Source organism: Cavia porcellus, unplaced genomic scaffold (genome assembly GCF_034190915.1).
Source record: "Cavia porcellus strain 051 isolate PalLab524CR breed Dunkin Hartley unplaced genomic scaffold, mCavPor4.1 scaffold_9, whole genome shotgun sequence".
NCBI lineage: Eukaryota > Metazoa > Chordata > Mammalia > Rodentia > Caviidae > Cavia > Cavia porcellus.
This window is the reverse complement of record NW_026947492.1, coordinates 67561456-67633544: the sequence shown is the minus strand read 5'-3', so window position 1 is coordinate 67633544 and position 72089 is coordinate 67561456. Positions and strand designations below refer to the sequence as shown.

The following is a 72089-nucleotide window of genomic DNA, read 5'->3' as shown; positions in this document are numbered from 1 at the left end:
CTTCTTTGATGAGGGGTAGTATAATGATATCTTAGTCTTTTAATATATGTGCTTATGTAACTTTAAGAATGTATTCCTCTTATTTTATAAGGCAAAACTCAATTTTCAGACTAGCATTGCATCTGATGTCCTTGGAAGGGTCCTGTTATCCAAAATTTAAACTCCTGTTATATAAATTATTTCCCTCTCTCTTTTTGCCTAAGTTCATTGGAAGAAAATATGAAGAGTTTTAGATATAATTTATTAGATTGATCAGGTTCTGTGATGAGGATCATGCAACACTGTTTTTTTTTCCTATTCTTGTTACTATAAATCAAAAGGACTTATAAGCTAGAGCAGAAAAGCCAGGATAGTGACATTTACTTGTGTTCTTCTGAGTTTCCATGTCAGGTTAGAGCTTCTCTGTTAGGAGAGGGCAAAACAACTTCACAGCAACCACCACATGCACAATGATATTGTTAGTCCAGGTAGGTTTTCATCCACAGTAATGATTTCATTCTCCTCTTGAAGGTAAGAGATTTACATTTTTATTAAGAATATGAAAGAGAAATTAAAGTTTATCTTATGATGGTCTCATAAACAGCAGATCAATACAGTATTGGTTCTATCAGTATTCTATCAGGAATCTTCACAAATGTGAACCAATGTAACACTCTTGTAAATGTCGTACTTGTAAATGATTTAAAGAAAGACTTGATGAGCAACTAAGAGTGTGAAAAAAACCAGCAACATGACGTCTACTGAGCAAATTACTGTGTGTTCAGGGTTTTTTCCTTGTAGGTATACTTAGAAAGACAGTAAGAAACACAACTCCAAGTTACCTCTGTTAGGGTGTAGGAATATGAAGTAAGTGGTAACTCCTAAACTACCACATTCCCAGTTACTGGCATTTGGTGACTCCTACACCACCATATACTCAATTGGTCATGCAAATACTCTCATGAGTAGATCTAATGGGAAACCAGAGACAGACTTATCGAGAGTTATGGAAGGCTCTGGTAGCAGTAAAAACTACAGGTACTTTTGGGGCAGTCTTAAGATAATTAAGCTATCTCTAATTAGCCTGCTTTGAAACTCCTTTTTCTTTATATGTATATTTTTCTCTTTAAAATAAATTGGAAAAATGAATCAAAAAAGAAATAACAAATGATTCATTAAGAAAATGTGTAAAGATTGAAAGATAAGAGGAGGTGTATTTGTGTATCTTTCCTCACTGTCTCACACAGAAGATGAGAGAGTACAAGGAAATGATAGATTTATGAAGAATGTGTTCTGGGAAAGAACTCTCATTCCTTCTGCAACCATCTTTTTAAAAGAATTAATATTTTAGCTTCATATACTGAGATGTCTAGGATTTGTCTAAAGCAATCTGTTGGTCCCATTGTTCAGAAGAGTAATAATAAACACAGCCCTTCATTATGTGGAGATGATACAGTTCACCTAGCTTAAGGGAAAGTGGTATTTGATTTTATATATAAAATAGAGAGACACATTTTTTGAAGACTATATATATATATATATATATATATATAGTCATATATTTTTATCCTGGACTAAAATGTTTTTTATGAAAATTGTTCTGTATATTCCCTAGGAAAAGAAGTCCATTTATATTTTTTGAAAGAAAACTACACAAAGAATAGGTAAAACACCTTAGATTTCCAAACAATATGAAGTAGTTCCCTTCAACAAAATAATAGAATACAATAGTGGGGGAAATTATCAGTCCTCTTTCTATTGTTTAGAATATGAGATCTACTAATCTATACATTTATTTGTCTATTTAATTGTTCTTTAAATCTGTACTTTAAATCTTTAAATTTGTTTAATGCCATATACAAATTCCACGAGTAGGTGTAGTCAGAGACAAGGCACAGAGAAAGGATTTTCAAAGATGATCTAGTACTATCAGCCAAACTACATTGCCAGTGCACCAGTGTGTTTATTTTCTAACCACTGAATTTCAGATGATTCTTCAGTTATTATGAAGAGAATACAGTGGGAGTGATACTGTTGGTTTTGGGTATAGAACAAATCTGGCTTAGCAATTTCTGCCTTTTACCACTGAAGCCTTTCATCACAATGGAAGAAAATCATCCTAATATGGTACAGAGAAACCAAGAGGGAGAAATTCTAAAGAAACAGGCTTGTCAGTGAACAAACCACAAGGATTGTGCAACTTTGTGAACTTTCAGGTCATTCCAGCTTCCAGCATTTTTGTAATGAAGCCCTGTGCAGGAAAATAAGTGGGAACAGTAAGCCAATTTCAGCCAGTCAAAGAGCTACATTCCTCAGTTGTCTGGAATTTCTAAAGGTTAACTTTAATAACTGAGAAGCATAATTCAGACAACACATTGGACCACTGGTGCTAAGAAAGAGTATCATAAGTAATATTTAAAAACAGTTGAATAATACTCCTTTGTCCAAATATCACATTATTTTTACCATTTCATCATTGATGGACATTTAGGTTGTTTCCAGGAACTACTTATTACAAATTGTGCTGCTATAAACATGGGAGCACCTGTATTGCTGTGGCATGATGTTTTCAATTCTTCTGGTAAAATACTCAGAAGAGCAATATCTGGATGGCTAGTTTTTTCAGGAATCTCCACCTGACTTCCACAGTGGTTGTACCAATCTACACTGCTATATGCAGTGGAAAAGTGTTCATTTTCCACCTCAGCCTTGCCAATATTTGTTATTGGTTGATTTCTTGATGACAGTCATGTTTTCTGAAATGAGATCAAATAACAGTGTTTTACTTTGCAATTCTTGACTAACTAGTGAGGCTGAACATTTCTTTATAACAGTGGTGTATTACTGAGCTATTATGAAGGATAAACTTGAGGCTTTTATGTAGTTAGCTTGAGACCATACACATAAGTGAAATCAGACTCATGTGTAAACATCATATTTAAAGTCTATATATATATATATATATATATATATATATATATATATATGAGAAAGACTTGAAGAGACCTCAACCTGAAACCACTGTAATATGGAGAGCAAAGTGCACTGGGAAGACAAAACTCCAGCCTCTCTTTAGCCTCCTCCATTTCCCTCGGTTCCTATTTCTTTTCCTTTATGGTTTTATTCTCTTGTTCCATTATTTTAGTGGACTAAATGTTTAAGTGTATGCATTATCTTATCATCTTTTTCTCAGGAAATTAGCTATTTGAAAATAAGTGATCTATTAAAAAGATATTTATTAAACTTCTGATATGAAAATTCTTGATTCAATTCTAAAAATAGACATGCTACTCATTTTAGTGAATGAATAAATTTATTTCATATTGTTTTCTTTGAATCATGACTGAGGAACAAAATGAGGAATTAAAAACTACTAACAAAAAGCTGGGCATGGTGGCACATGCTTGTAACCCTAGCACTTGGGAGGCTGAAGCAGCAGAATCATTGTGAGTTAAAAGCCAGTCTGGGCTACAGAGTGAGTTCATGGTCAGCCTGAACCATTTAAAGAAACTCTGCCTCAAAAATGATTAAAAGAAAGAAAGAAAGAAAGAAAGAAAGAAAGAAAGAAAGAAAGAAAGAAAGAAAGAAGAAAGAAGAAAAAAGAAAGAAAGAAAAAGAAAAAAAAAACACACAACTAAATAGCAAACAATATTTGGTAAAGGAAATAAGAAAGGTAAGAGCAAGGACGGCCAAAAGAAGAAAGCAGGCCTGTGCTTGAGTTCCAGGAGCTGACTAAGAGCATGTGACGGAAACATGAGGAGCTAGGCCACCCATTTATTCGAGCAAATATGTTACTCTGAAAATTGGTGCATGAAAAGTGTAAAAACCTTTACCATCATTTAACAAATCTATTGATATAATTTAATATATATACGTTATATATGCATATCTATTCTTACATATGTATGCATATCACAGGGGAGTATATGAATACATATATATGTAAATATGAAATCATGAGATAGTTGGAAAGACAGAGTCAGAGAATTATTTATACATAAATAAAAAGATTGGAAATATCCACATTTAAAAGTATATATTTGTGCACATTTCTAACTGTGAATATCACCTGTGCTTATGTTTGTTCCACATTACCTAGGGAGGTTTATCTATAATAATTAGAGATGGAGGATAGGGCCAAGTTCCCTATCTATACTCCTTGGATTACTATTGCCTAATAACATTTTTAACACTGAGATATTGGTGTAAAGCCTGTGAACAACTGTGAACTACCTGGCTTGGCCCCTGCTGTAAACTAAAGGTCAGTGTAGCAGGAATGGTGAAGTTTGCGATGAAACAGCTGTGATACAGAATAGATCACAGGCAAAGACATCTGGCAGGAGCCAGAATGAAAGGAAAGGTCAGAGTGATACTATGTAAAAATAATCCTTAAGGACAACAGTTCAGAGACGTGTCTCGAGGTATGGGAGAATTTCTGACTAAGAATGATTGAGCTGAAATGCCTTCTGTCGGGAAAAAGAGCTAAAGTGGTGAGGAATACCTGGACCTTTACAATAAAGCAGTCAGGTTTGGCTACAGTGATGCCTAGTGTATGCTTTATTGAGAACAGATCATGTGACTAGATGGGTTGGCAGCCAGCCATATTATGACTTTAAAAATATATAATGTTGTTCAGTTTTTCCCTTGAGAAACAGAATGTTAAAAATTTTAAGTGAATAAAATGAGATATTTGTTTGAAAAAGACTACTCCAGTTGCAGTGTTACCACTTTTCAATAAGAGAAATCGAGGTACAAAGATTAATCAGAAAGATTTTATCTTCCTGAAATGCATGCAAGTAACAAAAGTATAAGGCAGAAAAGTAGTACAAATGTACAAAGCAATTGTGATCAGTTGTATTTAGACAGAAAAACTAGGTAATTTTTAGTTGCTAAACTGAATTTAATACCCAGAAACATCACTCAGTGGCAATTCCTGACAATGAATAAAAGTGAGAAATACAGAGAATCATTATAGTTGCCCCGAAATTCAAAAGTTTATTAATGATACAATATTTTTCCACGTAAGTTCAATACAGCAGATCTATGTTTTTAGGGCCTATTTCATATTAAGTGATTTTTATCACAATAAATTAAAAATTTGCAAAACTTTACTTTTGAAAACATTAAGTTAAAGGTTTATCTGGAAAGTGGTTCATGAAGCATTTGCAATTTGCTTGCAGGGGCACAGACAGAATTTATGGGCTGAGATATATAATAAATATTTAAATCATAAAAAATGATGAAATCAGCTAGGTAGAAAGTAGAGTTGAAAGTTGAAGAAAAAAATAACTTTCAATATATTTTCTTCATTTCTAAACTGTTTACCTCTTAGGTTCAATTCATTGTTTATTACCAAAAATGATTTTGTATTTCTTTAATTTTTCTAAAGCCTTTAGTCAAAGGTAGGTAGCTCATTATTCATTTGTATACTTACAATTATTGTTATTTGGGTATATTTATTTTGTGAGTTAAGCTCCATGTTATATTATTTTGTGTTGCTTAGTTAAAACACAAATATGAAAACAAATTAAAGCAATACACATTTTAATATTTATTTTTAAAACATAAATATGAATAATATATATCCAAATCACATTGCTCATTTGCAAAGTGTTTCTAATTTATATGACATGGTATGATCAACAATAAATTTCAGAGAAAAATGTTATTTTAGTTTATTATTACATAAGTATTTAAGGAATATTCTGGTTGTAAGAATTTAATAACAATTCCACTCTGACAGGACCATTCTCCAGTTACATTCCCAAGCAGATTCCCTCTTACATTGATGATTCATTTTTCTGTGAAACTGTAAGACTGGAAAGAATTATCTCTACCTGTAACCTGGTCTGAAGTCCAGTTCCACATCACCGGATCTCCTGTCCATCAAAAGTGCCAACTTCAGTCTGTTTGACATTGGAAGACACATAAAACCCACTTCCTCATTTGTTTGGGCCGCGCCCCATAAATCAAAGGATTGACCATGGGAGTAACCAGGAAGTAAAGGTTGTCAATGATGATCTGTAGATGGGGAGCCATATGGTAGCCTAAAATCTGGGCCAAGACAGAAAAGAGAATGAGAGAATAAAAGAGGTCAATAACACAAAGATGAGAGCCACATGTGCTGAAAGTTTTTCCTCGAGCTTCCCAAGATGGTATCTGAAACTTGTGTGAAGGATAAGTCCATAGGACAGCATGATAAAAAACAAATCAAATCCCACTGATGCTACTATAACCATGAGACCATAGACAATATGGTCAGAGATGTCCCCACAAGCGATCATCACCACAGCCATGTAGGCACAGTAAGAGTATGCAATTATGTGGGTTTGGAAAATTTCTAGTCATTTTGGCAAGTTGGGTGCTGGGGTTAGCACTGCTATTGCTTCTGCCAGGAAGGCTAGTGCCATCTTTACAAGCACCTTCATATCAAGTATGGTTATATATCTCAGTGGGTACCAGATAGCCACAAATCTATCAAAAGACCGTGCCAAGAGGATCCCAGACTCCATGACATAGAAGGAAGGGATGAAAAACATCTGTGTGAGCCAGGCATCAAAGCTGATTTCCTTTGCATTCATCCAGAATATGCCCAGCATGAGGGGCACAGTGACACTGACCAAGCACATGTCAACTGCTGATAGCATGGCCAGGAGGAGAAACATGGGCTTGTGGAGACACTTCTCCGTCTGGATGATACACACAATGGTCGCATTGCTGATGATCGCAGTGACAAATATCAAGAGAAAAGGCACAGAAAACCAAACCATGGGCAGTTTCCAGGCCAGGTATTCCAGTCAGAACAAATATCAAAGGCTGAGGAATAGAGTTGTTGCAAGTGGACATCCTTAGCCTGAGTTCCTCAAGGTCTGATTCCTAGAGAGAAAGACACAAAAGTGTTTTGAAGTCACTGAATCATTTTCTTCTATGCAATGCTGGTCATAACAGTATTTTATAGTGTTATTGGGATTGTAGTACATAAAATAAACATTAAATAAAATTTCTTTTATTTGAGGCACAGGAGAATAATCCTCGGCAAATTTCTCTGCATTAAAAACTTTTTTATTTGATGCATAGGAGAATAAGCCTTGACAAATTTCTCTGCAGAAGGGAGAAGACCTCTCAGAAATAAACTTCCCATAAATATGTAACAAGTCTATAATTCAGAATTTCCTCCAGTCAGCCTAGTTTCTGTTTAACATTCAACATTTGTGACCTGCTAGTATTATCTCTTAAATATTGAATATGTTTCCCACATTATATGCAGAGAGTTGTAGTATGAAAGATCCAGAAAACAGAGCTTTGACTTCAAAGAAAGCTCAATTTAAAGATACAGTACCTGGATCCTCAGTTTCTGGAATGGATGTGGTGTATTGAGATTCTTCCCTAGAATATTTAGCCAGTCAATGTTGATTTTATCAAAGGATTTAGGAAATCTGTTGGTGTATTATGTGGAGAGTATGATGGTTTGGAGGAACAATGGCTGTTCTTAGTGACAAATGTGAAATCAGAAAATGTTTCAAGAAATAGTAATTTCATGTTAATTTTCCAGATATGAATAACAAAGTTCAGCTAAGGAGTAGAGATAGAGCAAATTGAATGAGTGACTTTTCTATGTTTTATTTCTGTAGGGGGAGCACAGTTAGAAAGTTAATAGCCAAAATTATTTTACAGAAATGAGGTTTTCTTCCATTTTTTAAATATTTTAACCACCCTGTTTTGGATGAAAATACATTTAAAAATTTATATATACAGTGTAAGCAATAGACCAATATATTGTCAATATAATTCATGAATATATTAAAAATTGAAATCACAAAATCTAAATAAACAAAAATTAGATTATAAAAGCAACACTTTTAAAGGTCACATAATTGATTAACTTTCATTATTTATAGACTTATTTAAAGATATATCAGCTTCATCATGTTTTATAAAACTATTACAGGAAATGAAAAATATTACTGAAAGCTTAAGTAAAGTATGCCACAGTTACTCAAACGTTGAATATAGTAGTATTAATACAAGTAATATTATTTTTACATATTGATAAATTTTTATTATTTTTATTTTATTTAAATATTTGCTAATTTAATCTCAGGTCTTAATTCAGTATGTTCTCAATTTATTTTTAAAGTCAATGCATAATTTTAAGTTATGTTTTTATTTTAGCCACTGTAACTACAGTTTTAAAGTACAAAAAAATTAAACTTATATTGTCTACATTGTGAATGCAGCTTTTGCTACATATGTAGTAGCACAAATAGGATGACTTATCTACTAAACAACAATTGTAGCATATGTATGTCATAAATATTCATCCAAGTGAAAACATTTCATATTTCAACTGCATTAGGTGAAAAGCACACTGCTGCGACTTATTGTTAAGTAGTTATCCTGAAAGATATCTTGCTACATTAAAAATCAGAATATCATTGGAGTAGTGCATGGAGCCCTAATACTTACTCTATGCAATTTAAGCAAATAACTTAAGGTTTCAACCCTCATTTCCTCTCACAAAAATTGGAAAAGGCATAAATTGTAAAGCTTATAAATCTGCATTTTATTCCCGGTAGTTTTCATAGCACAGTTCTTTAAATGTTTTGGTGTTTTCAAACCCAAGTTTCCTTGATTTTCTGTGAAATACAAAGTGTAAGTAAGATAAAATGTAAGTTTAATTTGTTGTTTTCTGAAATGAATTCTGGTAAGTATAGTGAATAGAATCAATGTCTTAAGAAACAATATTTAAATATTCTGATAATTTTCTCTTGATAGTTTTGATTCATTGCTTGCTTTAGGAAAAGAAATACTGTCAACAAGGAAAGTTTGCTAAAACATAATATGTATATTGTACTTTAATAGATGAAAGGATTCTATTACTAAGACCTGTTTCCAAACAGAAAAAAATTTGCCTTGTAAAAACAGAATATCTTGTCTAGTTTTTTTCTATGGAGATCAAATGATCAAACATTAATATTTAATCACTATACTGCAGATGAAAATATTACACGTGATAATGAAATTCATATATTATTGAAATGTCAAGCAATAAGTCAAGATCTCCTTTTCCAAGCTATCAGGAGCAATTAACAAATGAAGCATATCAATATTAACTATAACCAAAGACATCATCCACTCAAGCGTTAATGTTAGAAACATACTTGTTTTCCAAAGAACACCGCTCATCATTAATAATTGCAGAACCCTAACCACAGCCATAAAAGTGTTTTTGTTGTAGTGTCTGGTTGAAAATATTTGAGAATTTTCTGTTTTTTTTCTTTTGCTCTTTAATCCCAGGAGAGTATGCTGCTTTTCCTTTCTTGATATTTCTATTTTCTTTGAGTTGTACCTGCAGATAGATCACACCTAGTCTGAGACTAGCAGAGTCTACTTGAAGATTTTTCTCTGTCCAGAACTGCCTGTTGTTTAAGCTTGAGACAGATATATGGCTGGATGGATGTGCCCTCCTAAGTCTTGCGTGATCTCTCTTCTCTTAGGAAAGTGTTGTTCTTAGATTGGATATTCTTAGGGACAAATCCTAAAGTCAATCTTTGAGGATAGAATTCGTAATGAGAACACAGTTATGCTCAATATAGGGATGCTGTGGGAGGCTTGATGGTATGGTTTAAGAACTCCACAGGGAGAAGCAGAGAATAGTGAATCATTTAGAATAAAACAGAGTGCTGGAACAGGAAGGCGGATTAAACTCAAGACACTGTGGCTTGTGACTACAATTATGTACACTCTGTATTAACTTGTTTCAAAATCACTCCACCAAACCATCTTGATATTTAATGAACTTCAGGCTTCCATAAGAAAATAATAAAAGCATCTTGAATTCTTTGATGCTATTCAAATTCACAAATTGCCTAGAAATATATTAGTAAGCTTAATAATCACAGATTAAATTAAGAAAATTTTAGGGTGAAATTCTCACAAATGCAAAGAAAATGAACATAAGAGTAAAGAGGACCTGGAAACAATAAACACACTCCAAGTCAACATTTTAACTGAGACTGAATTTTAGAAATCTTTTGTCATAAAAAAAGAAAGCTAAATTTTAGGATACTAAATGGACGAAGAAAAAATATTCGTAATGATTTTTTTATAGAAATTGGTGAGATGCAAACATCTTGAAGATATTGACTGGGATTCTGTTTATCCTAATGCATCAAATTCCTTGTAAATGTTAGACCCTCAAATATTTATCTACAAGCAAATGTGCTTGCACACAAAACCAATAAATAATGTTTTTTCATCATGTTTTTCATGAACTCTAGGCTAGAAAGTCATTGTCAAGGTCAAGAATCAGTGATAACCATTTGATTTGGTGGTTTATTAGAGTCTCTAGTTATCCAGCAACCTGAAAGTATGTTCAGGGTGCTCAAATCCATTGAATTATTTCTACTGCAGCTGTGACAGCCTGGATCCAATGCTTATCATATTGTTCCAACAAAATGTCTTCTAAAAAATCTATTTTATTCATTCTGCCCATTTTTATCACTATGTCACAGAAGTTGACTTTGCTTTTATGGACATATCATATGCTTATATTTTACATAGTTACAACACAAACCAGGATAGTTTAAAATGTGTAGTGAAGTGGATACTCCATTAAGAAAATATTTCATCCTGCAAAGTGATACTTTTTATATGAGGAGCACTTAATATCTACTAAATTAGCAAATCTACAGCCAACAGTAACACACTGTCAACTCTTCTCTTCACTGTGTTCATTAGATGTCTAGATTTATCTTTTGCACACTCTGATCCACTTCTCTACATCACCTTTCATGTCCTTTGGCAACAACCTGTCTACTCTTTGTTTTTATGTATTCTATATTTTATTTCTAGTTGGTACAAAAATATTATGCAAGTATTTTTCTTTCTGTGTTTGGTTCATTTCATTTAGCACAGTGTCTTCCAGGTTCATCAATATTACCTCAAAAATTAGATATCTTGTTGAACTTAGAGTGGAATAGAATCACACGAACCTGAGCAGATCATTCCCATGCATGCAACTACCATTTTCTTTTCTTATTTTTAGGATAAATTTGAACAGACTTACATGCTTGTCCCAGGCCTACCCTACTACCCAACTCTTCAGTTTAGTGTCTTCTTCAGGCTACAAAGTGGGTTCCTTCAGTTGTTTTAAGATACTGCACCCTGTTCTGTTTTAAGTTCACATTGTTCAATCATCTAGTTCTCATTCAATGCAACATCACCACCCCATTTCCACAACCACTTTGTCTTTCACCTGGTAGGTAACTCCATCTGCCACTCATTCTGATTTCACTTTTAAAGAAATGTTCCCTGTTTCTCCAGCATAGATCAAAACCTCACTATCAGGTCCCTTTAAAAAATTTCCCTAATAACATTTACTATCCCATAAAAAATGCACTTAGACATTTGTTTCATTATCCCCCCTCCTCCAGAGTGCAATTCCCTGAAGCAAACAGGCCTATTTGCTTAGTATTCTTCAGAGACTAGTACCTAAACTACAAGCTAATAACTAAATAAATATTGGTAATAAATATACAAAACAACTGATATTTCTCTGTCAATTAGAATTTAATGGAGAGTTTTTCAAGATTAAGCTTTGTTGTTTTTTTTAAATTTGTTGAACAATTGTAACTCATAGTCAATAGATAATCTGTAAGTTTTAACTCTGTAGTTCATGTTTCCACACCCAGTACATGACAAAACTTGATATTTATCAGGAAACATAACTGAACTTCATGATTAATGGTAGCACCACATAAAAAATGTAGTGCAACTTGAGGTCTTGGTTGCGCAAATCATCATGAAGAAAGAGTAAACATGGCGGCAATAGTATCAGTGTTCCATAGCTCCCACAGTGGTACTCTACTCCATCCTTGAGGGAGCTGACCCCAGTGTCCTATCATTTTTCCTTTAATACCTTACTGAATAGCCTTACAATATATACGATTTTAATTCACATGTGTTAATTACAATTTTTTTCTCAATAGGAGTTTTAATACTTGACCTTGAGGAAGTTACTTAATCTTTATGAGCTCAAATTCCTCTTTCTTAAATCAGACTGGCTATATATATATATATATATATATATATATATATATATTAATATATATATATATAATTTAATATATATTACATATATAATTTAACATACATAAGGTATATGACACATTAGAATGAAGTAAGTGCAAAATTATGCTTACAATTTTAACTAATGACTACATATTAATGGCTTGTTCTGTGGCATATTTTCACTCTTACATTGTTGGGAAAGAGACATTATAATCATCACTTCATTGATGATAGCAAATCTTGCCTGCATATACAGAATTTGGCACACACTGAACGGTGAATTTAAGCTCTTATCTTTAGACCATGCTGGTTTAACCTCTATAATAAAAATTAACTGAACAAACAAGGCCCATTAAGAGGTAGGGAGAATTTTTAGTCAGTAGGGATAGTGAAAACTTTAATTGTCCATATAAGGTAGAAGATTTTAAATAAATTGTATATGAGTTTTCATCGGTGGGAAAAAATACTTTGTGATGAAGAGATGCAAGATGGAAAAAGTATTCATAAACATTTTATTTGCTATTGCAGACTTGCATGATTATGACAAAAGCCAGGAGATACATTATATCTATCTATCTAAATAGATAGATACCTATCTACTTAGACATTATATCTATCTAGACATTCTGTCTATCTAGATATTATGTCTGGATAGATAGATAAATAGATTAAGGTGATAACTGTGATTTCAAAGGTGAATACATGCTCATCATAGTAAAAGGATTTGGTGTTTTGTAAACATCAGTGTGAACTTTATACTGTAAATTGTGGAAGTAGTACTCCGAGATTGAATACAAAAGCAAATAAAGCAAAAAGGAAAAAATGTAGTTTAAAAATTGCAAATTACTATAAATATAACATCAGTATAATGAAATTCATCATATATTTCCTAATTCCTTCTGGATCACTTTCCATACTATATGATCCAATCATTTGATGGGAAGAATTAGATCAGTTAAAAATAAGGGTCTAATTATTTTCCTTTTGATAAATTTATTTTTTACTATTTCCTCAAGCAAACGACTCCAGAAAGTAAGCAGTTAATTAAAATAGTAGGCTATTATCCCTAGCAAATTAAAAAAAGCATAATATCTTGAGATTTTAGTCATGCAGGGAAGGCTTATACAGTGTAAGGACAAAGTCATCTCAGTATTTGAGAGATCCTGTATTAAAAGTCTAAAGAGGCCCACTTTTAAATACGTAAAAAACACAAAAAAATAGCAGGATGCTCTTGGTGGAGAGAAAATATTCTACAAACAATTGAAAATTTAAATCTGTATTATCTTGATTAGTGTTTGCTGAATCATTTTACTTTGAAGCTTTACAACTTGCTCTGTGATTCATTAGGAAGAACATATGCAAAAGTCTTGATATATTCAGAGGCTTCAAATCAGTTTTATTTTATTTGGAAAATATTAGAAGAGATCACTAACTTTTCTATCACAGGTTCTTCATTTATTTTAAAGCTTTTTATCAGTTTTTTTCATGTTTCAAGCATTTATTGTTGTTAATGAAATTACGATGCTCCATTACATAGCAGTATGATAATGGTGAGGAGCAAAAGGGGGTTAACTTTCTATTCATGAAATATAAAGCTCATGGTCTAAAATTCAAGTGCATATAAAACTATTACACCAGATAAATTCATTAGACATGAGGAAATATCTTCTTTGCAGTCATTCTTCTCATTAAAATTCCATAAAACTCCTGATTTTACAAGAATTGATATAATTTATCAGGTGATTAATTCCTATCTTCTTCCTATTATTGACTATCTGCAAAACTGACATCAGAAGCAAGCAGCATTTACTCATAGAAAACCAAGCACATGATCTCTAATTTTCTTTGTCCTTGTACTATAAACAAAGGGGTTCAGGAAGTTTAGCACTAGAATGTGTATGTGGGCAATGAATATGTGAATTTGGGGGCCACATTGTGGCCAAAGTGGTGGATCGGGAAGGTAAACACAGCCATGGACTAGAAAATGAGGATGACACAGACATGGGAGCCACATGTTCCCAGAGTTTTCAGACTTGCTTCCCATGAAGGGAGATGAAAGACTTCATGGAGGATGAGAACATAAGACAATGCATTGAAAAAGCCATCACTGGAACCAATGACATCAATAACTTGATGATTCATGCTGTCAATAATAAAATCAACAATAATATTTTAAACTTTATTTTGAAAAAGTTTAGTCAAAAAGAATAAAAAGTTTAGTCAAAAAGAAGTGTACACATTGTTGGAGTGATGTGATGTTTTGGTGCTTGTACGAAATATTAAAACTAGAATATATACACTGAGGCTGTGATGCTTGGCTTCTGTTCTGTCCACAAAAGCCAGATGCACCACAGTCATGATCTCACAGTAGATGTGAGCAATGTGTCAAATTTTGCAGTAGGGCAGCTGCTTGAGGAGGATGGGATGTGGGGTAAAGAAGGCTGCTCTCCATAATAGCACAGTGGTACCCATTTTGGAAAGGCAACTGTGGGTGAGGATAGTTGCATGATGCAGTGGGTCACAGATGGCCACATAGCAGTCGATAGCCATGGCCAGGAAAAACCCTGATTCCATGGCAGCAAAGCTGTGGATGAAGCACATTTGAGACAGGCAGACATCAAAGTCAATTTCATGGGCTCCAAGCCAGAAGAGACAGAGCATGTGTGGCAGTACGGATGTGGAGAAGATGAGGTCAGTGATTGACAGCATGTACAGAAAGAGAAACGTGGGCTTGTGGAGGCTTCTGTCTGCTCTCACCATAGCCAGGGTGATCACATTCCCCACTACAGCAACCATGTCCATGGAGTAGAACAGAATCCTGATCCAGACATGTGTGTGCTCAGTCCTGGGATGGCCGTCAGTGAGAAAGGTGTTTGAGATGCTAGAGAGGTACTGGCTGCTTCCGTGATGCTGTTACTCTTTTTCCTCCACAGATGAAGTTGTCTTTTTTCAAACTAATATTTTCTGCCAAGATCGTCCCAATCAAATACTAACATTCATTAAAATTGTATCTGTAAACACACACCATATCACATTATGCAACATTATAAAGCATAATTTAGAATTTATAAAAATGTTAGTGACACTAGACAAAAACTATATAAGAACAGCATACTTATAATAAACTAAGTATTAATTTTCATGAATCTGTTGAAATGAACTTATTTATCCATTAGAAATAAAAGTTCACTCTCATTTTCTGAATTTACCATTTATTCATGAGAAAATTTATGAGAATTATGCAGACACATTTTCCAGTGATGAAATTAAAAAAAAGATTTTGTTCTTTGGGTGAATTTGAATCACTTGTTCTGCCATATTTATGAGAACATGCTCCACAATCAGAATCTCTTTAAAGATAGATCCCAAACAAATTGTTACTCTAAACTGAGATCATGAAAGGTCTTGGCTATCTGTATTTCCACCTGAAGAGAAACAAATTCAGTGACAATTTTCTGCTGGTTTCCAGATTTTTAAAAAAAATTGCTTATCAACTGACAGAAGACTTTTACTTCCTAGGGAGAAAAGCAACAAGATTTTTTACATCAGATGCTTTTATATGGAACCAGAAATTATGATATAATGCATTTGAAATATGATCAAAATACAGAGGGAAAGTATTTTTTTAAGTCTTTGGTTGCATTTTGCCAGCTGCTTCAGTGTCCTGAATCAAAGAATTTACCTTTCATAGCTATTTTTCCTTTGAAGAAGAGCTGGAGGCTGCACAGTGAGAGATGAGATTAGAGATGATATTGAGGATGCAGCACAGCATCTTCACAAGCCTGCATCTCTGTTGGATGGTGTGTCGCAGCAGCTCTCACCAATTTCTGATCACACTTCACAAAGATATTCACAACAAGGACACCTAGACACGCTTCGGAAAGAGGCAAGAATAGTGTAATAAGCATGTTTGATATGAACAGGAGTATTTTGAGGGAGATTAATGGCCATATATTGATTATATCTCATCCAAATATCTAAGTGTACAAGAACACTTCACTTTTTAAAAAATAACATAAGGGTTCCATCAAGCATATTACCTCAATACTTGAATAAATTTTTAAATATTCACTGATCCATTTAAAATTGTATTTCAAAATACTAACAAAGATTCTGTCATACCTATTACATCACACCCTGATATTTGCCAAAGGGTAGCTAATCTTTCTAGATTTTAGACTCGAACTCAAGGTTGGGGTAGTAAAGTAGTTAGCAGGGAGATATTAATACATTTCTTTTCAAACATACACTCAAGAGAAAACATTGTCTAAAAATTTTCATTCTTGTCTAAAAAGTTTTATTTTCCTTTACTTCTATTCATATGTGAGATTAACTTGATGATTCATGTTGTGAATAATAAAATCAATAATAATGTTTTAAACCTTATTTTGAAAAAATTTAGTCAAAAAGATTTGTATATATTGTTGGAGTGATGTGATGTTTTGGTGCTTGTATAAAATATTTAAATTAGAATATATATATATATATATATATATATATTCAAAATCATGTATTGTTTCCTGATGTCATAAATACTTAGCCTCTTTTCTTAAAATAATAGTTTTAAAATAATAGTTAATGTGCTAACGTATCTCAAAAAAATATGCTGGCATGAGTTGTTTTGTGAAGAAAGGAAGGAAGTGAAATTGTTGACTAGAAATTATTCCTGTCCATCTGATTACCTTAAAAAATGGGACACTCACATTACTTCTAAATATTCCTCCTTCTAAAGTAATTCCCAGGGTTGATCAGCCTTTACAGCTGATTAGGAGAGAGCTGGGTATCCATTCTTCACAGCTGTTTTGACCTAGTGACCTGTCCTGATCAAGCAACTCTAGTGCTATTTTTCTTTATAATTGGGAGTATTTCTAAGGCCCTTACTTTAGCAAGTGAAAAGGTAAATATATTTATATTAGCTATAGGAAGATGTAGTTATCAGCATAACTATTTATAGTTTTTATGTTTAACTTTTCTATGAGTGCTTAAATATTAGAATATTACTTCTGAGAAGACTTCATAATTCTATGCATTCAAGTGACTAAATGTAACTTTCTTTTGTCTTTTCCTGCACAGCACCTGTGATTTCACTCACTCAGTTTAAGAGCTGACAGTTCTCTGGAGGAGAACCTTCTATAAAGAGCAATGCGAGTCTGCTTAGGTAACATGAGCTGGAATTATGGTTTTGGCTCCACATTTCACTGAATTAGATGTTATAGGTGGTCTTGGGATTAGTGACCCTCTGGGATAATAGTTGATTTCCTTAACTGCTAGACCTGTATAACTTTAAAACAGTGTAATTATAAAAAAAAATTTCTTTCAAAAGAAAGAAGTACAACATTGCTTTCAAAATTAATTCTAGGTGTTTTATATGAAAAATGTTTGTTACATATTTTAGAAGGAAATAAAACTTTAGAATGTATGAAAATGTTTATAATTATATAGTGAAAGAGCATCATTTTTAGTACCTAAAATCCCTTTTTAAAATTGATTTTTAAAGTAGCCTTAAGAAATTTAAAGTTGCAACTCAGCAGATGAGGAGAAAAAATGGACTTAAAATTTTATTCAAAATATTATAACAGTAGCGTATAATTCTCTGGCTGGAAATTTCATTTGCTTTATCACCATATGACTACAATTCAAAAAATGATGTATTCGTAGTTAAAACCTATACTCTTTACCTAGTTAACATACTTTTGAATGACAGGATCCAATCCGAACAGCAAGTACCTGTGCAATCCAGTCTAAATCTATTCCTAACATGATTTTCTGTCTAACTTTATCCTGTCAATGCATGATGAGGGGACAAAGGACCAAATTCCTTACAAATTGCCCAATTTTCTACACATCCTAAGGGAGGCTTTTGCTTTATTCTGAACCATACCGTTGTGTCCTTTTCTGCACTATCTTAACCAAAGAGCACTGAGAAATATCCTGTGGTTTTACATCAGATATTCCAGTTACAACAATCACCTAAAGAGAAATTCTAAAATACAAATGAAACTTCTAATACCCAGATTTCTTCATTCCATTAAGAAGCATTCACTGTAAGAATACATATTTCAATACTGAGGGATGTTAGGATTGAAGTAGTACATATAATATTCCCAAACATTCAAATAATATTTTTGTATTGACTTAAATACAATCATTAAAACTTAAATAATATCTTACCTTGGGCTGATTATTTAATCTTTTTTAGCCCTAGTACTTCACCTATAAAATTAGAATTTTTCATCTAATTCATGTGGCAATGAATTTAAATTACTATATATATATATATATATATGTGTATATATGTAAAACACTATTATGTGAATATATTTTATATGCAATATATGTATTAGTCTATGGTATAATTAATAAAGTGTCACTTGCTATTATTATAATCATAAATGATAATTAATCAAATCATTGCTGTGTTACACTTTCAATGGCTTTTATGGATATAGTCATTAAATTCTTAAAAAAATCAAAGAGGAAGGAAATTTTATGATTCCCATCTTATTGATTTAACAAGCTCTAGAACATTTCAGAAACTGGCCTGACTATAGTCAGACAATGACATTAATGAATAATGAACTTTGTCTTGAGAACCCATACATTTAAAATAAATAAAAGTTTGAATAATGGCATTTAATAAAATGTCAGAGAGAAGGGTGTCAAAACCTCATACATTTACATAGGAGACTGAATGTAAAGTAAATTAAGTAGAATGCAAATGGTAAGAAAATAAATAAGGTATAAATAATATTTTTCAAATTATAACTACTGTAAGGCAACATCATTTCAGTGAAATTAATCATGTATTTATTGAGCGCTTCTGGAATAATTTACATTAGGGTGTGAGCAAAGAAATAAAGAAAAATACACATATTTCTAACAAAATACATATATACACAATACATACATGAAATTTTTAATATATATATATTTTTAATATATAATGAAATTTTATATATATAATGAATTTTATATATATAATGAAATTTTAATATATAATGAAATTTTTAATATATATATATATATATATATATTAAAAATTTCATGATCAGTATTTCATATAGCAAAATTAGGAAAACTTCAAAATGAGAAATTTGCAGTAATAGATTCTTCCTTCAACAACAAGCAGTTATCCTGAAGGTCAGTATATCTAAATCATAGTCAGTGGCCTAACTCAAGCTTCAAATACTATCAAATACTCAGATTCAGAAATAGCTACCTTTGTTTTTAGGAGACTCTAATAAAAGTTTTGCAAGGCCATATGTTGCAAGTAGGAAATGAGCATAATAATAAATTAATCTTGGTGGAAAGAAAACATTCTATAAAGAGTGGAAGATTTACATTTTTCTCCTGTCAGTTGTAACATAGAGCCATTTTACAATTACTGCTAAAGACCTTGCTGGAGTGTCCATGTATGAGAAATAATGGAATTAAATTTTGATTAAATGTGTTATAGAATTCTCAGTAAATCTATCAAGATCTGTGCTTTTATTTGTTGGTAATTTTCAATTACATTTTCAATTTTATTTCCTAATGTTGCATTACTTATAATTTTTATCTCTTATTGCCTCAGCTTTAGTAACTCATATGTATCTGGGAATCTTTCCATTTCTTCTGTGCTTTCTATCTTATTAGAATAAATGTTCTTGAAGTAAATATCCATCTTCTGGATTTCTGAAGTACTCATTTTGATTTCACCTCTTTCCTCATTACATGAATTTGAGTTTCTCTTTATTTTTTAGTTTTTTTATAAAATTGGTGAAGATTTTATCAATTTTATTTCATCATTCAAAGAGGTAACTCTTCAATTCACTGATTCTTTACATTGTTTTCTTGGTCTTAAATGCATTAATTTCCACTTTGCTCCTTACAATTTTTTACTTCACGTGCTCCTTACAATTTTTTACTTCACGTGGGATTGACTTGTTCTTTTTCTAGAAGTCTGAAGTTCAACACCAAGTTAAGCTAATTTTTTTGCCTTCAGTGAGAATTCATCCCTATATATTCCCTCTTAGATTTGCTTTCATTGTGTCTCATGAATTCTAGCATGTTGTATCACCATTATTATTTACTTATACATACTGTTTAATTTCTTCTTTCATTTCATTTGTGACTCATTGGTTGTTCAGCAGGGTGTTATTTAATTTCCATATGTTCATGAAGTTTTTGTGGTTTCTGTTGTCATTGATTTCAAGTTTCATTGCTCTATGATGTACAATGTGTGTGAAAAATTTAACTTTCTTTGTATTTTACTTAGGCACTTTGCATTTACTATAGGTTAGTATGAAATCTATTTTGGAAGCATCCCATGCACAGAGGACAAAAATGTATATTCTGATGTTGTGGTGTGCTACACTGAAAAAATGTACTAAATATTTATTTATATAGGTTTAGTTTAGTACTGATAATTTCTTTGTTGAAGGTTTTTGTTCAGTTGTCTCTTTGTGAAATGGGGATTCTAATATATTCCATTACAACTGTATTAGTGATTTTTTAAAATTTTCATACCTGTTAATATTTGTTTTATATAGTTGGGTATACTTGTATTTGGTATATAGGTAGTTATGTTATCTCTTTCTTTTGTAGTTTTCACTCAACGAGTACATAGTGACTTTGTCACTTTTGATGTGTCTTGGTTTACAGTTCATTTTGTTTTCAATTAGAATGTGTTTATTTTCAGGTCCATAACACATAGAGTATTATTTTGTTTCCTTTGATTTTTCAGTCTGAATTTTTTGTTTTCATTTACATGTTTCTTGAATGTACCCTGTGGTTAGACCTTCCATTTTTATCCATTCTGCCAGTCTGTTTCTTTGACTTGTGAATTAAGTCCGTTTATATTTATTGGTATAACCAATATGTATTGGTATTTTTTTTTCCGTTCTTGGTTCCCTTTCTTCTCTGTTGAATTGCTTGAATCAAATGTTGGCCTCTTTCTACTGATTTTCTTGGAATTGTGTTTTCATTATCTCTTTGTAAAACATCTTTCAGAACATTTTGAATAGCTGCTTTTCTGGTCATGAATTTCTTTGTCATGCAATTGTCTTATTTATCCATTGATTTTGCAAGTCAGTTTTGCAGAGCACATCAGTCTGGGTTGGTGATTGTATTTTTTCAGAAACTAAAATACTTTCCTCCCAGCTCTACTTGGCTTAGGAGTTTGTGATGAGAAGTCTGCTGTGATTCTAATGCAATTTCCTTAATGGTTAGATTTGTTGCTATTCTCTAGCAGCTTTTAATGTTCTGTTCTTATACTGAATTTCATAAACCTTGATTATTGTATTACTTGTGTAATTTTATTTTGGTTATGACTAATAAGAGTTCTTCAAGCTTCACTTAGTTGTATGTCAAGTTCTTTTTCCATATTTGGGAATTTTTCTATCATTAACCCTGTGAATAGTTTTCTTTTTACAATGTTTGCACTGCCTCCTGCTTTCTTATTGGCTCTGAGCAAACTTCTGTTGCTTTTCTTTCCATCACCTTGGAGCTGATGAGTAGATTTTTCATGGTCCATTGCTATGTTTAATACATCTTGCTTTGTGTGGTCACTAACCATAATCCTGTCTTCTAGATCTGATGATTTGTGCTTGGTTTAGTTCATATATCTCAAATATTTTCAATGGAATTTTTAATCTTTTAGGTATCCATTTGAATCTGCTTCATCAGTTCTATTTCTTCTATGTTATATGTTCATGATTGCAATAATTTTCCTAGGCTCTTCTATTTTTGGTCTGAATTTACTCTAGATTGACTGAGAAAGCCCTTCACTGTGCTTGTGCATTCTTTATTTGAGAAATTATTTGCAATCTGGTTGTCTCTATAATCTCATTAACTTCTCCTTTTTGTTTGCTGCTATCATTTCAACAAATTTATGTAGGTAGCTGTCAGTTTCATCTATTTCTTTGTCTCCTGAATTCATCGTGGGTAAGCTGGAGGTTTGAAGTTCTCCCTTGGTTCTGCATCTTGTCATTTTTATTTTTAAAGATAATTTTCTGTGTTGATGAGTATAAATGTCACATGGTAAATACTTCTATACTAGTAATGTGGCTTCCTCGGGAAATGTCTATTGATCAGAGATGTCTTCTAGGTGTAGGTGGTTTTTGATCATTTTGTCTGTCCCCAAGTTCCTATATTCCAATTTTTTGGCAATGAAAAGTTGCTATTTTGCTTCATACCCTGTCCTTTGATACTGATCAATGGTGGTGAGTGTGACTCCAGTCAATCATAGTGTTGTAATATAAGGGAGAACAACTGTTTAAAACAGTAGTGGGACTGTAATGCATAAAAAACTGGTCATTTCATTTTATACAATGAAGTACTACAGAGCCATAAAGGATAAACTTGAGAATTTTATAAATAAATGGACACAACTTGAGACCATACTCATAAGTGAAATAAATCAGGCTCCCATGTGTAAACATAGTATTGTCTCCATAGTATAAGAAACTGAAATAGCAAATAAGATAAAAAATGTACAATAGATGTTGTGATACTGGAAGAAATTGTCCAAAATAAGGAGAAACTAGGATGGGGAAAGGAGAAAAGGAGGAAGGAAAAGGGAAATTAAGTATACAATAATTAAGATAGTTACATTAATAATTTCTCTTAGATCATTGAAGGAAAAGATTTGTGCTAATATATTTTGGATAATTTTTCATTCCTTTATCTTCTACTCTGAGTAATTACTTTGAAGATAACAATACACAATGCATTAACATTTGTTACTCTCCTATTATCTTGTTTTGAAATCTTGTTTTTATAATTTAAAACAAAATTTAAAAAACAGAAGTAGTAAAAAAATTAAACTCGTACGACATACAATTAGTACAATTAGCAGTAACAATAGCACTAATCACAGCCTAGAAACTGGCAAACTATTACTGTAGTGATACTAATTTTGTATCTTTATCCATAGGAACAAGATCTACAGGTATATAACAATATCCAACATAAACTAGACATTTGTAAGCAATTGATTTCCCCTTAGTCAGTGATTTTCCTCTTTGTGTATGGGGGATTTCAAAAGGGAGAGGGGGTCAAAACAGGGAGTAAATGAATAGCAGTATAGAAGAAGCAAGGCCAGAGAATAAAGAGTGATTGTTCAAGCTTTGGGAAATTGGAGTCGAGGACAGGAGGAAAAGAAGGAAAGATAAAGCAGGAGAATATCAAAGCAAACCAGAAAGAGTCAGTGTTCACTCACATGAAAATATTTTAAAAAATCAAGAAACTTATTAGAGGAGAGAGTAAAGATGCACAGAACAAATAGGCAATAAAAGTAAAAGTCTAAACAACCAAAAAAAGATGAAGCAAACAAGGAGACAGAGAAAGAGAGAGAGAGAAAGAAACAAAGAAAGAAAAAGAAAGAAAGAAAGAAAGAAAGAAAGACAACAAACAGAAAGAAAGAAACAAACAAAGAAAGAAAGAAAGAAAGAAAAGCAAAAGAAAGAAGGAAGGAAGGAAGGAAGGAAGGAAGGAAGGCCAATAAAATTCCCCTTATGCTTACAGTCCTGTGTAGTGTCCTGTCCTAGTCAGGTCCCACGATGTGCTGGGTAGCCCCCAGTAAGCCTGAAGCAGGATTAGTGCTGCAAATGGGCTGATCTCAGTATGCAGATGTGGGGACTGGGACAAGTTTCAACTATCAACTTTCCATGTGTCACATCATCGCCTAACCATGTCTCCTTACCCTACTTGTCTCTGCGTCACTCTCCCAGCTGCTCTGGCACCTGACACTGAAACAGTCAGGTGCTGCTCCCAGTCCAGTCTATAGTTGGTTCTTAGTCCTTGCACCCCTTCCTCGATTCACGCTCTGTCCTTCATGTAGCTGTCACATTGTCACAGTATGAGGGCAGCTGTCACTGCTGCAAAGAAAGTCCAAGGATGGTAGCTCCCCTTTCAATCTCCTTTCCAGTAGACAGAGTGCTGCCCTCCCACTTGTTGCTCTGCAGTGACCCAAGGCTGTTTAAATTCCATCTGTCTGCATCTCTCTCTCAAGCCACAGGTCTCAGGGCAGGAAGGTTCATGATATTCTCCTCATTAATTTACCACCTCTACTGTAGCCTCTAATCTTGTTTTAAGGTATTCTATTATACCTGTGATGGCACACCATAAAACAAAATGATATAAAAAACAGAAAACAAAAACAATGCTAATAAACACACAAAAATACAATAGCCCATTGGGGAGGGAACAGTTTCTTGATCAATGTCCACTGCATGTTCAGTGCCTTCTGTGGGTTGAAGGCAAAATAGGAAAGGGGCCTTATATCTCAAATCTATCATGTGTGGCTTGATTTAGTCACATGGCTTTAGCCCATCAGATTTTTGGAAACTTCCCAGAGTGGTGGTTCCTGTTCTGTGTGTAGATGGCAGCCACATAGGTAGCAGCCACACTGGCAGCTATGAGGATGACCTCACTTTTTTGTAAAATATCATGTCTACATTTTGTTTGATCTACAACTGTCTTATTTCAAACTGATTTGGGCATCAGAATGTAAGTCCCTCCATTTCTCTAATTATTTTTGTTTTTAATTGATTTTCTTTCAGTAGCTCAATGTGACTCTTCTATTTAACTACGTTGAAATGTCAATAGCTGTTATATGATTTCCTTAGTGCTGTCCATGAAGGCATGCTAATTTTTACATTATTTCAATAATGATGTACATATAAAACTGGTTTTGCATTTTTGTCATTATTTATCTTTTTTGAACAAAATTTATGTTTTTTTCTAAATTTCATTTTCTGTCACAAACAAATCTGTGATTTCTATAAAAGCATAGCATTAGAGGAGTTGGAGGAAAATGGTAACTTGCTAGGGAGCTGCATGCAGAGTCTCTGGAGAGGAATCAGATCAAATGCTAGAATATGACAACATGGCGAGGGTCAGACAAATAACGATTCTTATTAACCAAGGCAGTAACCGAAGGGAAAAATAAAACTAGAAAGAGGAAGGAAAAGTGCAAGAAGAGACTTGAAGCCCGAAGTGCTCACAGAACCCTATACCATGCTGTACTAGGCGCGCCCAGAGGATCCAAGGTCGTGCTGAGACAGTGGCTGCCGATAACAGGAGGCAGTGAATCCTGGCCCTTTAATGGGATGATGCAGCCCAGTGAGCAGTGCATCCAAAGGAAATACCTATAGTGGCACTCCGTGACTGCTGGAAATTGGGACCTGGGGCACTGTGAAATAGGCAGAGCCACATGGTCACACTGGAGGATACTGTGTGAAGTTCCTGGGTTCAAAAGCCAGACAATGCAAAGTTTTCTGACTGATCCATGCTTGCTGGAAATGCAGTGAAGACATGTGGCACAGTGTGCAGTGGACCCAAGAGGAAGACTGATTCCTGGTGATTGCTAGGGACTGGGTCCTGTGGCTGCTGTTGCCGACTGAAGGACATCTTGGAATTGGGCAGAGCCTGGTGCTGTGGTGGTGTCAGTAACACAGAGAGTACTGGTGGAGGACATCTTGCAGTTGGGCAGAGCCTGGTACTGCAGTGACATCAATCAGCTGCCCCTGGTGCAGAGAGAACTGGCAGGGTCTGCTGGGGCTAAACTACACCTCTGGTTGGGACCCTATAAGCAGATACAAAATGGCTGTGACTCTGTGACATCCACAAGATGCAGCCTAACTGGAGGATTGACTAGCACAGAGGCTGGAGGCTAGCCTGCACCATCTCTACACCCTTGCCTGTACTTCAGATAACAGAAAATTGGGGAGGGCAGCAAAAACTCTAGTCAGCACACTTTGGAAAGACCCTAAGCAATACAGAGAGGGCCAGAGACCCCCCAGGACACACCAGTCTTCAAAGAAACGAGAAACATGTCAAGAGATAGAAATAAAAAAAAAAATCTCCAGCTGCTGAACCTGGGAAAATAATCCCAGGAGAAATAAATACAGAAGAGAACCAGTGCAATAACAATCTAATACTAGACACAGCATCAGCAGATATAAAGAAATACTTTCATGATCTCATAGATGAATTCTAAACTGTACTTCTGATCCAAGTGAGGCAAGATATAAAGAGATTAATTAAAGAAATGATAAGCCCTTCCCAAGATAACACAGATGAAAGAATGGAGGAAGTCAGAAAAGAAAGAGAAATCTCTGATGAAGAACTTAAACATAAACTAGAACACATAAAACAAATCCAAAGAGATTACCAGGAAACTAAAAACTCCATTGAAAACTGGCAAAATGCCTTGGCAAAAACTATAGTTATCCTTTTGAAACTTGAAGAGAGGTTTATGATATATGATTGTGAAAGAAAAGACCTCTTAAAAATAATGAGGGACCAGAAAGAAACAATTCAAAGGCTAGAATATGACAAAAGGATATATAACTTAAGAATAAAGTACAGGAGTGTGGAAGCAGGAGTAACCAAAAATGAACTACAAAGAAAAGTCACAGATACATTAAAGGAAAATTTCTCAAGCATAGGAAAAAGAAGTGATATCCAGAAAAATGAGGCATACAGAACTCCAGCTACCTACAACGAAGACAGTTCTCAAGCCAGACATATAATAATCAAGATTCCAGAAATTCACCAAAAGAAAAGAATATTATCGGCAGCCAGGGAAAAAAGCAGACTACTTACAATGGGAACATTATCAAAATAATAACAGACTTATCAATACAAACTCTCAAATCAAGAAGAGCCTGGGGGGAAATAATTGAAGCCCTGAAAGAAAATAATTTTCAACCAAGACTGATGTATCCAGAAAAACTCTCTCTCAAAATTAATAACTGTGGGCATTCATGGCCACCAACCCCAACCCTACAAAGAATGCTGAAGGACATTCCAGAGAGAGACAGAAGAAGGGATAGCAGGATTTCAGCAACAGTAGCAGAGAGACCTCAATGAAGGGGGCAGACATTGGAATGAGGGAGTAAGGTGGACAAATTATAGCAGTAAAGTGGAGTGGCAAACATGAGGCAGAGATTTAAGCTATAATTTTTAATATAGATAGACTTGATACAATAAAATAAAAAGAAAACAGGCAGAGTAGATTAGGAGGCAGCCTCCATCAAGATGCTCTGAATGGGAAATACACTCAACATGAAGGAGGGTTAATAAACTGAAAGTCAAAGATGGAAAGCAAAGCTATATGTGACAGGAAACCAGAGAGGAATAGGGACAACTCATCCAGCAGCCACAGATGGATTGGAAAACTATGACACTTTTGGGCAGTGTAGAACTACACAGCTGGAAGGAAGGAAAGCACTATGACATTAGTGAGTAAAGGAGTACAGTTCAAGATCAAGCTCAGGGGTAGAATGGTTCAGCAACACTCAGATAGAAAACAGACTGTCCCTCTAATCTAAAAACTAAAGGGGCTAGTGAGACCTAAAACATACAAAGCATCATGAGAAGGGGAAAGGTGAAAAATAGCCTATAAAGGGAAGGAACAGGTCACTGTTAATAGTGTCAGGATTTAAAAGTCACTGTGTCTCATTGTTCTGTTTAGTTTGATTTTATTTTGTTCTAGTCTGTCCACTCATATCAGATTTGAGAACAGACATCTAACCCAAAAATAGCAGGTTATACCAAGGTAACTATCCTTAATTTCCTATTAACTTAAACTGAAACCCGTATTACTTACATTACATACCGATCTTATTTGAATCTGGTTTGTTAGACTGCAGTTTTTCCTTGACTTATTTTATTTGAATTTGGTATGCTTGATAGTATCAAGTCTAAAAGTAGACACAATTACTCTAAAGATGACAAGACGTAAAAGATATCCATACCAGTTTTGATTATTAACTGTTCTCAAGTCCTACAATGTTTTCAAAGTTGTGTTTTTATAAAAATAGCTATGTAATACTATGCTTAACTATATTAAGCCTGATGATGTGGACAAGTCTATTGAAAATAACAAGAGAAAGCATAGTAACTATGGTAGATCACCTAATATTGTGATCTTGTGTGTCTTTTTTATTACATGTTTTTCTAGGAATTTATTTTTCTGTCTCTTATGATCTGTTATTCTCTATAATACAGAGAGGATAGATATACATGTATAATTTCACACAAGGGAAAATTTTTTAAACTATTCATGGGAACAGATTGTGTAATGCAAAATTTAATGAACAGATACTCTGAAGAAGAAGAGGCACTAAGAAACCCAACACTAATTCTCTAAGATTATGATATAAAATCTTTCAATACTATTATTCAAGTTACATTATTTATCACTTGATATTCAGTGTGATATTACTCTAGTCTCTTAAGTTCAATTTCAGCATACATAAAGACAAGGAAAGCTACTATGAAGAGAATGAGAGACACTATGGTAATAATTATTGACTTCCCCAATGTCAGATCTTGAAGACCTAAAAAGCCTTCATCATCCTGTAATGATTTGATTAGTTCTATAATATGAAGCATGTATTCAATGTGTGCGAAGATGGGGACAACTATTTGGAAGAAAACTAGAGACAATAAGATTGTGAAGATCTCCAATGAACTTGCTTTGAAATCTGTATTTCTTTAAATTGTTTCTTTATGAACTGTTTTGTTCTGTTTTATATGCTTCATATTACCCTTTTTAAGATAAAAACAAGTGTGTAGGACTGATAACCATATTACTAAGTTTCTGTTGAATCATTGAGCGGAACTGTTGGCACTGTCACTATTTGAATGTTACTTTATATGTTTTAATTTTGTAACCTGAACAACAAATTTCTAAGACGACAATATGTAATTTATCAACTAGTGATTTCTTTCTGTTTATTTTCCTGTAATTCTGTATTATTTCTACCCTTTTTACATGTTTTTTGTTTCTTTCTCTTTAAATAATAATAAAATGAAAGCATAGTATTAGCTCTCACAGAATTTTTATTCATTATAATTTTGTTATTTTCATTTAGTATGTTAAAGTATGTTGAACTTATAACACAGTATAAAACTAATTTCTGTAAATATCCTAAGTTTATTTGAAAAGATATTGTAGTTATTGTCATGATATGTAATGATCTGTGCATCCATTAAGTGCGATTGACAATTATGCTTGAATCTTATTTCTTTATTAACATCTAGTATGTTTTTCTACAATTTAATGAAAATTATCATTAAAATTGCAAACTATAATTATGGTTTCATGTGTTTCTTATTATATTTCTATCATTAAAAGAGACATGATAAAAAAATGGAAGATGCTCAAACCACAGAAGCCAAATGAAGTCTGGTTTACATCAGAAGTCCAGACAGCTTGTTTATGTCTCTGTATTAATTTACTTACAATGGAAAGAAACAAGTCCATAATGCAACTAAACCAATTTTTGTGTGTATTTCTATCACAGGAGCAATTTGAGAAGTTACCATGTTTGTCCTTTGTTGTGAACATTTGCAGAAATTATCTAACATATTCTGAAGCCAACTGAAGGTGAACCAATTTTGTTGTAGAATACTGACAGTCATCATTAATATTTCTATCACATGTTTGAAAATTTCTTGAGCTACTTTTCTTTGTGAATCATTTTTAAAATAAGTCACAATTCCATTGCACATTAGATAAGTACCAGCAAAAAACAAAAGGAAACACTCAGTTATTGTTCCTTAAGTTTTGATTAAGCTCCCCAAAACTCAGGCAACACATTCTATTACATCTGGATTAAATAGTTGTGATAGAATTCAAGAATTTCTGTTTTTGATAGTTACTCCTTTAAAATCTAAAAAATATCTCATTTCAGTGGGAAACAACAATGTCAATTATAAAGGATTAGTTACTAGCCTTCAGTTTTTCCCATGTTGTTACCATCATGCAATTTCAGCATAATCAGCAAACTAAGTCATAAACAATGGGGTTTAGAAAGGGTGGTACCTAAAGGTATATGTTGCAGGAAAGATGTGAACATGGGGAGCCACACTGTGGCCAATTCGAAGGGTTAAGATGGAAAAGACTGCTGTGGAATATAAAAGGAGGATGACACAGATATGGGAGCTACATGTTCCTAGAGATTTCAGAATTGATTTCCCAGAATGGAGACAAAAGACTGCAAGGAGGTTGATAAAATAAGAGAGTACAATGAAGAAACTGTCACTGGAACCAATGGAAAAAGCTACAGTGAGGCTGTAAAGTTTGGTTGTTCCTGTTTCAACACAAGCCAGCTTCACCACAGCCATGCACTCACAGAAGGTGTGAGCAATGAAATGATTTCTGCAGTAGGGCAGCTGCCTGTGGGGAAAAGAAGGCTGCTCCCCATAACAGCACAGTGGCCCCCATTTTGGCAAGCCAACTGTGAGTGAGAATCATTGCATGATGCAGTGGGTCACAGATGGCCACATAGAAGTTGATAGTCATGACCAGGAAGAAGCCTGATTCTATGGCAGCAAAGCTGTGGATGAAGAACATTTGAGCCAGGCAGGCATCAAAGGAAACGTCATGGGCTCCAAGCCAGAAGAGACAGAGCATGTGAGGCAGTGTGGATGAGGAGAGGACGAGGTCAGTGACTGACAGCACGCACAGAAAGAGGAATATGGGCTTGTGGAGGCTTCTATCTGCTTTCACCACAGCAAAGGATGATCACACTTCCCACCACAGGCACCATATACATGGAGCAGAATGGAATCCCGATCCAGACGTGTATGTGCTCATTTCTGGGATGCTCATCAGAGAGCAAACTATGGGAGACGTTAGAGAGTTACTGGCTGCTCCCATGATGCTTTTTCCCTTTGATTTCTAGGAACAGAATCATATTGTTTAGAGAGATTAATTTTCTGGCAATTTAAATTAACCCAACTCTGAAAAGAAGTGAGATGACAGTTAAATCTGGAAAATCCGATAATACTACCTTAGGAAACTTTAGCACTATAATTTGGGATGAATAAACCTTCCTGAAACTGTACCTAAACTTTGCATCAGGTAAGAAGTATTAATATTCAATTAGGTCATAAATCTTGTTAATATTTTTAGTGTTGGCTACAGTAATATAAAATTTTAATATTGTTTTCTGAACTTGAAGTTCAGAAAATATTCAGTAATAAATGAGATAAACATCATAGAAACTGTTGTAGTCAGAGGTTGTACACAGAGAACAATTAGGATTAGGACATGGAGTTTATACTTTTATAATGGTCACTAGAATTTAACACAGGGAAATGCAGGAAATCCATCCACAATACCAAAGGCATAGATTATTTAGTCAAGAGCCTAAACCCCATGGCAATGCCCCACATGAGTCCAAATAAAAACACAGAGCTGAGGACAATGCCTCCCATGAGTCCAACTGGAGGCCCAGAGCCCACAAAAAGGACTCATGCCAGTTTCTTTTACAGATCCATGCCGGGAAGACACAAGGGTCAGTGGTGGAAGCCAGAAAGTATGCCAGCGGGATGAAGGAGCTGTGCTAGTGGGGTGAGGGTTCTACGCTGGAGCCGAGAAGTCACATTCACAACAAAGACCAGAGCTATCCTGACAGCACCACAGCCATCCTCAGCAACAAGGAGGCCCCAAGCTCCGACGGCAAGCACAGTAGGTTATGTGCCAGAAAGCAGAATGACAATTCATCCTGGAGACCAAGCAGCACATGTCTTCCCCTCCAGAGCAAGGAAGCAATACTTGATGCAAGGAACAAAGCTTCTCCAAGAGAACCAACAGCTCAGACAGCATAAGAGAACCCACAATGCCTCCTTAACACCTCAACTCTCAACACCTCCCTTCTTCTCCACCTAGTTATCCTGGCAACTTTCCTCAGGTGGAGCACCTTCACTCAATGCATGCTGATGTAATCCAGCTACCACCAGTTCTCAATCCATAACAGAAGCCTCAAATTTTATTGAAGAAAAATGATTTTAAATTTAATCTTTCTGAATTTCCTTTTCATGTCATCCCAAAATAAAATGATCTATCTGATGCTTCAGTATAACAAGGTAAGGTTGTTCTTCTGATGCACAGTCTATAGCATGTTTGTTTTTGGTTTTCTCTTACTGTCACAAAATGTGTTCTCAGGAGACCTAAAGTAGCATTGTTCTTTCCCTTAGAAGCCCTAAAATCTTAGCTTTTTGACTATGTGGCAGCCTTCCTAAAATATGTCAAACTTTGAATTTACTCCATATTTTCTATCTTTCTAGTGCAAAATTGCCAAGTATACACACACTTATTTTAGATCCAATGTTTATAAATGCTTTTCTCCTATAACTGTGTTGGAAATTCTCTTAGATTTTATTCCTTTTATCTGAAAATATTAATCACAATAGAAAGCAATGTGCTTGGTATTTCTTTTGGTACACTATTAGGATGACGCCATTTCATATCAATATTATGTGGAATAAAAATAGAAAGTAATACATCATTGTCTCTATAATTAGCAAATCACTGAGATTTCATTTAATTATTATCTATTTAATTATGTTCAGGGCCTGCAAAATAGCTCAGCAATACAGTGCCTGCCTGGCAAGTGCAGAGTCTGGAGCTCAATTTCTAGTATCAAGAAAAAAAAAAAAAAAAAAAAAATATATATATATATATATATATATATATATATATGTAATTAAATAAAAAAAACCTTTCAATAATTAAGGCAATTTGCTCTTAAGATATGAAATTCAGTAAACCAAGGAATTTATCGAACTGTGCCAGTAATAGTGCCTCTCATGGCTTTCTTTTCCTTCCTTTTTTTCATTAACAAAATCGATCCTTTCTATATACTTTAAGTGAATTAATTTCCATTATATTGCTGAAACTGACCTATTATGACCATAATTACAAATTATGACTTATTCTTCACTTAGCTTACTTTTTCAGTGGGAAAATTGTTTGGGATGTTTAATTTAATTAAAATATCTTAACAAGTAGAAGGGGCACCATAAAAAGAGTACAAGTTCAGTCAATAACTAAAGTATCAGAAGTTGTTCACCATTTTTTTTTCTGTTTTCTTTTTTCCAGTACCAGGGATCGAACTCATGACAACCTGCTTACAAGGCAGGTACTTATGCCGCTGAGCTAAATCCCTAGCCCCAGAAGTTGTTCACTATTTTGAGATTTCATTATTAATATGGATCCAGTTATGTGTCTAAACCAACATAGTATAATTACATTTGCTCATTAGAAAAAAAATACAATATTCTTCCAGATTTTTACCAACTGTTCTTCCTTTACCTCCCATGGGGTAATGTAAAATTCTTAATGATTCTAGCAATATATCCTGTTTCTTGGAAAATGTGTGCCTTTTTCAGAAAATCTTTCAATGCTAATAAATCTTTTCCTTTTCATTTCCTTTACTAGCTATTGCTCATCTCACAGCTAATTTCAGTGGAATCTCATGTATGTTTCTTTGCTAGTTTATCCAACAGAAGTGTATTATTTCTTTTGATCTCATTATATTCCTACCTTTATAACAATAGTTTTTGGTAGACTTGTCAAATTCTGGTACCTTCTACTTATTAATTTATCATTACTATGATAACTGAAGCCTTCAAAAAATCAAATAACCTTTAGTGTGGACACTCAAGCATGTCTAGCATTACAAGGACTCAGCCAAAAGAGGAGCACTGGAGTATCTTCATTGATAAAAATACAAGGAGCTGTGACCATGGTGTCACTCCAAGCAGAGTCCTTAGCTGGTGTTTTAAACTGCTTCCCCAAACTGTGATAAGTGCCTGCTGCTTAGGATACATACTTAGATTAAGACAGATGCCTAAATATTCAAGTTAAGAAAAGAGAAATGCCCCTTTCTTTCCAAGGAGAAATAAAACATGCCCTGTGTGTGGTGGATCATAATTCTTGCTTGTTCTGCAATGTTTGTGTGAATGGTCTCCAGAAACAGAGAGAGAGAGAAGCTCACTGAAGGTGAATTTGAAATAAATTGTGTTAGCTAAGAGCCTAAAGACCTTGATTACTCAGATTTTCAGTTTCTGAAAAACGTAAACTTACTACACATACCATTTAGGATCACATCTTATAGGAAAAGCACCAAGTTTAGTGTATCTGATTTTTTTTTCCCACGAAGAATCACAATTTACATGTTTACATGTGTATAGTGTATCTGGAAATTCAACCACATAAGGGTGCTTTAATTTTTTAGTACCATACATTCCTCAAATAAATTTGTTTAATATACCATTAAATCAAATCATATTTGAAAACAAAAAGTTCTCTATTGCAACTAATTATAATATTTTCTCTCTCTTGGACTCACTAGTTTGTTTTAGACTTTTAGAACACAAACCTAGACTGGAATGAGGAAGTAATAGGCAGATTTTTAAAAATTATTTTTTAAAAGCATGATTCATTTGGGAAAAATTTTCACAACCAGAATGTTATGCATGGCATTCTATCCATACTTTTAACATTATCTTATCTATGTAGATTTATTACTTTGAAGATTAACCATACTAAAAATAATTCTCTAAATTTTTGAAAACTTAAGAAATTTGAACATAATAAGTGGACAATGAAATCTTTCAATGTATATAAGTACGATACAGTGTTAAAATCAAGGTGAACATAATCGTTTCCGCAAAAGTTTATTATCTCTTTATTGTGAAAATATTTGAAACCTTCAAAACTTCCTTCTAACTGTAACCAGATCAGATGCTATTTTTAGGTCTTTATGAGTTTGTGATTTTAAAAATATTTTTGTTCCAAACAATTTTTAGCAATTCCTTATCATGAGGTTTCTATCTGAGAGTCAGCATAGAAAATGCATCAAATAATCCTTGATGGGGAAAGGAAAGCATGGCAGACTCAGTGTCCATGACGACAGACAACAGTGATGGTGATGAACAGAAAGGTGATAAAGTTGATAAGTAAGGAGAACCTGAAATCCTTGTCAAATTTTCAGTCTTAATTCTCTGTTTTCATTGTCTTGTGTCACAGTGTGAGACAGGGAAATGTTTTTAATCTTTCTTTTTATTTCAAATGTTTGACTGTTTACCCTAGAACTTATGGAAAGACAAGTGATACATGGAGTATCAATTAACAGTGGCAAAATACATTTTTTGTTAAAAAGATACTCTGATATGCTTGCAAATAAAAATGTTGTTAGTTAGAAAATGAAAGCTTGAAGAAAATACAAGTTAATATAGTGAAAAGAGTGATTTGTTTTTGTTACACAGTGAAATAAAATTATGACAAATAGGGAATTTTTATATCTTTTGATGTTACATAGATTGGTTAAAACAGAATTTTTTTCAGAATAAGTGACATATTTTAAACAGAATAACATTATATTGTATTCAAACAAATATACATTTGCATTTAACATAAGTGCTACATTGTATAAAACAATCATTTCAGTCTAGAAATTAAAATGAGTCATTTGAGTCATCAAAAAACAAAAATGTTTTTATGTTTTAACTTCTTTAAAGTAGCAAAATAAATGAGTCTCTTCTTTTGCTTCATAAAATATTTAAATTTATATTTACTAATTCATACATGCATCACTGATGCATAACAATTATACAACCTGATGGATGCCGTGTTATATCCTAACACATGTGTACAGGGAAGAAATGTTCAAGTACGATCAACATATCCAGGCATGGACCTTTTTTAATGCAGTCCTTGATATTACTGTTGATATCATTATGGTATAAGGGAAAAGAAGGGCTGCAAAAAAGGTGTTTGACTTTGTCAACACTTACAAAATACATTTTAAAAAATCAGGGGTTTTGTTTTACTTTTATCTCATCTTTAACTACATGTATGAACCCACCTCCATAAGACAGTAAAAGTGAAATAAAGTACAGTAAAGAAATTGAAGACAAAAACCTGCTTGTGTATTAAAAAATAGTCAACCTACACATTGATGTATTTAATGAGATGGCTAATATAGAGATCAATAAAAATGCGACGAGGTCTAATAAAAAATGTGTTATATAGGCAAGAGGAATAAGACAAGTGAGGAAAATTTGCAAAGTTTGAAATAAAATAATTGCCAATATGAAATATAAAAACTCTACAGAAATTTGCATGATAATGTTAAGCAAAATATATAGTTGAAATAAAAAGTTATGACCTCTGTAAATTGAAAAAAAATATTGGCATATTTTATCTGTTTGTCATCTTATTTATAAGAGAACATGTAAAAAGTTATGTCAGAGAGTTGTAATAGTGATGAATTACTCATTTATTAGTTCTTCAAGGATTGTTATAAATGTACCTTTTTATTTCGCAGTTTACTTTTTAAAGAACAATTTCAGAACTTTGTCCCGAATCTGCTTAGTTTTCACCACATACACAATGGGATTCATCACCGGGGGGATGAGGAAGTGCATATTGGCCATGGTCACATAGACGTGGGAGGGAAGCCTGGGGCCAAAGCGGTGCAGCATACACAGGCAGATCCTGGTTGTGAAGAAGAGGACCACAGCACACAGGTGGGAGATGCAGGTGTTGAGAGCCTTGAGGCGCCCACCATGGGAGGCAATGCTCAGCACAGTTTTCAGAATCAACACGTAAGAAAGGAGAATGAGGAGGAAGTCAAGACCCATGGTGGAGAGCACCACGAAGAGTCCATAGATGCTACTGACCCTGGTATTGGAGCAGGAGAGCTTTATAATGTCAGGATGCAGGCAGTAGGAATGAGAAAGTACGTTGGAGCCACAGAAGCACAGCCTCTTCAAGAGGATAGGCAGATGCACTTGCACTGTCAAAGTTCGAATAACAATAATCAAACCTATCTTCCCAATCACTCTGTGAGTGAGAATGGTGGAATAGTGCAGATGCTGAGAAATGGCCACATAGCGATCAAAGGCCATAGCTAGAATAACAGCAGATTCAACAACCTGGAAGGTGTGAATGAAGAACATCTGGGTGAAGCAAGCAGGGAAGGTCAGCTCTCGAGCATCCAGCCAGAAAATGTGCAGCATGGTGGGGAAGGTGACGAGGGACAGACCCAGGTCAGAGGCAGCCAGCATGGCCAGGAATAGGTACATGGGCACATGGAGACTGTGCTCCCTCCACACAACTGTGATGATGGTCAAATTGCCCACCAAGGTGAAGAGGAACATGTTGCAGAAGGGTATGGAGAACCCGACATGCCCAGCTTCCAGCCCTGGGATGCCTGTGACCAAGAAACTCGAGATGATAGAGCTGGTACTGTTAGCAGGAAAATGATGCCAGAAGAGCATACTTGTCCTGGAATGAAACATCCCAGAAACACGCCTTAATATTTGATCGTTTATTTTTTAAATTTTGAGTACATCCCCCAGGTTTTATCATTGATAACCTCAATAATAATCCTTTCTATCATACTTTTGGTGCCTAACATAGAAAATAATACTTGATTTTTTGATCAAATTATCCAGAGTTTTACATAATTCAAAGAGAATAAACATTTTTTTTCCATTATGTAGCTCTTTAAAAAATTCCATTTTCCTTTCCCTACCCGAATTACAGCAAAAATTTTCTACTTGTAGCGAAGTAAACAAATGGAGGCACAGGAGAAAAAGAAGTAATATTTCCCCTATTTTTGTATCTCAGAAAGCCCTGTTTTGTTTATCTTCTGCATTAAGTATATACATTGTTTTCCCTGAAAATCTGCTCTGCATAAACCATACAATCCTTTGGTTTTGGTGCATTTTCCCTAAGAGTAGTGTTGTTTTCATCAGAATACACATTTATTTCTGAATCATGTGTTTCATCGATTGTGGATTTTCAAAGAAAGACGCATTTGAAGCTCTTCCTCATTGGTAATATTTAAAAATGTTCCTTGGTTGAGATAATCAACATGTGTCTCTACTATGTCTTCCATAGGGAAGAGGTGGTGTCACCATTTTGCATGTGCTCCATGGCTTCGATCCCATGGACCAGGTTTATATTTCCATACAGACTGTCCACCGTAAGTCACAGTAATACATTTAAACTGTAAAATATCATCTCTTAAATTGCAGAGCCAAGCACTTGGAAACTTCAGTCATTGACACATATCTCTTCCTTTTTGTTCTTAAATGAGGGTGTAATTCATGACAGTTTTGGAGATGAGAAATTAAAAGACTAAAGAAAGCAGTAGATAAGCCATGGGAACTGTCTCCCCAAAGACACCCAAAGATGAACATTAACTATCCCTTCTTTTGTTTTCCTTGATTCCCCTCTGTCACATTTGTTTAGTAGATACATAAATCCAAAGTACAATATGAATAGAGATCTGCATGTGGAGATTGTTTTCATCTCAACTACTCTTGGACATTTAGTACAGAGCTTGTTTATATTCCTTTAATGTTGCATATGAATATCTGTCATTTCTAATAGATGCACATGAGATGGAGAGCAGTTTTACTGAACTATGCATCTGTATATTCTCCCATGTAAGGTTGAAATAAACCATGATAAATAAATACGATCAGTGGTGGTAATCATAAGGAAGCCCATGGCCTCTCCCTTTGCTGATAAACCTCAAATTCTTGGTGCAAAGCATCACATAATAAGTTACACCATAGTGGAAAATGAGGGAAGCAAGCAGGGCCAAGTCCAGATCATGGAAAGCTCATGTGCCTTGGTAAATAATGTCAACCTATAGGATTTGAGATCCATTATACTTTCCAGTGTGCATCTTAAAAAGAACTCTAACAGATAGCCATGGGCCCCAAGATTTCAGAAGTCAGTTTCTGGCCTGCATCTTGATTTGAGTTTGCTTTCTTCGTCTTTACAAAAGTAATGCACAGAATATCTCCTTTCCTAGGGTCAAAAGAGAAAAGAGTCCCAGAAATGGAAAGACAGTTAGATTTTCATTTTTTCTAAATCAAGTAATTATGGTAATTTTTAAAAAATTGGTACCAGGATGGGACTCACGACTGCCTGCATGCAAGGCAGGTTCTTATGCCACTTAACTAAATCCCCAGCCCCAATTATGGCGTTATTTTAAAATGAAAAATTAAAACATAACACTTTAAGTGAGCTGTTAATTAAAATAATGTAGAGCCTTAATTTTTTGCATTTTCATAGTCTTGTATTATTGTAGAAATTTTGTCAGCCTTGGCTTAAATGCTAAACATTAGACTAGTTTTTATAGCATTTTTTTCCTGTGTTTTGCTTTTCTCTTGAGAGATGAGTATAGAAATTAAAAATGTATGTAGTCATTTGGGAAATATTTTATGTATGTGACATGATAATAGGAAAGTATTCTTTAAAAATAAGATTTGGTGCTTTGGGGGTATGTTTTTATTATTTTACAGAAATTAAATTTTATTTACACTGTACAACACATTTATCATATGGTTTGTTAGCAAATCACATTTTTTAAATACCTCACTGCATACCATGGGAAACATTGTGTTAATCAAAAAATTACTTAAATTACGTATATAAAAAATAAAATATAAAAATATTGCTGTAAAATTCAAAATGTAAAAATCATTAGTGTAGATTTTAATGCTTGCCCAAAAAGCATATAGACTCCTAAATTTGTGGGGAAATTTTAAAATTTTATTTAACAATATATAAGGGTTTCTTTCATAATGACTATTATATGTTTGAAAGTGAAAGTTGTTTGCAGTTCTATAATTAACAAGACCAGTATACTAGCCTACTTCACAGACTTGGTTTAGTATTGATCATCTGCTCCTACTTTATTCAGCCAAATCCTTTATAGATGATTTGGTCCAGATTCCTAACTCTAAAATAGAATGTAAGCTTATAACAAGAATAAAAACTATTAATATGAACTAGTTTGTTTAAAATAGCAGACATATACTAGATATATTCATATAAAAGCACTGTAAAATATGCAGAGAAACTCCATTATATCATTCATTATTTTTCCTGGGCAAAACATGCACTGAATATATTTGAGTTGTGGCACATATATTCTCTAGGTCACCTCTCAAAGCTTCTAGTATTTAGGAAGCTAAGCACACATTACATACCTATTCTTCATTTTTTCTGTACAATAATGCTACATACATTTAAACATTTAAATATTTCATACAGTTTGTCCAAATGTTTCACTTTCTTTTGTTCATCAATGTCATTACTGTATTCTGTGAACCTTTCTGTGAATACACACTTCAAGATCTTCATTCCAACCTGAGCATGGTGGTGCTTGGGATTATTTGGGAGACTGCGGCGGGAGCATTGCCCTGATTTCAAGGCCAGTTTGGTAACTTAGTCTGTTTAAGGCCAACCTGAACTACATAGTGAGACCCTGTCTCAACAAACAAAATAAAATAAAACTCTTCCTTATCCTTCTGGGAGCAAATAGACTATTTCTTAGATGTCCTAATATTTAGTTAAAGTACCTCTTGAGTCTGATTCTTGATCAGGGGAAGAGTCCAAGAAAAAATGTTAAAAAAGATTCAAGATTTTCTTTATTTTGACTTAAATCATAACAGTCATAAATATTCTGCTTATTGCTTCGTTATTTCATTTCCAACTATAGATCAGAGTATTGACCTACATTAATTTGGGTGACAATTATAGAAGTGAGTAGAGTGATTAATTTAAATATTATTTCTTATCTTGAAAAATGTAAATGAAGTTAAGAGTAATTTCATAAGCCCCATGGGCATTTTCCGCTTTACTTAGAATTATGCTGGCTTTGATAGAAAGGATTTAGACAACTCCTTTCCCATTTGTGAAACATACACTCTGCCTGGTCTTTGTGTGCTCGTGTGTTGTATGTGAGTGGGTGGGTGGGAGAGTTAGCACAGGCATGCACACACCCCAGCTAGACTCATTGCTGTTTGATTTCTTCTTAATGTTATGTTGTTGGATTATTTGTATTTTCAAAATCTAAAGCCTTTGGCCTCAACCTCAATAAATGCTTATGTTCAGCAATGTGGTGAACCTCAAATGCAAGCTATAGATATGGATACCATTTCTGTTCAACAGTTCACAAATACTTTAAACCCATTTCTTTTATGTCATTCTAAGACACCTATTCTGAGTCTAAAATATCGATATCAATGTCATGGAAACAATATCATTCCTCAAAATTCTGTGATTCCCTTTTTCTCCATTCACTAATATTATTAAAATCTTCTTTGACCTTAATTTTATCTTCAAATTCAGTTTAAGAAAATTTGTTTTTTATCTCACCTCGTATCTGAAACAGCATCGTTGCTAAAGTTCTGCAGAACAGTTTTCTTTACTGTGTGAAGAACTGGAAATGCCTGTGACCTGATTTGAAGCACCTTATTATTAGTACGACTCTTCCCAGAGAATGGAGCTTTCTGGATCTGACAGTTAGCACGTTTTACTCCCTAGGAATCCCACAAAGTTAGCTCAAGTGCTGGTTCGTTTCACATTAGATGAAATGGGAACAAAACTGATGAATGCAATGTTTCACATGGTGGTATAAAAATTTGCACGAACTCAATTTTACTCATACTCAGTTAAAAAATTTACTATATGCATTGTAGGATCCCTTACATTTTATGTAACACCATTGAAGAAATCAGAAAAGTTCATTTTACTGAATGCTCCTCATTGAATTATAGTAAATTTTTAATTCAGATATGATATAGATATAAACCCTTATTCACTGTATATAGAATTTACTTTAGTATTCTGAAGTGTGAAGTAAATCTTACTGTCTGCCTTCATCCATTATTCTCCTAAGATGCCACCTACCTTACACAAACATGTTTTTCAGTGGACATTTGTTGACATGGAACTGTATGTCATGAAGGATGTCTTTTTTAGGATATCACCATGCTAAAGTCAAAGACATTGAAAGTATTGGTTAATGGTCAATTAAACAAAACTATATAGAGGTAAATATATGCATATAAACAAGTAAAATGTGAAACATAAATATTTATATCTATGAAAATATTGCAAATTTGATTTTGTTTTTGTTTTTTGGCACCAGGCATCGAATTCATGACCTCAGGCTTACCAGGCAGGTGCTTAGGTCACTGAGCAAAATCCCTGGCTAATATTGCAATTTTGATACTGCACTATAAATTTGCCAAATGTTATCATGGAGAAAAAAATTGATAACTAATGTATAGTATCTGCTTGCACTATTTATTAAATTTGTTTTTGAATATAATATTATAATAAAAATTAAAATTTAATTAGCATGACTTCAAAATCATAACATATTAGTATAATGTGAAATGAGAAAAAGTTTCCTTCTAACAACAAATTTATTTCTATGGAGAACATCAATTATATAAACACTAGGAAGCATAGGAATATAAATATCAAAGCAGCATTTTATCATTCAAGGTTTACTAGGGAAGCAGATACAATGCAAGATATGCAAATGTATATGAAATTACAAGATTTATTTAAGATGGTCAGTCACAGAGTAGGACAAGGAAGTGTGCAAAGTGTATCTGCAATCTGGATGCTGAAGAGTCCTGCTCAAGCTCTGCAGCTCACTGCAGTGTCCTGTACGATCCATATCTGGAAACTGATAGATTTGTGATGGAATGCTGAAGTATCTGTGCTGGAAGTCTAGAAGCCTATACCAGAATTTTGAAGAGTTTTGGGCTAAAGCCAAACAGTCTGCACCAGAAGCCAGAAGGCCAGGTCAAAGCTGAAGGGGATGACTGGAGCTCCTCCAAAGAACCAACTATCAGTTCTTCCTCATTTTCTGTTTATTGCTTGCAGGCTATACCCCTCAGGGGGGTATAGCCCTCACACCATCTCCATGATCTCTTACACAGGCTGAGGGTGTGACAAAATTAGGACCCTGAACCCTTGCTGAATCATTTAGTTAAACCTCTAACTTTCTCAGATTGAGATAATATATCAACCATTATAAATATGCTCTAAAATCATTTAGTAACAACAGTAACAAAAATAGAAGGCATTATTATTTTCTTAAGATGGAATAAAGTTTCCATTTCTATGGAGTTATTTTTGAAATTAAATTTTAAGAGTTGCCTATTTATTTTGAACACTAATCCTGTACCAGAGTGATTTGCAAATTTGTTTTCCTGTTTGGTACATCTTCTTTTCCTTTTGTTGATTATTTTATTTGTTATTCAATTGACATTATGCTCTATTTTTTGTTTATACATTGTGGCTTATACTTTTAGTGTTATAGTAACCAAATTGTTTCCAAGATCAAGGGCAAGAGCTCAGTATACTTTACATTTGTAAGATGAAATTAAACATTGGTAATGACACTTTTTCCCTAAGCAAGTTTCCATTTCATTTGGGAAAATATTACTCAATATTCTTATTTTCACACCACTGTGGCTATTTGCATAGAATATTGAAGAGCCTGATATCATTTTATAATAACTTAATTAGAAATATTGGTATGGAAGCATCTTAGTTTAAATTTGAAATGATCTTCATTTAATCAAATAGTTTAAGAAAAGCTATCAACAAATTAAGAACAACTTTATGATCTCAAAGTTTACAATTACGTTTAGGGAAATTTGGTGTAGTTGTTCATGTTTACAGATATCTGTGCTGGTAAAAAAGACAGTTCATTGTACATGTAGATATTGGGATGCCTCAGCAATCAAAAGAAAAGGGAAATATGTTAATATATACATACAGATAGATAGATAGATAGATAGATAGATAGATAGATACATACATACATACATACATAGATACATAGATAGATACATAGATAAAAAACTTATCTGAGATTTCTTCTTTCCTTATTTTTTATTATTTAGGTTATTTGAGAAAAGATTTTACTATGTAATTCAGGTTGGCCTTTAACTCACTATGTAGACCGTACTGGACTTGAACTCAAAGTGATCGTTCTTGTTCACACTCCTGAGTACTAAATTACAGGCTTACTCCACCATGTTCACTTCATCTTGAGATTTCATAGGACAACATGCATGAAAGCAGCATGCAAGAAATTAAATTTAAAAGGTCTGATCAATAAATTAATGTTTTCCTTATAATCCTAGTAATCAGCTCAAATGTAAAAAAGATTGTTTTAGGGATTTGAAATTTTTTTTGTCTAAAAGAAGCTCATAATCTGTTGTGTTTAGTTAAGAAACTGCATTGTCTGTTTTTCACCTCTAAGGCTTATCAGTTCTACGTCTATTAATGGCCTTGTTATTTTACAGAATTTTGTATACTGTTGTCAACATGTAAGCATGCTAATTATGTTTTACTCTACACAGTTTCAGATTCTTTTCATCAAAACCTAGGGAAAGTGAAAAGATTTAAGGATATCATATTGCAATTGTGCATGCACACACTTTGTTTATAGCAGCACAACCCATAAGAATTAGATCAAGGAACCATCATATATACCTATCATCCGAAAAACGGATAAGGAAAAAGTAAAGTACACACATGATGGAGATGTTCTCAGCCATAAAAGGGACAAATTTGAATCATTTTTAGAAAAATGGATGCACCTTAATTTTGTAATACTAAATGCAATAAAATGGACCCAGAAGCTATAGATTACATAGTTTCTTTTACTTGAGAAACCCAAAGTACAAGCAATTACAAAAGTAAAATAAAGTAGTAAAATAGATAGTAAAAACAGTAAAACAAATGCATTAATTAAAAGAGTAAAATGGATGATAGGAAACAGAGAGATTTTGTGGATTTGTGATGCACATGTAGGAAAAGGAGAGGGGAAGAATAGGTGAAAAGGAGGAAGATGAAACATGAACCTGTACTCCAAAAGAAACATGTTCACTGAGCATTGCAAACATATATTAATCAATTTTTTAAATGAAACTCATGCAAAGGATTTTTATTATTTACAAATTATTTTGACATATTTTTATTTTATATTCATCAATATTATCTCAGAATTCCCTGTGAAACTATTTCCTCAGAACCAAGTTCTTAGAACAGCTTCCCACATGTCTCATGGGGAATCTACAAAAAACATTGGTCAGATGCTATTTTTAGATGTTGATGAGATCATGATTTTTAAAGTATTTTCATTCAAAACAATATTTAATACTTCCTTGTCACATTTTTTCTATCTAAGAGTCAGCATAGAAAATGAATCAAGCAATCATTGATGGAGAAAAGGAAGCATGGCATACTTGGGGTCCACGGTGACAAATAAAAGTGATGGTGATGAACAGAAAGGTGATAAAGTTGATGAATAAGGAGAACCTGAATTTCTTTTCCAAATTTCAGTCTAAATTCTTTTTCAGCTCTGTCCTATGTCCTATGCGATCCCTGAAATATTTTTTATCTTTCATTTTATTTCAAAGCCTTGACTATTTACTCGAGAACTTATAAAAAGAAAGATGATGTATGTAGTATCAATTAACAGTGGCAAACTAATTTTTCTAAAAAATACTCTGATTTGCTTGCCAATAAAAAGTTTTTAATTAGAAAACAAAAGCTTGAAGAAAATACAAGTTAATATAGTAAAAACAATGGTTTGTCTTTCTTACATAGGGAAATGAAATCATGACAAGGTGGGGAATGTTTGTATCTTTTGATGTTATATGGATGGGATTAAAATAATGACTTTTTTCTGAAGAAGTGAGATATTTTAAACAGAGAATAACATGATTTTGCAGTCAAACAAATGTACAATTGAATTTAACATATAAGAACTATGAGAGAATTATTTCAGACTAGAAATTAATATGTCAGTGGAGTCATCAAAAATCAAAAACCTTTATTTTTTATGTTTTAACTTCTTTAAAGTAGCAAAATAAATGAGTCCTCTTCTTTTGCTTCACAAAATATTTAAATTTATTTTAACTAATTCATACATATGTCACTGATGCACAACAATTATACATGCTGATGGACACCATGTGCTATCCTAATAAGTGAATACATGGTAGAAAGATTAAAACAAGGTCAACATATTCAGGCATGAACTTTTTAGATGCAGTCAAAGATATTATTACATAATCGAAAACACAGACTGTGAAATAGGTGCTTCGTTTTGTTAACACTTAAAAATACATTTAAAAAAATCAGAGACATTGTTTTACATTTATCTTGTTTTTAGCAAACTATACAAACCTACCTCCATAAGATAGTAAAACCAAAATAAAGTATAGGAAAGAAATTTAAGACAAAATATGCTTGTATATTAAAAAATGTTCAACTTAGACACTGATATATTTAATGGGATTGTTAAGATAGAGACTACCAAATATACGACAAGTTCAATAATAGGAATGTGTGTATAGGCAGAATAAATAACAAGACAAGTGAAGAAAATTTCTAACATTTGAGACAAAATAATTACCAATATGAAATGTAAAAACTCTACAGAACTTTGTATGATAACTTTAAGCAAAGATTATAGCAGAATATAAAAAAGCATGACCAGTGTGCATTGAAGATAAAAATTTGGGGTATTTTATTTTTTGTCTCCTTATATACATGAAAATATGTAAAGAGAAGCCATATCAAAAGAGTTGGAAAAGTGATGCATTATTTCTATATTAGTTTCTCAAGATTTTTATTATAAATGCAGCTTTTTATTCAGCAGGTTGCTTTTTAAAGAAGAGCTTCAAGATTTTGTCCCGAATCTGCTTGGTTTTTGCCACAGACACAATGGGATTCATCACGGGAGGAATGAGGAAGTGCATGTTGGCCATGGTCACATAGACGTGGGAGGGAAGCCTGGGGCCAAAGCAGTGCAGCATAGACAGGCAGATCATGGGTGTGAAGAAGAGAACCACAGCACACAGGTGGGAGATGCAGGTGTTGAGAGCCTTGAGGTGCCCACCATGAGAAGCAATGCTCAGCACAGTTTTCAGAATCAACACGTAAGAAAGGAGAATGAGAAGAAAGTCCAGACTTATGCTGGAGAGCACAATGCATAATCCAAAGATGCTACTGATCCTCGTATTGGAGCAGGAGAGCTTTATAATGTCAGGATGCAGGCAGTAGGAATGAGAAAGTACATTAGAGCTACAGAAGCACAGCCCCTTCAAGAGGATAGGCAAAGGCACATGAACTGTCATAGTTCGAAAAACAATGGTAATATCTATCTTTGCAATCACCTTGTGAGTGAGGATGGAGGAGTAGTGAAGTGGCTGAGAAATGGCCACATAGCGGTCAAAGGCCATGGCCAGAATACCAACAGACTCAAATATCTGAAAAGTGTGAATGAAGAACATCTGGGTGAAGCAAGCAGGGAAGGTCAGCTCTCGAGCATCCAGCCACAAGATGTGCAGCATGGTGGGGATGGTGACGAGGGACAGACCCAGGTCAGAGGTAGCCAGCATGGCCAGGAATAGGTACATGGGCACATGGAGACTGTGCTCCCTCCAGGCAACTGTGATAATGATCACCTTGCCCACCAAGGTGATGAGGAACATGGCACAGAAGAGTATGGAGACCCCGATGTGCACAGCCTCCAGCCCTGGGATGCCTGTGACCAGGAAGCTGGAGAAGATGCAATTTGTGTTGTTTATAAGGAACATGATTTCAGAGGAGTTTGAATTTCCTAAAATAGAAAACAGCATTATTGATATGTGGTTTGAGCTTTCAATTTGAGTACTCTTTGTGTTTTTCATTTTAAGCTAACAATGATAGGGTTTTAAAATGGGGTTAAATACTGTTCACCAGTATGTAGTCTGAGCCTCTATACTAAGTATCAAAAATTTCTTTACCAGCGTCATTGGGTATGATTACCTTTTGATAGCAATTAAAAGAAAACTTTAAAATTTAACTTTTATTTTAAGTAAGTCATGTTACTGTCATTGTGATTTTGAAAATGAAAAATTAAACTAAATACTGTGCCAGTAAATACTGCTATCCTCTCTTGTCCAAATTTTTTTTCTTTTCAGTGTTTCAGTTATTCATGGCCAATTGTAGTCTGAACAAATTCAAGGAGTAATTCAAGAAAAAGCTACTCCTACATTTGAGACACTTATTATTTGTAGTGACATTGTATTCATTGTCATTCTGCCGTTACCCCTACAAATCTTAGTGACCCTTTAGTTCACTGTATTTATGTTGCACACATGCCCCTTAGTAATTCATGCATCGTCTGAGTTCTCAGGTCCACTTTTGTGGACCTTTAGCATTGCTGTGGTCATATAATTATTTTATTGTATAATGGCCCTGGGGCAAGAATGACAATATTGGCAATTTGGATATACTAAAGAAAAATAACAAAAGTATTTAAATGTGGAAAACTTTTTATGCAATCAAGAAATGTTTTAATAATCTTTGGGGGAGATTCCTAAAGTCTATGGAAAGAAAAAACCTTCTATGCAAGAAGTTGTGAGAAAAAAAAATAATCGTGTGCTATTTTTGCTCTTACTCATAAAACTCAAAAAGGTATCACCAAACTTCCTTATAAGTACTTAATGAAAATGGAAAAAGATAATTGTTCACAGCTATTTTATGTAGGGTAAAAGTAGCACCCAAAGAACTCATGGAATTCATACTGTTTTTCTTAGAATATATAACATAAAGGTAAAAGGGACCACTGTAACGTTAATTCAAACTAATACCAGAAACTGTAGCTAAAAGAGTAGATCATGAGCAGTGTGCTTCTTACTACCTTAGTTTAAAATGACACATATAAAATAGTTTATGAGAAGGTTTTAATATTCTATATTTTCTGCATGTCATGAGCACATGAATTATAATTAAACATGGGAACTTTTGTCAATTTTATGTTACAGTTTTGTATTGTTTAATGTAACAAAGTTAATGATCATTATTGGTATGTGAAATGATATTTTGGATATAGTTTTCACTTAGTTCTTTAAATTTTTGTTTTACTTTGAAGTATTACTTTGTCTTACGTGAAATTTTAAATGAACTTTCGGTATACATTTTATTTATTGTTTAATATAATGATTTTTAATTGAAAATTGAGTATATATTTTCTTATAATTAGAAAACATTAAATATTGATTACTGTATCAATAATCCTCTAAAGTTTCATCCATGTGATCTTTTTTACTTCAGGACTAAATAATGTTAACATAAATTAATCATATCAGGTGATAGTTTACAAATCTACTTTAAACATTACGTACATATGTGTGAATAATAAGTACTTTCTGATAAACTGTGATAACAATTACATTGATTTATGTCAGCAAAAATATTATTTGTTCACTCACATTAAATAAATACTTTTTTTCTCTGCCTGACAGAGACTATGTTTGTTACCCTAACAAAGACTTAAACTGATTTAGTTAGCTGCTTTTGTCTTAGAACTGAGAAATCTGCAAATATTTTAGGATAATACACAACACATGGGACACACGGTTGTTTTCAAGCTCTGTGCTATCAAACATTCATTTAAATAAAGTCATCTTTAAATGCACTTGATCTGTCACAGAGAGTGTAGTGCACACTTTTTCTTGTCTACCTGTTATCATATTCTGCATTTAAAAATTTAAATTGATAATCACATAGCTTCATATCTCTGTGCAGTTGTCTTCATAAAAGTTGCATACTGGTGGTATATATTAATCAGTCTAATTGCTCACCTAGACTTACTCACTAATGTCAGTTCTACTGTTATCCTGTCTTGTGGAGTTATGCAACCAAAATTTAATTCCTTGACTAAGTCACACAATCCCTAGCTGAAGTGGGTTGAATATTTCCTAGCTGGTCCTACTCAATTCACACATTGCACCAATTTTTGACCAGGGAAAAGTCTGAAAGGAAAACAGCAACAGAATTTTTGCATTAAATTTGTTCATTATCTGTCTTTTAGTGTGAGAAACAAAGGTAGTCTGTCTACCTCTTTCTACTATCATCTTTTAGGTTAATCATCTTTCTCAAAATGTCACCCTTGTATCTATTGGGATGAAATGTTCAGAATAAATAATAAAGCATTAATATATTTGCATATTCTGTCTTCAGAAAATAAGTATGAGCTTCAGAAGTTCTGTTACAATTTTTTAAAAAGATTGAGTTTTGTTGTAAGAATAGAAAATATTCTCTACCTTAATGCCTCTCTGGTAAGAGCACATTCTACTCAAAATGAATCATCAAACACTTTCTAATTAAGCGACTTTTGCCAAATTTCTTTGTCATGCCTTTTTCTCATCCATGAGTTTTTAAGTATTTTATTGATTTTTAAGAAAACATTTTTCCACTTTTATTTATTTATATAAGCTAATAGAATCTATACTCTTTGATTCCCAAAGGGTTTATGCTTAGGAATAAGGTCAAACATCATGGCCACATTTAAATAGGCAAGAATAATTCTGTTTCTCAGTTTAAGAGATATGTTAAGTTTCCTTCCTCACTTGGTTCATGTCATTTGCTCAGATTATCTTAGGACCTGGAGAAAAGCAGACAAGGATAGTTTTACAGAAACATCCTGTAAGCCCCTAGGACTTTTTATATAATGATATAAATGTTTTGTACTCACTTATTTATGCAAAGTTCTTTGATGTCAGATTTAACATCAGATTTAGGTAAGCCAAGTTTTGTCCCTCACTTGGCATCTGAAGGCAGAGCTTTGCTAAAATGTACCACAAGGAAAGCTCTCTCCTTCTTGTGCAAAGTCAAGAATACTTGTGAGCTGCTTTAGCCTCCTTTTAATCTCACAACTCTCTCTTGATGACACTGATATCTTGGGAAACCTCTTTGAGGTCTTGATCTAAAGTGCAAAGTAACTGATTTATAAAAATGCTTCACAATGGCCTGGTAATGAGTGCTTTACACCTGAAGTTACTTATTAAATTATGATGTCATGTCTATCCACCTAAAGTCTATTTTCTTTAAATGTATCACCTGTGTTTTAGAGTTACTCTTCTTTACATATTTTGGGAATTCCCAGAAGTTTGTTTAATCAAAGGCACTTGAGTTCAACTATTATTCAATTCATATTATATGTTTGAGATATGAAACGAATCATGACAACACATGCATGTATCTATGTGTTCAAGAATATTTCTGGCCATGTTGGAAATCAGGGTGCTGGGAAATCAAGCAATCAGCTCGCCTCCTTGGTAAGCAGCCATGGCTCAGGCAAGCTGCAGTGGCCCAGTGGGAAAACCACCCAGCATCTCCCTAGATCCATGCCATGTTGAAATTTAGGCAACAAATTCACCTCTTTGGTAGACAGCCATGGGCCTTCTGATTGGTGGGGTGAGAATCAAACATCCCATCTCCCCCCATTAGCAAACGGGAGCCAGAGGTTTAAGAATCTCTTAGGAAGTTGATCATATGCAATATAGCAAATAGGGAGGATTTCCTTCTACCATCTTTTTGAAAGCAAATATTGTTGTCCCTGTTTTGCTTTGTTCTGATTAATTGCATTGATCTATTCAATATTCTGTTTCAGTTAGTTCTGTTATGCTCTGTGTTTCATTTGATTTTGCTATACCGGATTGAAAGAACAACTGTTGTGAAGATAATGAGTTACACTGTGGTTACTATTACTGATATCCCAGTAATCTGCTTTGAAGTTCTGTACCAAATTCACTGAACTATCTCAACTGGCTTTGTTTTATCTTGTTCTGTTGTATTTTACTACCTTGAAAATAATAAAAATTTTAAAAAAGAATATTTCTGATTATGTAGTTTCAAACAAAAACATGGACATGATCTTTCAGGCTAGGCAAACCCATGAATTCATTTACCCTCTTAGGAATTCATTACCTATAATGATGACTCATGTGTGGAAATTTAAAAATTATATATTTTATCATTTACGTTTTCAATTTAAGCATAATATTTTTATATTATACCAATCTTCATATCAAATCATTGCTATTCTTGAAAAAATTGAACATTAGGTAGTTCAATTTATTCGAGCTACATCAGAAAATTGTTATATATATAGACAATTTAGTATTTAAGAGGAATACATGATTCAGATTATATTTGTCTCTGTTATTTTTTTATCATTATCTTCACTGGGTTAAAGATACCTCCAGAGCTGCTAAAATTATATGCCTATGTATGTCTGTGAGGGAATGGATTGGCTGTTGACTCAGTGAAATTTATAAAACAGGTGATGCCCAACCATTGCCCAGATATGGAGAACAGTCAGTCCACTGAGAACCTGAATAGAACTAAGAGGTCAAAGGAGAATAAATTTGCTGTCACGGTGTGCTGAAGCATCCTCTTCTCTTATGCTGATAGGACATCCTGACTCTCTGCTTTCTTTCTTTCTTTTTTTTTTTTAATTTTATTTAAGAGGAAAAAGAAAAAAACACAAAACAAAACAAAGTGGTATAAGGGTACATGTAATACCTACAGTAAACAATGATCCCACAATGGGATCCTACTTAGGTTGAATAAACTAATGACTTATAGTTTTACAAGTTCTACATAACATACTGTAAGATTTTTTAAAACTCCATAACTTTTTAGGTCAATTCATATAACAAAAGACCTTTTATACATGTTTATGTCAATCCTATAGTTTCTGTTTCTCTGGAAAACTGTAATATAACCAGCTCTCAATATATCTAGCAGAAATAAATTCCTAGTTATAATTTATATGATCTAACTTTTACAGGTAAAATATCTCTTCTCAGATGAAAACATTTATTTTTCTCCACTGCCAAGAAACACAATATTTGAAAATCACATCAGTGAAAATATGGGTAGAAAATGTGTAAATTTTGTTGTAAAAAAGAGAGGGGAAAAAAGTGCTCTAAAGAATACAACAGCAAGTGTGTTTAGGGGTGTTAAATAGCTGACCATATTAATGTTTTTGGTTGGATCATTGAACACAACTGTTTGCAGTCTCACTGTTTGAATGTCCATTTTGTATGCTTTGATACTGTGACTTGAGCAACTATCTCTAAGATGATAATATGTAATCTATTAACTGGTGATCTCTTACTGTTTTTTTTTTTTGTAGTTCTGTATTACTTGTACACTTACACTGCTTTGTTTTGTTTTGTTTTTTCCCCTTTTCCTTTTAAATAAAATTTAAAAAAAAAAGAAAATGTGGGTAGAGCAGCTTTCTTTCCTGGTTATTCTCAACTTGCAGTTCTCTATTCATGTGTCATTAGTATCATGGAATAGACATCACTAATAATTGTAAAACAAAGCACGCAATATACAATAGTTTTCAAAAGGAAGCAGCAGGATATTGTTTTGGGAGATGCACTTATTTTTTTTTTCTGTTCATTTACGCATCACTTTGATAACTCATTATTAAACCATGGACTATATTTAAATGAAATAGGTAAATTCCTCTCTACTCAGAATTTTATAGCCACCTGACCTTTACATAAAGGGCAGATTTTATTAGAGAAAGAAAAATTATATAAGATGTTTCCATAGATTTGATCTCCCAAATTTAAAGGTAGGTCTAGATAAGATGTCGAAATAAGTAATTTGATTATCTGTAGAAAGAGTACTAGTAATTGTTAGCATCATTGTTCTGTTGATATATAAGATATAGCAAAGCCTAGTACAATGAAGGTATTAAATAAATATATCATTGCTTGAAAATAGCAGCTGTCTTATAAAATATATATTAGTATTATGTTTTAATGTCTCATCTGTACTTGAGACACTGAGCAATGCCTGTATTATGTACAAATATAAAAATACATCAATAAATACAACATCTCAGAGGTTTCAGGGATAAACAAAAGCTAAATATAATTTTAGAATTGAACGAACAACATATAACAGCCAAACTTGGCTATACTAAATGAAAAATTTGTTTTATTCCTATTCATGAAGTGGTCAGCATAACTGATGACATCAAATGCCCATAGACTTATTATATCAAGAATTTAAATCAAAGTTATTTGTGCCAATTTTCTTATTTATTCAAAGAAGCTATTATACAGGGAGATAGATATAAAAACAAATAATTTTATCCAAATATTTAATTTTTGCAAATAAATTTGCTTAATAACTGTGATTATCTGAAAAAAATCAAAATTATTTAGAAACCTAATAATTGCTCACATAATGCTTAGTTTATTTACCATGGAGTAATTTATTTTATTATCTCACTCCATGTCTACCAAGAACAATTTTTATGCCATCAATTTTAACTGCCATTAAAATTTATGCCATTAAAATTCCATTTTGAAAGAGATATCTAAGCCTAGATTCTGAAACTATAATTATTCCAACTGCTAATCTTCATCTGAAACACTATTAAGACCATGCCAACATAATGTTCTCTTTTGTGCAAGTGATACATTTTAAATTTCATTTATATTTACTTTCCCAGCACTTGTTCAAAACCCATAACTCATAGCTCACATTATTAACATTCAAAATAACTGTAATATTGAGGGAAGTCTCCTACTTGAAACTTTTTATGAGTTATTGTTAGAGATGAACACTTTAAAGAAACATTTCCATACTCAAATGGATTAGAAGGCTTTCACTGGTGAAGATTTTACTTATTAACAGAAACCCTTTATCTTGTCTTAGTCATCACTGAATAATTATGTTGGTATAATATAATTATTTCATGTGGAAGATGGGAGACATAGCACTTGGAGTCCAGCATTGACTAACATCAGAAGTCTCCATAGTACAAAAACCTTAAAGGGTAGATTTTATTTTTAATGATCTTCTAACAACCTTCTGAGAATTTTCCTTTTTTGTCTCTTTTATTTTCCATAAAAGTTTTGTGTGAGAGAAAACTCTTCTCCAAAATTTCCATCTGTAGTTAAATACGGGCATAATCTGTGATTCAGGCAGCTAGCAATTATAGTGGAGAACCAATGTGGAAGGCAAAAGCAATTTAATTACCGGCCGCTGGCTTGTCTCAATCCATGTGTGTATTCACTGTACAACAGACTCACGTGTCCGACTAGTAGTACAATGAAATAATTTATGAGTGTAAATTTTCAAATTATATAAGTATATGAAGCATTGGCCCCTTTTTGAGACTCTCAGTATGATAAGATTTATCTACTTGAAACTTAGTTAAGAAGAGAAATGAAGAAAAAGGTGACCTTTGGTATTTTATAAGCTTCTACAATAAATCTTAATTATAGAGGTATAGTAGAAGAGTTGATAGTTTTGATTGGCATTCACTTTACAGAGGAATTCGAAGAATATGTACAAATATTATCTAGCACTCCCAAATCTATGCTTATCAATTTGTGCATTGGTAGGGAACTCAATTGAAAAAAATGATGTAAAAAAGAAAATGGGGTGATATTATGAAGGTAACATAAATTCACACTTGCAAGGGAAAAGAGGTTTTAGAAAATCATTGCTGTCAGATATGATCTCATAGAAGGAATCCTCCCGAGTTTCCTGTGATAATGCATTGTATCCAGTGCTGCACAAGGGAAAAACGATAATAAGAGAATGTATACACAAAAAAATTTTCATATTCAGAAATGAATTCTGAAGTGAATGTAACTTCAGGTCTATTGCTAAATTTTGTACATCACTATGGTCCAAAAAAGACCATAAATAATAAGCAAATTACTGACAGTGGCTAATAACCCGATAGAAAAAGAAAATATTGAAGGTATCAGGTAGATGAGAATGGTATATTAAAATGGTATATTAACTATAAACAATATACTTTAAATGTTGCTCTCATAGAAACAGGGAATAGAATGATAGTTCGAGAGTCTGGAGAGAGTAGCAGAAAGGGTGGTCAATCGGTACTGAGTTAGAAAAAGTTCCTATGTGCCTTTATACAGAAGAGTGAATATAGGTGACAACGTACTTCATATTTTAGAAAAAAACAAAGCATTTTGAAGAGGTTTACAGAAAGACAAATGCTGTGCACATCAGGAGAGAGATGTGTTTAGCTTGATTTAAGCTTTTTTCATTATATATGTATGTATTGAAACATCACATTATGAACCATTAATATCTGCAATGTTAATATTGTATTCAAAAATCATAAACCTGAGAAGAGAGAAAATAACAAAATTTCCTGCCCCAAGTTAATGCCACATTTTGAGCAATAATAGTTACAAAAATATATAATAATTTGCAGACTGGAATGAAATATTTTTCTCAGGACATTTTTGAAAGAAGACCTTGATATACAATATGTGATGGATTTTCACAATTTAGGAATCAAAAACTAAACACTGTAAAAATGTCCAAATTGTTTAACAGTTACTTTACTGAAGTAGACATGCTAAGAAATAATACTATATGGAAAATTTCACCATGATTAGTCATTAAGTAAATGAAAAATAAAACCATGACATATCTCTACATCTCTATCCAGAACTAGTAGGAAACTATCAGGTCTCAGAGAAGAATGTGGAGTAAATTACATGTGGGCATAATAGAAAATGTGAGATCTTATCTGACATTGAAATTTCACTCACAGTGAAATTCGACCAGCTAAAGTAAACTCATGTTCACACATGTACTTTTACCTCACTGTTGGGTTTATAATCTGAATTTCTAAATATCAACCGATATAAGTTTCAAATGATAGTTAAACAAATAATGGCATAGCCATAATAGTGAGATTAATTATCAATAGTAAATATTATTACTAAATCAAACATATGGATAAAAATCTCAAGAGCACACTTACTTAACAATATCAACATGCCATATGATTATATTTGCATGACTTTCTTTGAATGCTAAATCTGTGGGGTCAGAAATCAGAAACCTTGTTGTAAAGAATTAGAGACAATAGAGGGAAAGATTGCCTTCATAGCAGCAAGGAGAACACTTTTGGAGTGTTTAAAATGTCTGCATTGTTATTTTAATGTTGTTTATGTGAAGATATACATGTAAAAATCATAGAACAATTCTCTTTAAAATAGTTAAATTTAGTACATTTCATATTTCAAGACATCATTGAAAACAGATGACTTTTACTATCTTTCACAAGAATAATGTTAAGGGCAAAATATTTTATCATGCTAGAGGTAGAATTAGGTCAAGAATATAAAGAGAAGAAATAATTTCAAGGTATACTATTTAGAAGCTTGGAATTATAAATGTTCATTAATCAATGCCTACACTACATCATAGCTCCTGAAAAATTACTTGGTGTTTTCCAATATAAAAGTACATGTGGATTAGAACTACTTCAAAAAACATCAATTTGGAGCAGGCCTTAACTCAGCACTTGCGAGGCTAAGGCAGGAGGATCACAGCAATTTTGAAACCAATGGGCTACAAAGTGAATTCAAGCCCACCCTGAATGACCTAGTGAAACAACGTCTCAAAAGACCAAAAAAATTAAATTAAAAAAATCAGTTTGAATGTCTTAAAATGTCAGATTTGGCAAATTTTAAATTAAAATGGAGAAATGTCCAACATTGTACTGTCAAAAGTCACTATGGTAATTTATAAGAAATATAATAATCCAAATTAAATGAGGAGCAGTTCACATATATTTGTCTAACATTAGAAAGTTTTAAACATTAGCATATGTGAAAATAAAAGCAGACAGTCTTACTCTTTTGGGGATACAAATTCATTCAACATTTTTGAAAGAATATTTGACACCAATTGAATATGAAAATAAATATACCTTGATTCAACAAATTAACTTGAACATTTTTATGGAGCTACACTGTCAAATATACAAAACACAAACACAAGATCATGAAAGAGATATTTAATTATTTATATTACATCCTATTTTATTAGTTGTGTAGTGTAAAGCAACTTTTCAAAACTCAGGGAACTATTTTTGTACTCTCATGAGAAAATATCTTTCATAAATTCTTTAGAGGAGAAAACACAAGACATAGACTAATATTATAGAATATATAATATAGTAACATGTACCAAATTAAGTTAATATCATTTATTTTTTATTTAGAAAATATAGCTTCTTTATTTTACCTAGGAGTGGCCTGCTATGTTTGTTCCAAAATTGTATGAAACAGTTCTACATATTTGTGTTGATAATATGCAAGAAAATATTTGTAATAAAATTCTTTAATTTACCAAATTATCTAACACTGTGAACAACTGGTTTTACCTTGGTATAGCTCAAAGTATGTATTTCACTTGTCTCTCATTTAATAAAGTAAACATGGATCAGAGCCACAGTATCTGATAAAATCATAGCTGTTTTTCTCTCCAGTACAGAATGACACTGAAACACAGGAGGTCTAAGATATGCTACCTTTTTCTCACATCCCTCAGGAAGAGAGTAAGTTTAAGAATTTGAGTTAGAATAGTTGGGAATTCCCTAAGCTTTCTAGACCTCAGTAGAGTTCTTGAGGTACTCGGGTGACCGTTCCTGTAGAGATGAGTAATACACTGTCAAAGTCTAGAAAGAGGTCTCTCCTTCACACTGAGCTGCAGACCTCAGGGTCTCACAGGGGAGGACAATCCGCAAACAGGAACTTCTGTAAGTTGAAGGCCATTCATTGTGCAGAAAGTGAACTACTTCAGGGATAAGTAAGATCGAATACCGCCTTAACTTTAAAAAAGTCCATTCAAAAATTGATATGAAAATAACTAATAGTCAAATTTAAATTTAAAAATAACTTGGTTTCCCTGTTTAAAGGGATTAATGCAAATCAATATTGTTGCTTGGTTAAGATACATGTGATGTGAATATTTTATTGTATTTCAGATACTGAGTTTAATAAGTAAAATTTTTAAATTAAATTATAGGTTAATTTTATCTGTTTTGTCTAAGTAATATTTCTTGTATTCATCTACAGTATATTTAAAGATTATTTATTAATCATATATTTGTATTTTGTTTAAAGAGATGAATTTGTAATTCTAGATTTTTTATTTTCATGACTGTATCTTTTGTTTCTATAGCCTTTGCCTGAGTCCTGAGTTAGTATCTCATGAATACAGTTCGCAAACAGGAAGATACAATATGCTTTTGCAAAGTTAACTCACTTCCATGAGAGTCATTCTGAAAAAGTTAGAATAAAAAGAATATAACATTCTGGTTAGGATTTGAAGGAGAAGCATTAACATACATTTACATTCAAACACTATGAATTTAGTATTGTTGTATCATTTATTTATTTGGTACAGAGGATCAAACTGATGACCTGGCACGTGCCAGGCAGGCATTTATACTACTGAGCTAAATCACAGGCCTGTTATATTTTTAGATGTATTTTATATGATATAAATAGTAAGTAGTCTGTTTATATAATTTCAAGTACTAGGGCCCAGTAATTATGTATCAAATTCATCACTGGAATACAAAATTAGCCAGACACCAACTGTTAAATATTTTTGCATAAAAATTTTCTTTCTTATTTTCTTCCTTAGTTTCTTCTCTCATTTCTCTCCATATCTGAGGTCATTTCTCTTTCTTGCTCTCTCTATTTCCATTCTTTCTTTTTTTCAGTAAAATTTAAGTTATTCTTAGTCACTACAACTGATAAAATTCATGATCTTAGATTCCTATAGTGTTTTGAAAAATATAAATAGTATGCTAAATGGATCACAGAGACATATAAATGCATATATATATATATATATATATATATATATATATATATGAACAATTTACTGTATGTACAACTAGTTAATGCAAAAAAATTTAATTAAGGTTGGGGGATGTAGCTCAGTGGCACAGGGCCTGTCTGGCAAGTGTGAGGTCATGAGTTTGATTCCTGATACTACAAAATAAAACAAAAAAACAAAACAAATAAATCATTTTATGAAATAATACATATAGTTAAATATATATAGTCTTGAACAACACAAGCTATGAGATTTAATTGTTTTTCAGAAGTATTTTTTTATTTTGTATGATTAGTTTACTATTATTGACAAACAAATATGGTACTTTGCCTATATTTCATTTATCTATAGAGTTGTGTTGAACTAGTATTATGAAACTTCAGAAGCAAACACTGATTAACTTTTAAGCAGTTTTCGAAGTGCTGCCTTGGTTCTATCATCTGACAGAATTTGTCCTCAGAACAATATTTAAATATAGTGCCACTATTATAAATTTATGTAATAGAAAACTGAAATTCAATAAAATCAAGGTTATTTCAATCATTAAATGAGTCAGTCATGCGCTTATATAAAATCATTTGTCGTAATACCTGTTTTTTGAAAAAATATCAGAGAAACAAAACATGATAAGATTTCAAATACCTGCACTCTTTTTTGATAAGGAAAATGATAATACAAATTTCAAAATTTGCTAAGTAAAGTTACAGAGATGCATCAAGAAATAAAGTTTGTTTAATTCTGTGTCAAATGCGAAGGGAATACTCTCAGGAAGAAATATTATCCGTGGTTAATTAAAGTTCAATTAAAAACTGAGCTGAAATACACTGTACTTTTTTTTTTTTTTTTTTTTTTTTTGTCTTTTTCCTTTTTATCGGTACCGGGGATCGAACTCACGACAGCCTGCTTGCAAGGCAGGTGCTTATGCTGCTGAGCTAAACCTCCAACCCCAATACACTGTATTTGAAAGACACAAGGAAGATTAAATGATTTAGTCAGAGTGGTTGGTGTATATCAATAATATATTCAAAGAGAAATGCTTGACAGAGATTTTAGAAGAGAAATTATAAGTTTGTGCTAAAGTCTCAATTATTACAGGAGAATACAGCAGTGAGATGTATTAAAAGTGACTTCTACTTAAATCGTGTTTATTTTTATTTTTATAATTCTAGGGAGTATAAGATTAGCATTCCCATTTTGAACAAAGGGAAGTAGATACAGAGAGAGGATTTAACAAAAAGCAAACTGCTAGTAATGGGTAGGGTAATAATGCAAACCCTAGCAGCCTGGCTCCTGACTCTTATGCTCTTCCTAACAAAAAATATCAACAAAGTGAAAGAAGTAATCATTAAATGGATGGTTTAATTACCAGTGATATTACTGAATGAACACAAGAAGACATCCCCGAGATTGAAAACGACTCAGTTTATCTTTTTACTTGGGGCGTAAGTTTGAATTCCTTATAAGCATCTGGGCTGACCTGTATGTGGGTCGCTTAAATATACATGCATTGAGCAAAGGTAATCTGAGGAAATGTGGTGATTTAAAAATTAATGTTATAAGAATTCAAATTGTCTAAATAACCTAAATAAATTAGAAGAGAACCAGTAGAGAACAAGGCATTCAAAGATTTCCTTTTTGATTTTTTGTTCAAAGAAAGGTTTAAATTTGTGAGAGGAAGAATAACTAGACACAGAGTTAGGGATCTTTGAGATAAGAAAATGTATTTGAAGACAATATTCAAGCAAAAGCCTCGATGAGGCCACACAACTCATTATTTTTAGTGTTGCATGTGTAATGTACAAAGTGTGTTGTTCACCTATATTTGTATAAGGTCCTCTAATGAGAATCAAGTTATTTCACAAATTTGAGTGACATTTCCTTTACAAAAGGAGAAATAAGAGGTGATGTTCAGAAAACATACAGTTTGGTAACTGCAGATTTAGTATTACTAAGAAGTCTGGAACAGAGAAATATTTATTTTTGGTCAATTTTTTTGGTCATTACTTAGAATAAAATGTATCAATTTTACCTGCACACTGTAGTATAAAACTGTCACACTAGTCCTCAATATTCTTGAAATTCTCACTACAAAAAGTTATAAAATCTGAAGAGTAAATTTTGATGTTATTTTAAAAACATATAAAACATACTATCATTCATGGTAAGAAACATGTATCTTCCTAAAAATCTTTTCAAGTCTGTTTGTTATGTATCTCTTCATTCTCCTTACCAGCTTTTTGATCAACTTTTTCTCACTGTGTCTTTTATTTTTTTTTATTTAAATGAAATTTAACAGCATTTGCTTTTTTTTATTTGTCCACTTTCACGTGGCATGTAAGTGATCTATCCCGTTATTATATCCTTTTTCTCCGTTTTAGATTGTTACATAGATCATAGTGCATTTTTTATTAAATCACATTATTATATTTCTTTCCAGTTTTTTCTATCATGAATAAGCTTTTGGAATCATTTTGTGTGAATATATAAGACTATATGACTTTATTTCTCTTTCACGAATTTTTTGGAATCTCATTACTGGGTAATGGCACCTGCATGATAAATCTGTGTGTTCACTGTAAAGGAAATTGCCAAAATATTTTCCAAAGACACTTAAGGGTTTTTCATACCATGGCAAAACAGGATAATTCCTGCTTTGCTGCATTAACAAAATCTGGCATTCAGTTTTGAGTTATTCATGTCTCAACTTTCTACTTCCATGTAAAACAAGCTCCTTCTAATTTCTTTTTTGCTTCTCTGATTTCTTTTTTGCAGTTTTCAAGCATTGTGGGCTGCAGCCTTACCTGCAACTCACCATGTTGGCCCTTAATGACACTTCTACTTGGCCCACTTTTTCCTTTATTGGAATTCCAGGTCTGGAGGGTGCACATATGTGGATCTCCATCCCCTTCTGTCTCTTGTACCTAACGACTGTAGGGGGTAATGTTCTTCTCATTCTAGTTAGAGTGGAACGGAATCTTCATGAGTCCCAGTTCTATTTTCTGGCCATGCTAGCACTCACTGACCTTTACCTTTCATTGTCAACAATGCCCAGCATCTTGGCAATCTTCTGGTTTGATGTCCACCATATTGCCTTAATACCTGCCTGACCCAAATGTTCTTCATCCACACCCTTTCCTCAGTCGAGTCAGGGGTGCTGGTGGCCATGGCTTTTGACCACTTGGTTGCCATCTGTGCTCCACTGAACTACACCACGATCCTGACCCACTGCACTATTGTCTGCCTTAGTAGAGCTGCCCTCATTGGAGGTGCCACTCTCGAGGTCCCTCTGCCTTTTTTTCTCAGGGCTTTCCTTTCTGTGGGGCTAATATTCTCTCACACTCCTATTGCTACTACCCAGACACGTTAAACCTGGTGTGCGGGGATGTTACATTCAGCAGTGTCTATGGACGGACCTGTGTACTCTGCACATTTGCAGTGAATGTTATCTTCAACTTTGTTTCCTACATGAAGATCCTGGGCGCTGCTATGAAATTGGGCATCCAAGACAGAAACTGGAAATCACTGCAAACCTGTGCCTGTCACCTGTGCACAATGCTTGTGTTTTACCTGCCCCTCACAGCCTTGCAATTCTGCACCGCTATACCCAGGAGACCCCCCCAAATTCGGTACACCACCATGAGCAATGCCTACCTCCTCATGACACCACTGCTAAACCCCCTTGTATACAGTCTCAAATCCAAGCAGATCTAAGCTGCCCTGCGCAAGAGATTTTGGGTGCAATGTGTTGTTGCTGGGGAATGAGATTTTCTCTGGATCAGAAGATACAATAGTTGAAAAGACATTGTTATTCAGGATCTCCTATCCGCCAAATAGCTTGACCGGCACCATGCATTAAAACATGAGAAAGATGCACAGGTATTTTCCCTTTTGGGGGTAATTAAACTTAGAGTGATGGTACACGCCTATAGTTCCAGCACAAAGCACTGTTGAAGAAGTAGAGTGAGAAGTTAAAACCCAGCCTGGGAAATTTAGTGACTTCATAAGCTACTTCTCAACATAAAGATAAAATGGGCTGGGGGATGTAACTCAGTGGGAAGTCTTTGGGTTCAGCATCCAGTATTACAATGAAAATCGGGAGGATTAAGTTGAAAAGACAGGCAGAGTTCTTAAATGAAGTTTGTCACTGTAATCATGGATGATAATGGGTAGGACTAAGAAGAAATGGCAACAGAAACCCAAATTTAATGTTTTGGGGATATATGGTGAATAAAAATTACATCAATGCTAAACTGAAGGGTGTAACTCTGGACAGCAAATGATCACTGAATTGCTACTGGTATAGAGAAACAAAGATGTCATATGATTCTTGGTTGCCAAAGGTGCTTAAATTGAGGCATAAAATTTCAAAGATGTAGATGAATTTGTGACCATGTTTTTGAGATGTACTGATGTTCTGAACACTGTAATAATTAACAAATGATGAAAAGCTGTCTTAAAATAAAATGAAAAAGAAAAAACCTTTGCCTATGTGAATAGGGAAATCATAAAATCCTCAAGAATTTGAAGCTAGTATAAGAAAGTTTTAAATGAATTCCTAAATAATAGGCCAAAAATTAATCTGGACAATATTTTATTATCTCATTCTTAGGCGTAAGACACCCAGATGAAATCATAATAGTCACCTAGCATACATTCCATTAATGAAAATCATAGAGCACCAACAGAGTTTGAAACAACATAATGGGTGAGAAGGGCACTTGGTTTGAATTGCTTTATTAATACACAGCAAAAATTGAAAGACACTTTGTTTCTAAATCTGTTAGTATTTTTTAATTTCCAAACACTTTTAATTTTATTTTAATTACTGCAAAAATAATTAAAACTTTACATATGTATAGAAGGACATATAAAACATAGATATTGTATTACAGTATGATCATATACTTAAACTACCACCAAAAACCAGAATATTGCTACTACACAGAGCTTCTGAATATCCTTTCACATCTCGTTTTCTCAAAGGTTTCTGTTTATTGCATTGCTGTTTTGCAGTACCGGTGAGAAATAGGGCCTTTAGCAAACCACTCTACTATTGAGCTACAGCCCCTTCCCTTTTTTCTTTTTTATTAGTATTTGCTTTCATGACATATAGATTACATTCCTGCGTGGAAAATAATTCAAATATGATTATTTTCTTTATGAGTCATTCTAGTCAGAAGGCTAATGGATGATTTCCTAACCTTGAGCAAACAGAAAGGATAGGAGGTAGTTTTCCTCTGAGGAACATCTCACATTTCTGGAAAGTATAAAACCCATACTATCTATAATCCTATGTGTACTTTCTCAGACATTTTGTCTCAAGATTAAGACCTGAATACACTTTTCTCCTCCATATTTTATGCTAGGATTATGTAGTCATTTTCCATTTGGACTACAATGCTTAAAATATGCAAAATAACTTGCAGTGTCTACTCCTGGTGATGACCCATAGTAGTATTTGCCAATTATGTGGAAGCAAAGGCCTGTCTAAATTATGAGCAAATGAACACAAAGCAGAGTAGAAGCATATGTGAGAGATCCCTTCAGAAAGAGAACTAACAGCACTGAGTCCTGAACATTCCTTTCAGTCCATGAAGCTCTTTCTTTGAGTCTGTAAACTATTTTGTTATATCACTTTGGATATTTTAACTCTAAAGGGGAAAAACTGAAGCAATTTAAGGGCAGCAATGTTTGGAGGCACTGGATCACTTATTTATCCTGCAGTACAGAAAATGTTTTCCATGTTTTACCTCACTAAGCAGTGTCTGCCAAGATCCATCTGCCCCTTGAAGAGCACTGTGTAGATGTAAAAAGATTTAAAAGGAGAAACAGATAAAATGCATCAGGGAAAGCAGAAGGAAAAATATTATAAGGGTCTAGAATGACAAACAAATCACAAAATAATGGTTCATTAATTGATGTCTACAGAGTTTCATTAAGAATGTACTCAGTAATGATGCCTGGCTCTTTCCTGTGGCAGATCATTTAGAGGAGACCTCCATGTATATAAAGAATGCAAGGCCTGTCCCTCATGTGCAAATGCAAAAGCAAACAGACGGCTAGGATATATATTATATACAGTTATAAAGTATCAGAACATTTTTAACACAGTTGAAACATATTTTAAAGAAAATTGTAATTATAGAACTCAACCTATGTTTTCAAAATAGAGAAAATTTCTATTATTATCTGGTGATGTTATATAAACCGTGTAAGTGGAATTTTTTTTTTTTTTTTTGTACCCTGACAAACTTGTGACCTCACGTTTGCAGGCAGGTGATATGCCACTGAGCCATGTCCCTGAAAGAATGCTGTATTCCTTTGGATATATCATTTAACTCTGACCTGACTATTGTTCTCTGCAAGACATGGCATTACATCATATTTTGTGTCATAATGAAATGATAACAGTTAATGACATTTAACTGTGTGCTGGATGGTTATAAGTATACTACATACACTATGTTTCTTCTGTCAACATCCTTAGAAACTGGATATTGTCATTAAGTCCTTTTCACTGAAGTGACTCGGAAGCAGTCTCATTATTTTCTGATGACAAAGCAGGTAAATTTCAGAGACTTGTTTTTCAATGTAACCAATATATTCTTATCATTAACTAAGTATGAAATTGAAATTAACACAACCAGATAAAATCAAACATACATTATTTAGATGACAAAACCTTTTATACTAATTTGTTCTGTTTTTCTTTAATCTCCCATTAAATTTGTGTATTAAATGCAAGTCAGATCATGATGATTTTGGAACAAGAGCTGTAAAATGTAAATAGATTAAAAAAATTGTTGAAAGCAAATTCTCATTTCTCTTATTTGAGGTATTTTCCCTTTACAACACCTCAATCTTCAAATAAAATACATATTCATACATCAGTATAAATAATTTATTTTAATCACAATTGGAGTCATGTAGTTACATGTGAGGCATTCTCATAAAGCAAATTTTATAAAATTATTTATTCTGAAATGAGGCCCATAGTTAAATAATAGGAGCTTTAAAAACGAGAAACAACCAAGATTTTAGAAACATTTTTCCTGATCACCTATTTTGCACTGTAAAAGAACTTACAACTTTTTAAAAGGTTATAGTAAAACCATGCTGAGATGCACCAATGAAAATGTGGCATATAAGAAAAAAACAAAACAAAACTATTTCTTCTTTTTTTTGTCACTGATTCTTTTGATTTCTCTTTAATGCAAGCAATCTACACAGGACTCTCCTGATCTCCTGTTTTCGCATGTGAACCAGAATGCTAAGCACGGACATGAGGAAAGGATTGATGTTGGATGGTGAGTCTCCTATGGAGAGCAAATTGAGAGGAAAGCAAAGAATTGGCTAATAAAATTAATAAAATTTATTAAAATAAATTCCTCAGGTAGCTCAAGACTACTGAGGGACTAATACTGTCTTCAGCAGTGAACCTTACTGTATCTCTGGAGCAGGTTGCTGACTGTTTCTTTGTTTTCGTGAACTAATGTGTGAATTTAGGTACACAAGGAGAGGGCTGAAAGCATCCCTTCATCTGCTTCTCACCCTTGTTCAATTCAAGAATCCTGTGCCTTTTGTAGAGGTATATTCTAGTTTCTGATTCATTTCTGAAGATATATTATAAACACAGAAACTGGAAAATAAAAACATTGGTTCTCCTAGCAACGTAAAGCTACATTTTGTCTATCTAACAGATGATTTCACTGGTTTGCAGACTAGACATTTTGGTTGCTTTTTATTTATTACATGTAATATTATTTTAATGCATAATGAAAGATAGTAATTTTAAAAAATATATACCTGTAATAGTTTTCCTAGAATCAGATTTTTAACAATTAACTCACCTGCTTAATAAATAACACAGTGGGACACTGCTCTTTAACTAATACAGTGTGGTAGAAGGAAAACATTGAGTGTTTTTCTTACAAATTAGACTTTATGTTTTAGAAATCAGCAGCAGAACAGGAAAATAAACAACAATTCAGGTCTTGGGTTTAGTATTGCAATTGATTTAGAAACTGAATTTATTATCATTAAATGGATGGACACTGAGATCATACTCTTAAGTGAAACAAATTGAACACAGGATTGTAAATATCTCATTGTCTCTCTGTTTTGAGAAATAGAAATGTACAAAAGAATAAAACCATATAATAGATTTTGTGAAATAGGAAGAAATTGTTCAAAAGGAAATGGTATTTGGGAGTGGACAGGAAGGAAAAACTGAAAAAGAAAGGATAAAATTGGAGCCAGATTCTGTAAATAGGAAGGAGAAGTGGGGTGAAGAGGAGAGGAATGGGAAAGTAAAGAGGAACTAAGACTTATCATTAGAGCTTCCAATGATGAATACAACATATATGTATATATATATATATATATATATATATATATATATATAACAAATAAACAATTATAATAAAAATTAAATTCATGAATATAATAACTACAGTAATGTTGTAATTTATTTTTTAGCCATTGAAATATGACTGCATTTTAAAAATATTTGTAGTATTAAACTAAATTATTTTGCTAGTTATCTTTGTTTACTTATGATTTTCAAAGAATAGTACACTTTTAAATATTTTACAAAGCCTAAAGCTCTACTTCTTTTTAACGTTCACATCTTTAAAATCATAATTCATTTTCTAAGAATTAAAATATTTTCTCTGAGCGTATCTCCCAGAGCTTTTATTTAGATTTCACACCTAAGTCTAATTGTAATTACTATTAATTTTACATATACATATATATATATATATACAACTAATTTTGCATATGAATATATTGTTCTACCAGCAATATTTCTAGAAAATATTAGATATAACCCATTAGTTATCCTAATATCTCATGTTTATTCTATATTCAGCAATCTAATGTGTTCCAATAAACTGTGTGAAAATCTTTATGTTCATACATCTATGTCTTTATTATGATGGCATTATGATGAGAATTAAAATCATATACTATAGGTTTTTCAACTTTGATATCAAAACATTTGACTCTCTAGTTCCTTTGTTATTCTAGTGAATTTTAGATTCATTATAAACTGTATCATTTGACTGTCCATCATTGATTGATTTAAATTTTGCTACTGTTTCACATGACATCTCAGAAAATACAATTTATCTTAACTGACTTTCTTCTTTCTCTCTCAGGTTATCACAACCAAAGAAAAGCAGTTACAACAAACACCTTGTTAAAATTTTAATTAGTATTCATATGTGTCGGAGCATTAATGGTAACAAGATTTCTCTGTGGGCAGCAGTTTCAGAATCATCAGTGAGCTTTATATCTGATGATCCTGTGGTTGAAGATTCCTTAAGACTTTTTACTCTACTAAGCTCACAGAATCTGGAAAATGTGGGAAATAATTGGACGAATGTTGTACTTATATGTTTTATGTGTTTGTACTTTATTGAAAAAGTAAAAATGTGGGGGGGGGATGGGAAAGGCGAGGGAAAGGGAAAGGGAGACAGATTCAAGTTTTGCTTACAATACCATTGGGACCATTAGTCAAAGTAATAAATACTCACCCTGAAAAATTAGGTCTGTAGAGCAGTACTGTCAGCCCAGTGAAGTTCTCCAGCCATAGTCATCAAGGTAAACTTAAACATTAGAGTGGTATGGAATCTACTAGGATACAGAGGGAGAACAAAAAGTGAAAAACAGAACATAATGGTTAGAATTATTTTTCCTGATCTCTAAAATGTCCTTTGGAATGAAGGTAAAAAGTTTGTGTTATTGGTGTTACCTTACTTAAGTCTATTTTTGAGTAACCTTCATCTGCTCACAATGTCTACTTTGAGGGTGTCAATATATGACTTGTAAATTAGTACAATATAGACTTAAGTAAAATCAGGAGCCTTTAGTTACATACCAGTGAGTGAAGAACCATGTCCACATCTGCCTCCCCATTCCGGCTGCACTCTGAGAACTGTGGAGTTTCCGGCAATCAGGCAGGCGCACACTATCCCAAGAGCCCAGCTTATATGGGACTCTTGTACACTCTGAGTGCAGAGTAAGGGCTAGGTAGGTCTGGGGCACCTGCATCCGCTTCTCCCTGTGTCTGGAGGACTGTGTATTTCTCAGCAAGCAGGCGAGCATCACCAGTTCCTGAGGCCTGCGGCCTGAGGTAAGTGCCCAGAGCACTCGACCCAAAGCCCAGACTGTTCGGGACCCTTCAGGCTTCCAGGTGCAGTGAAGTGGCTAAGTGGGTCTGAGGCACAGACATCCTCCTCCCCACTCCGGCTGCCCTCAGAGAACTATGGAGTTTGGAGCAAGCAAGCCAGAATGCAGTGTCCTTGGAGGCCAGCTTATCTGGAACTATGGAGCTCAAAACAGGCAGAAGAGGGCCACTGCTTCCAGAGGCCTAGCAGCCTGGGGGAACTGGGTGCCAGAATCCCAGGAGCTATGAACATAGAACTGGATTTCCAACAGACCCTGAGGAAGCTTTCAAATAATATTTGAAACACAGAAATATAAGAAAATGACAAAACAAAAGACCAAATTACAACCTCAAACCTCCAGCCCATTGGAAGAAACCCTAGAGCAATGTATATAGAAGAAAATGTATGCCATGCACCTCAAATATTGGATGTAAAGGCTACTGAAATAAACAAAGAACTCCGTGAACTTTACAGGAAATCAAACTTGAAATAATCTCCCATGTAAAAGAAGAAATGAGAAAAGAAATGAAAGAGATTCTGAACATATATAAAGAAAACACAGTTAAAAAATTGGAGGAAATAAACAAAAAGATAGAATGCCTGGATGAGCAATATAAGAAACAAACAGAATACATAAAGCAGATGCACAGAGATATACAGGAAATAAAACACTCCACTGAAAGCTGTAAAAACTGCCTCAATGAAAGTGAAGATATAATTTCAGACCTTGAAGACAGGATTGCAGCTAGTGAACAGGAAAGGAAAGATCTTTTAAAAATAACAAGGAATCAGGAAATAACAATTCAACAACTGCAAGATGATGCAAAGAAAAACAACACAAGGTTGATAGCGTTTAATGAAAAAGAAGGGGACAACATAAAGGATGTCAAGAGGATATTTAGAGAAGTAATAGCTGAAAATTTCCCAAGCATGAGATCAGAAACCAACATCAGGTTCAGCAAAGCCTAGAGAACTCCAAAGAGTCATAACCAAAAGAAAATTACACCCAGATATATAATAATCACCATCCCAGAAATCCAATACAAAAATAGATTATTAAAAGATGTCAAAGAGAAAAGACAGATCACTTATAAAGGAAAGCATCAGAATCACAACAGACTTCTCAGCACAAACAATAAAATCAAGAAGAGCATGGAGTGAAGTATTCCAGATCCTAAAGCAAAATGATTTCCAACCTAGACTGATGTATCCTGCAAAACTATCATTCATAATTGATGGTGAAATACACCAATTTCCATGACAAAGAACAGCTGAAGAACTTCATGAACACCAAACCAACCCTGCAAAAAATATTGAAAGACAATATAGATACGCAAAGGAAAAAAACCACTAAGCAAAGCAGATAATTAAACAGAAAAGAAAGATAAAGTTGCAACAGCAGAGAGATACCATGTCAACAATGAACCAGCATATAACAGTTATAACCATTAATGTAAATGGTCTCAATGCACCAATCAAAACAAACAGACTAGCAGAATGGATCAAGAAACAAAATTCAACCATATGCTGTTTACAGGAAACCCATCTAACCCAGAAGGATATTCACAGACTATAAGTCAAAGGATGGTAAACACTACTTCATGCAACAGGAATCCAAAAAAAAAAAAAAGGCAGGAGTAGCCATTCTGTTTGTAGACAACGTGAAATTTGAACCAACAATGATCATAAAGGACAATAAGGTCACTACATACTCGTTAGGGGAAAACTCCAAGAGGAAGACATAACTATCTTAAATATATATGCACCAAACTACAGAGCACACCATTATGTAAAACAACTATTAACAGACATGAAAACTCAAATTATCAGTAACACAATTGTAACAGGAGACCTTAACAAGCCTTTAACACCAAGAGACAGATCAACCAGACAGAAAATGAGCAAAGAAAAAACAGAAGTGAATCACACCTGTAAACAAATGGACTTGATAGACATATACAGAATGTTCCACGCAACAAAATCAAAATACACATTCTTCTCAGCAGTACATGGGTGGTTCTCCAAAACAGACCATATATTAGCTCACAGAACATATTTAAACAAATGCAAAGGAGTTGAAATCATCCCTTGCATATTATCAGATCAAAGCACTTTGAAATTAGAAATTAATGATAAAAGATACTGCAAAAAATCCCACAAAGACATGGAAACTGAATAACATACTATTGAGTAATCAGTGGGTCACAGAGGAAAGTAAGAAGAAATTAAACAATACCAACAAGAAAATGAATATATAGACACAACTTACTGGAATCTCTCGGATGCAATGAAAGCTACCCTCAGAGGAAAATTTACTGCACTGAGTTCCCACATCTGGAAAACAGAATGAATACAAATAAATAACCTGATGCTACACTTCAAACAGCTTGAAAAAGAAGAGCAAGTAAAGCCCAAAGCCAAAAGAAGGGAGGAAATTATAAAAATCAGAGCAGAAATCAACACAATAGAGATTAAGAAATGAATCCAAAGAATCAACGAATCAAAGAGTTGGTTCTTTGAAAGAATAAATAAAATTGAAAAATCCCTAGCCAACCTTGTTTTAAAAAGGGAACAAAAAGCTCAAATTCATGCAATAAGAAATGAAAAAGGTGAAATCACTACACTCTACCGAAATACAGAAGATCATCTACACCTATTTTGAAAGCCTCTACTCTCAAAGGTTTAACAACACAGAAGAAAAAGACAGATTCCTAGAAACATATGAAGTACCAAAGCTAGATCAA

General features: G+C 33.4%; 2 protein-coding genes and 4 pseudogenes across 2 annotated transcripts; 1 reads left to right on the top strand and 5 right to left on the bottom strand.

Annotated features, from left to right (window-relative positions):
- Positions 1-5880: 5880 nt before the first annotated feature.
- LOC106026576 (olfactory receptor 52K2-like) lies at positions 5881-6825 on the bottom strand (annotated as a pseudogene).
- A 7036-nt stretch (positions 6826-13861) lies between these two features.
- On the bottom strand, positions 13862-17930 carry LOC106026577 (olfactory receptor 52D1-like; annotated as a pseudogene).
- Positions 17931-29824: 11894 nt separating this feature from the next.
- Positions 29825-32101, bottom strand: LOC106026578 (olfactory receptor 52R1-like; annotated as a pseudogene).
- Positions 32102-36165: 4064 nt separating this feature from the next.
- On the bottom strand, positions 36166-37119 carry LOC100728781 (olfactory receptor 51G2-like). Its single transcript, XM_003465359.2, has one exon. The coding sequence runs from the start codon at positions 37117-37119 to the stop codon at positions 36166-36168; it is 954 nt and encodes a 317-aa protein (XP_003465407.2).
- Positions 37120-46335: 9216 nt separating this feature from the next.
- Positions 46336-47286, bottom strand: LOC100729055 (olfactory receptor 51L1-like). The gene has a single exon (XM_003465360.4). The coding sequence runs from the start codon at positions 47284-47286 to the stop codon at positions 46336-46338; it is 951 nt and encodes a 316-aa protein (XP_003465408.4).
- A 14700-nt stretch (positions 47287-61986) lies between these two features.
- LOC100722051 (olfactory receptor 51I1-like) lies at positions 61987-62935 on the top strand (annotated as a pseudogene).
- Positions 62936-72089: the final 9154 nt, after the last annotated feature.

What these genes read in the sequence shown, in the direction of transcription:
- LOC100728781 (XM_003465359.2), bottom strand. Translation starts at nt 37,119, where the DNA reads ATGCTCTTCTGGCATCATTTTCCTGCTAACAGTACCAGCTCTATCATC.
- LOC100729055 (XM_003465360.4), bottom strand. Translation starts at nt 47,286, where the DNA reads ATGTTCCTTATAAACAACACAAATTGCATCTTCTCCAGCTTCCTGGTC.